The sequence below is a fragment of the Lepisosteus platostomus genome, unplaced genomic scaffold (genome assembly GCF_059453375.1).
Source record: "Lepisosteus platostomus isolate fLepPlt1 unplaced genomic scaffold, fLepPlt1.hap1 Scaffold_66_H1, whole genome shotgun sequence".
Classification (NCBI taxonomy): domain Eukaryota; kingdom Metazoa; phylum Chordata; class Actinopteri; order Semionotiformes; family Lepisosteidae; genus Lepisosteus; species Lepisosteus platostomus.
The window spans coordinates 330,504-402,592 of NW_028291680.1; the positions used below are offsets into that span (position 1 = coordinate 330,504).

The 72,089-nt window shown below is 41.6% G+C and overlaps 8 non-coding genes across 8 annotated transcripts; 5 read left to right on the forward strand and 3 right to left on the reverse strand.

Moving 5' to 3' along the window:
* Positions 1–10,792: 10,792 nt before the first annotated feature.
* trnat-ugu (transfer RNA threonine (anticodon UGU)) lies at positions 10,793–10,864 on the reverse strand. Its single transcript has one exon. It is a non-coding gene; the product is annotated as a tRNA-Thr (tRNA).
* A 2,471-nt stretch (positions 10,865–13,335) lies between these two features.
* On the reverse strand, positions 13,336–13,408 carry trnak-uuu (transfer RNA lysine (anticodon UUU)). Its single transcript has one exon. It is a non-coding gene; the product is annotated as a tRNA-Lys (tRNA).
* A 1,553-nt stretch (positions 13,409–14,961) lies between these two features.
* Positions 14,962–15,033, forward strand: trnaa-cgc (transfer RNA alanine (anticodon CGC)). Its single transcript has one exon. It is a non-coding gene; the product is annotated as a tRNA-Ala (tRNA).
* A 4,204-nt stretch (positions 15,034–19,237) lies between these two features.
* Positions 19,238–19,310, forward strand: trnak-uuu (transfer RNA lysine (anticodon UUU)). The gene has a single exon. It is a non-coding gene; the product is annotated as a tRNA-Lys (tRNA).
* A 2,395-nt stretch (positions 19,311–21,705) lies between these two features.
* On the forward strand, positions 21,706–21,777 carry trnat-cgu (transfer RNA threonine (anticodon CGU)). Its single transcript has one exon. It is a non-coding gene; the product is annotated as a tRNA-Thr (tRNA).
* Positions 21,778–25,984: 4,207 nt separating this feature from the next.
* On the forward strand, positions 25,985–26,078 carry trnai-uau (transfer RNA isoleucine (anticodon UAU)). Its single transcript has 2 exons — positions 25,985–26,022; positions 26,043–26,078. It is a non-coding gene; the product is annotated as a tRNA-Ile (tRNA).
* A 15,880-nt stretch (positions 26,079–41,958) lies between these two features.
* On the forward strand, positions 41,959–42,051 carry trnar-ucu (transfer RNA arginine (anticodon UCU)). Its single transcript has 2 exons — positions 41,959–41,995; positions 42,016–42,051. It is a non-coding gene; the product is annotated as a tRNA-Arg (tRNA).
* Positions 42,052–53,661: 11,610 nt separating this feature from the next.
* Positions 53,662–53,733, reverse strand: trnat-cgu (transfer RNA threonine (anticodon CGU)). The gene has a single exon. It is a non-coding gene; the product is annotated as a tRNA-Thr (tRNA).
* Between the last annotated feature and the right edge of the window lie 18,356 nt (positions 53,734–72,089).

Here is a 72,089-nt window from a genome sequence, read left to right on the forward strand (position 1 = left end):
CAGTACATCACTTATTTCTACTCCATCAATAGCAGCAGTGTTATCAGTACTGAGCCCTAAATGTAGGTCCTATCATCATATAAAAAGTCGAAAGTATCGACTGCATTCAACTGATAAAATGTATCTTCTATGAGAGTTATATCTTTATCCAAAATACATCGGAAACAAATTTGCACGTTTTTTGGGGGGGATCCTGAAGACTGAGACTCAAAACTTTTTTTTCCTTCTTTCCAGGAGGAAGGATTATTCAGATGCAAACGTTGTCCCAAAATCGATGTACTCTTCAATGATATTCAAATCCTCAAATTCTTCATCTGAATGTCGATATTGAAATATGATATCGTACAAATTGTGGTTTTCTTTTTAAAGCAAATTTTATGCTTTAAATTAAATAAATTGTATTTATTATGAATGTGCCGGAATTTTTTCAATACTTTAGAGGGTTCTGCCATTTTAGATGTTATGCTGTTCCTGTCTGATTTATCAAATGTGTCATTTAAATCTCCCGTCATTTCTATATCAGCCTGAAGGCCTTGAAGTAAAGATTGCAATTCATCCAAAAATGCAATTCATCCAAAAAAAGTTTCCCACTGGTGATACATACAAGGAAATGAATGTACATTTTCCCCCCAAATCAACAAATTTAAAATCAAATACCTCCCTCATCTGCAGGTGGAGAGAATAATGTCAGAATAAGTACAGGTTTAAAAGTCAGGAGCATTGATAGTCCTATTTTAAAATGACACTAAAATGCTCACAATATATTAAAAAGCTCTGTAAAATAATAAAAAAATTAAAACAAGGTAAAAAGAAATAATACACAGTTATAAAGCTCAGGAATTATCAATGGGAAGTTACAATGGGTTGATATGATTTAAAAAATAAAATGTTTGAAAAAATCCACTTACAATATGCTAAAAATGGCAAGAATACTTAAAACAGGTGTGTAAAATTTAAAAAAATAAATAAAACAAGTTAAAAATAAATACTAAATGGGTTTAAAATTCAGGAATGTGATTGGTCAGATGCTTACAATGAGTGTTGCTGGTGTTTCGTGTGATTTACCGAAATGAAATAAATATTCAATTTAAAAACGGCAAGAGCTCGTATGAAAAAAAAGTTCTTAAGTATCTTTGTTGTAACAGCTGCGCCAGAACTAGTGTATTCATATACATCAGAAAAGTAGCTGAACTTGACTGGTTTATATTCAGTTATATGCATTGGGGACGAAAAGGAGACTTACATGGATTTTATTAGGTTTGAGGAATCAGAAAATTAATTTTTACATGTTTATGCCTAGGAGCAGAAATAACTTCCTGCTTTCAGCACTTTTATTGTTTTTGGTTGTAACCTCGAACAGAGAAACCCAGTACTGACTCATAGAAACGCCCCGGAGTTTCTGTGTTTCTGGGATTTAAGAGGGATGTACTGTATGAAGACAGTAAAGGGAGTTTTTTTTTCCCACTGTAGAGTATGAAGGCGGTTTGATGAGTCTGGAGGGAGGAGGCACGCATTCCGCACGGGGAGCGCAGAACAACGAGTTTCACCTGCAGCTCGCCGAGTCCTGTCCTATATAACCGCTGAGCCTGGGACACACTGAGTCTCTAACCAGTGTTCGAGATGTAAAGGGTTGAACCCAGAAGTCGAGAGTGGAGTTTTTGTATAAGTGTAAGATTAAGGGAATAGGGTTTTGGTGGGTTTGGTGCACAGATGAGGTTTCGGTTTAGGTTTAGTTTGCTTTTGACACATTTGTAACGGCCATGGCGGCCTGTAGAGTCGGCATGTGCTGTTACTTTTGCGCACGTTTGGTGTATAAGGGTGGTGAGGTTTCGGCTCACTCGGGTGATATTTCATGGTTGGCCTTTTCAAGGAAGGTGTTACAGAAAGTCAAATGATGTCAAATGCTTAATCACTTTGCTGAAGGGAATTGGTTTTGACATTAGTTTCAATCGGTGAAGTTACTGGAAGAATTTTGGATGAAAATAGAGGAGGAAAAAAAGATGTGGGCCTGATTAGAATGTTTGAATGGCAAAAGCTGATGGATCTTTCTAATGTGGTGTGAGCCTGGTCAGTACCTGGATGGGAGACCTCCTGGGAAAAACCAAGGTTGCTGCTGGAAGAGGTGTTAGTGGTGCCAGCAGGGGGTGCTCACCCTGTGGTCTGTGTGGGTCCTAATGCCCCAGTATAGTGACGGGGAAACTATACTGTAAACAGGCGCCGTCCTTCGGATGAGACTTAAAACCGAGGTCCTGACTCGCTGTGGTCATTAAAAATCCCAGGGCGTTTCTCGAAAAGAGTAGGGGTGTAACCCCGGCGTCCTGGCCAAATTTCCCATTAGCCTTTACCAATCACGGCCTCCTAATAATCCCCCTCTATGAATTGGCTACATTACTCTGCTCTCCTCCCCACTGAAAGCTGATGTGTGGTGAGCGTTCTGGTGCAGTATGGCTGCCATCACATCATCCAGGTGGATGCTGCACACTGGTGGTGGTGGAGGGGAGTCCCCATTACCTGTAAAGCGCTTTGAGTGGAGTGTCCAGAAAAGCGCTATATAAGTGTAAGCAATTATTATTAACTAATAGGACTGTGATTGTTCGCATGTTTAATGAGATGGTGATGAAGGAAGATGTTGTGACATGGTTGTCTAAGTATTGTTTAGTGAAAGGTGAGCTTCAGAAAGTCTTGGATGATAATGGCATCTGGAACTGTGCATGGAGAGTACCTGTTTCATTGCATGAAGACAAAAAATGGTTATGGTGGATTTAAACACATTCCTTCTTTGATTGGATTAGGTGAAAATAGAGGCCTTGTGTTCTACCAAGGGCAGCCAAAACCGTGCAGGAGATGTGGGGAGCTGGGTTACTTTGTGGATGCCTGTACAAAGGTGGTGTGTGGTATCTGCAAGGAAATTGGACATGCATATACTGAATGTACAAGCGTGAGGAAATGTAATCTCTGTGAGTGTGAAGGTCATGTGTTTAAAGACTGTCCAAATTCCTTTGCAAATAAAACAAAACTGGGAAGACCAATGCAAAAACGGGAAGAGTTTGAAGAGGCATTTAGGGCTGGAGCAGTGGTTATGGATCAGGAACTGGATGTGGTTGATGTTGAAGAAAGTGGTGAAAAAGAGAGTGAGGGTTCAGAATGGAGTGAAGGGGATGAGGGGGAGGTAAAAGAGAATGATGATGTTGCAAAAAGTGAGGTGGAATCTGAATTGATTGGTAGCATCTCTTCCAATAGCCTGCCACCTGTGGAGACTGAAAGTGCTCAAATGAAATGTACAGAACAGAGGGTGCAGTCTAAAAGAGACATTGGATTTAGAAAATGATTTAACTCCAAGCAGTAGAGTGAGGGAAGATCATTTTCCGAGTCCTCAGGTAGGTTCTCCCATGGGTTTAGATGTCTCCAATATATGTGATCTTACTGACCAAGCTTTAGAACCAGAGACTCAAGGAGGGCAGGTGGAGAAATATCCTATGGAGACAATTAAAGCAAAAGGGGGGGGCTGTATAGTAGGTGTCACCTACTGAATGATTGTAGCCAGAGCTTTTAGTCTCCCCTGGTCCTACTTTAAGTATGGCTCTTAATATTGTGTCCATAATGTGAGGAGCATTCGCTCCAAGTTCAGGGCAAGGAATATACTATCATTTGTGAGGAAGGTAAATGCTGATATTGTGTTGTTACAGGAGTGTGGGTTACCCTTTAAAAACTGCTATAAGGATATGGAAGAACTGTGGACATTGGGCCCATCAATCTGGAGTGGGTCCAAAGAAAATAAATCTGATGGTATAGCTGTTCTAATTAAAAATAAGATAGAGGTACGTCAGCACCTTGTAATGAAACCAGGGAGAGCACTGGTGGTGTATCTGGGTTTCATGAATGTCTAATTTAAACTCTTAAATATATATTGTCTGAGTTGCTCACATGACAGATATGTCCTAATTCAGGAACTGAGTATATTTATTGGGATGGGAACCAGTGGTTTTAGCTGGGGATTTTAGTTCTCTTTTAGAAAGAGAAGGCAGAATGAGGGGCGAGAGGCGGGTCCAATTTGATAAATCATCAATATTATTGCAAACATTATGTAAAGATTTTAAACTGAAAGATGGCTTCAAACTTCATAGTCAGGGGAGGGCAGGTTTCACATGGGACTAGTCTAATGGGACCCAAGCCTCACGCATTTTGTTTGATATGTGATTTTACTTGCACGACCGCAGGCCTAACCCCTGTTTTTTTTTCTCTGACCATTGTCTGCTGTCATGTACAATTTTTATTCCAACAGCTGTTACTGTGGGGAAGGGTGTGTGGAAGCTCGATATTTTGCTTCTGGAAGGTGAGGAAGTGACACACAGGTTCAGGGAAAGATATAAGGAATGGCGGACTTTGTATGACCTGTTTGGCACAAGAGCACAGCGGCCAACCCTGCGCTCTGACCCCCAGCTTCTCTCCCTGTCTGTGTGTCTCATGGAGTTAGAAAGACTACAAGCTGTGCAAACTTCCAAATCTTTAACATCATTTCAAGGGTGTATGATAGATCATTCACAAGATCAAATGGCTGTTTATTATTGTAAGAAATGTAGTTCACTACTGTTCTTTTTACTCTTTTGCTTGCATTATACAGCCGTTAAGTGCATTTAGAACCTAAGAGATATCCAACTGATTAACCTGTCTGATGAATGTTAAATGGGTTGTGACTTTTGGCAAAGTTTTTTGCAACATTATTTGTTTCATGAATACCATTCATCTCTATAACAACTTTCCTGTACCCTGAACATATGTTTTAAATTGCTTGATCCCATTTGGTGCAACCTTTCCGTTGTACTCGTAATGTGTTGTTTGCATTATGAGTGTGTTAAATAAGCAGAAAAGAAGCCCGTTTCTTCTACTGCTTCTGATCTTATACAGTGGTCAGAATCTCTCATCCAAAAGCTGATGAGTGGGAGGGGGGGAAATTAGTGCGTAAAAAAACATTAAAGAGCATAAGGGTTTTCATCACATGGACTTGTTTGACTGTTTAGGATTAATGTTTTGGTGCCAGATCAATTAAAGGACAACAACCAGAAACACTGGTTCTCACACTGAACGCATTCTCCTTCAATAATCTTTTTTACCAACAGGTGAGTGGAGTTCCCATGGGCACCAGAATGGGACCCAGCTATGCCAATATCTTTGTTGGCTGGGTAGAAGAACGCTTCTTCGCTTTCTACACTGGCTATGTCCCTGACCTCTACAAGCGATATATTGATGACTGCGTCAGTGCCGCCACATGCTCCAACGATCAGCTTAAGTGCTTCCTGCATCATTTCACCAACTTCCACCTGTCCCTCAAATATATGGTTAACATATCTTCCACTACTCTTCCGTTTCTGGACATCAACTTCTCCATCAACTACCCCAGACTCTCCACTTCTGTTTATTACAAACCCACGGATTCACACAGCTATCTCTTGTTTTCACCCCAAACATACTAAAAATTATCTCCCTTTTTCACAGTTCCTTCGGCTACAACAAATATGCAGCAACGACATCGACTTCCAGAATCAAACCCTCAAAATCTACTCCTTTTCATCAACAGAGGATACCCCAGCCGTGTTATTGACAGGGCCCTTGCCCGAGCCAAAAACACCCCTCGGACCATCAACCCAATCAGGAACTCCCACCATAACAACCGCATTCCTTTGGTGCTTCCCTAACACACTTCCTATCCCCAGGACTGTTAATGACAACTTTTCCATCCTACAGGATGATCCCTCCATTGGGGCCCTCTTTTCTGACCGCCCCATCATCTCATATCGCCAATCACCTAATCTGCGCAACCTTCGTGTTCACAGCTCCCTTGACCGCTCTCAGCAACCATCCACACCAGGTACTTTCCCCTGCAACAGAGCTCGCTGTATCGCCTGCAAGTACACATCCAACACCACACTCATTCTAGGCCCCTCAGGACAATTCTGGATCACCCAGATGGCATCTTGTACCTCCAGCAACCTTATTTACTGTATCTCTTGCAGTAAATGCCCAGTTTCTCTCCATATTGGAGAAACAGGAAGGAGACTTGGAGACCGCTTCAGAGAACATGTCAGGGCTGTGAAGATTGAAGATCTCTCCAAAAACCACTGTTTCTCATTTCACCTCTGATGGCCATGACCACTCTAATCTCTCCATCTGTGTTCTCAAAGATGGTTTTCTGAACTCATACATTAGAAAGACTACCGAAACCAAACTTATCCTGCAGCTAGGATCACACCTTCCCCCTTCTCTAAACAACAGACTACTATTCTACTAAATTTTCTCCATTCATTGGAAGTTGTATTTCACACATCTCAACACCTATTCTGACTTCACACCTCTTGATTGCCCTCTCTTTCTGTCCCCTGCTCCCATCTCTCACTCCTCCTCCCTCCCAGCCTTTGTTCTCCCACTACATTACCTTTGCCTACTGCCTTCTCTCTCTCACACCTGAAGAAGGCTCCACAGCCGAAACATTGTTTTCTCTCTTCTTTTTTTTTCAGCCTGGAATAAACCTATTACTTGTTCCTTAACAACCGGAAACAATATCTTCGGTCTTTCCAGAGCTGTAAGTAGTCATTCCAAGTTTATTAACTTGTCTCTGTGCTTGTATGTACTCTTCAATAGCCACTGATGTTATTTACAGCAACTATTTTTAAAAATAAATTAGCATTTTTTTGGACTTCCTTTAAAGAATTGGCACATTTGGCAGAGCGGTGGCTCTGTGGCTAAGGATCTGCACCTGTGGCTGGAAGGTTGCTGGTTTACATCCCACGGTCAGCAGAGGAATCCTACTGTCACGGATGTCCAAAGGGACTCACCGTGGGGAGCAGGAGAGCGGAAAAAGACCCATATGCGTAGCGGCAAGACGGGAAAAAGGCCCGGGCTCATTAGTGCAAAGAGTTCAGGAATGCCGTATAGAAACCTATGCCCTTAGGGAGCGGACGTGGGGCGCCCTGGTGCTAGGCGGGTCTCAGGACATCCGAACGTCAATGCTGAGTGAGGACAGAGTGCAAGACCCGGAAATATATAGCCCAAGGGAAAGAGAAAGACCGGAAGGACGGCAGACCGGAAACTAGGGACGGGACAGAGAAGGAGCGCCCTCTGGCTGCAGAGGGCGTGACACCTACTCCATTGGGCTCCTGAACAAGGCCCTTAACCCCAACTGCTCCAGGGGTGCCATATAAATGGCTGACCCTGTGCTCTGACCCCCAGCTTCTCTCCCTGTATGTGTGTCTCAAGGAGAGCAAGCTGTGGTATGCAAAATAGGAATTCCTAATGCAAGAAATTGTATATGGTCAATACAGTGATCATATCTTATTGGCACATGGTAATCTCCAAGGAACAAGTAATAGGTTTATTCCATGCTGAAAAGAGAAGAAGAAAACACAATGTTTTGACCATGGAGCCTTCTTCAGTTATGATTTGATTTTTTACAATCATACCCACACAAACTTTGCAATTTTTAAAAATCTTGCAAACACAACCCAGATATGTTGACTTTAAAAAAAACAAAAACAATTTGGGGGGTATTTTTTTTAAGAAACACATACTTCTTTTCTAGTTTTTTATGTGGCTGTGACTGTCAGAAATCCTCAGTGAAAAGGTATGCAGATCCTGTGCAGATGTAAGTAGTTATTGAGACAGGCGAACAATCCAGAACGTCAGGCGAGGTCCAAGGTCGAGAGGCAAAAGAGAGTCCATAACCAGTAAGCGAGATTCAGAGTAAACGCGAGGTAGAGCTCTCAAAGAGAAGACTCAATACCGAGTAGCGGGAAGCGGGTTTGAATGGTTAAAACAGTGCTGCTTGCCGCACAGTAGAGCATGTGCTGGTGGATTAACACATGTTGATCTCCACCAGTTGGCTGGTGGTCTTGACATTGACAGAATGCTGTTTTGTGATTGATGCTATATCAAAATATAGGGTCCCTCAAAAATTTAACACAGAAATAAAAACATTGAATGGATTTGTACATCTGTTGCACTCCTACACTATTAACATCCATTGGGAGTTGAATTTCAATTATGTTTCCACTTCATTCAGATGTGTTCCCTATTTTTCAGATTGTTGGCAATGCCACATGTTAAAGGAGGACAGAGAAGTAGGAGGACAGACCTGTGGCTGGTGGAGTAGGGAATGAGATCAAAGAATTTCTGAAGTTTTTTAAGCTAGAAAAAAAAATTAGGTGGCATGACAATATGTGGTCAACACTGTCAAACAGAGTCCTTGGAGAGGATTGCTCCAGCAACAAGAAATGGTTATCAGTGATTTGGCATGAAGATAGAAAAAAAGTAAGAATCCAAGTGCTTAGGGCGCAGAAGGGGGTGAGTATTGGTAAGGATTCCAAACCAGATGACAGTACACAATCTATAGTCAATATTTCAAGTCAAAGTGAGAGACATAGTTTGGAAGGCAACACAGAGCTCAGGAGTTCATCAGGAGATACAGAAGATGCATGGGCTGCACACGGCAGCACAGACAGTGGTGACATGTTTGAAGGAGAAAAAATCTGTGTAGAATCAGAAAAAAAGCCTGAAGAGCACAGTGAATATTCCCAGGGGGCAAGCGTGCCTGGGACGTCACCTCAGGATAAAAGGGGATTAAGAAAGATTGTCTGTGCCTAAAACTTTCCAAGTATGTCTGAAGGCTGAACAATGGAGAATAATACCACCTTTAAAAGGTACATCTAAACTAAGATGATCATGGACCCATATCTTATATAGAGAGTTCAGGAAGATAAATCCTTGCTGCCCAATAGCCTTCAAATACCAATACATCAGGAAAGAGAACAGCAGAAAAAAAACTCTTATAATTAAAGCAGTCTGTACTTTCAGTTCCTACCTTCAGTACCTTCAGTTCAGTACTTTCAATTCCTGTAATCTAAAATACACAATGACAACAAGACACAAACCAATGGGCAATGATGACATCACAATTGATGTTGTACGAGTAGGGCAAATACAACACAGTGAAAGGGAAACACAATTTCGACTGGCACGTCAGCCTTATCATTGAAAGATTGCCCGTGCCCTCACAAAAGGAATCAGCAATGTGTACTACAGGCAGCTGAACAGAACTCCGCTTGCTGAAATTGCAGCAGCCAATTTATCTAGGGCTCACAAGCAAGTATTAAACTTGCTCGGCAAGTTCGGCATTTCATTTATTCTGCGGAAACATCGTATCGGAATGAACTGCCCGAGATAAAAGAGTAATTGCGGCTTCAGGTTGTTTTTACAGAGCATTGCGTTGTTCTGTTCATGCTGACTACACGCTTAAAAGTAGTCATTTACTGCAAGCGTTGCTTTTCCAGGTTTTTCTGAAATTCCTCGCATTTGAGCCAGCACTAAAATATTTCATTCCCGTCGCTGAATACATCGTGGAAACGGTATTTGCAACGGAATGCTGTCACATACAGTATGAAACCTTTTTGTTATTCGGTTCTGAAGTTTGAAAATGAAAATAAAACGGGGGTCACTTCATAGGCTTGTAAGAAGTCCAAGCAGCATAAAAAATCGCGAATTCTCACAAATTGCATTGTGCTGCACCTTTCTTTTTCTGCTTTTATAAATCAGCCTTAAACATTTGAATGCATACCTTACTGCTGCTAATCACATTCACGTGTTTACGAAGCTTTTTTCTGTCCGTTATGTTTTTGCTAAGCAGTTTCTCCGTTTTCCTCGTACTGTGATTGTCAGCGAGCACAACAAGACTGAAACAGTGTAAAGGCAGGTAAAAAAGACAGGGTAAAACACCTGATGGTCAGGAGTGGGATTTGAACCCGTGCCTCTATTTGGAGAGTGAAACACAAAGCTTATAAAAAGCTGTGAATTTGCTGTTTTAAACTGCTCGACTATCCTGAAAAAATGTGTTCTGATTGCACCAGTCGCATGCGATTTTCCGTAACTTTAGGACGATAGATACGACTGGACGAACACAATTTGTGGCGTTTAGCATGACATGGAAAACGGTACCGGAGCATTCGGGTGCGGACTACCAGACTCAGAAACAGTTTTTACCCCCGCACTATCAAACTATTAAACTCCCAGCCTCTCTCACTCTCTCCTCACCTCTCACCTGTGATCTGAACCTCACAGTGCCTTCTTTCTTACCAAAAACCCAAACACACATTGAAAATCTACCTCTACCATACATGTCAAAAGCTCACTCCCCATCATTTCTATCCCTTTATTTCATTCTTTTGATGCGTGTTTTTGCACATAACCTGTTACCTTTTTGTTGTTTTGCACACTGCCTGTTGTTTTTTGCACATCGGCTGTTCTTTCTTTTGTTATACAATTGTATTGTTGTTGTGTTTTTTTCTTTGTACTACTTATGTCCGAGAGCTAGCTAAATAGAATTTCGTTATACCATATACCTGTGTATGAGTATAATGACAATAAACTTGGACTTGAACTTGAGTCTTGCAGGCAGTATATTATTTTATCGTTTACTCGTATAAAAAAAGCATGGTGTTCTCGTTCCTAAGTCAGATTTTTAGTGCTTTCGAACGTTACTTCCAACCTGGACTGACAGCTCACCCGATCTGTTTGTGATCAGACCATGGAGTCGGGGGCTGTACCAAGCGCACGTTCCTTCCCAGTGCTGAGACGATCATTCGGAAGATGGGTGTGAAGAGAGATAAGCTTTGTCGACTAAAAAACAAGGCAGGATATCCAAGAATACTAATCACTGGCGACAGTTATGCTCTCTTACTATTGAGATCCCTACATTGCGAGTTTTCTTAAGACTTTGAAACTAAAGGAAAGCGGTGACAAATGAAACAGGCACAGGTGGGGTATGAACCCACGCTCTATGGTTTACAAGACCGACGCCTTACCACTTGGCCACCGCGCCTTCGCCTAAGCATGGGAATAAGGTTGTTCAAATTATTTTTTTCTGAATCCGGTTTACATCGCCAGATGTAAACCGGAGGCAGCAACAACAATAAAAAGGATACTTGTCCTTTAACTCGGACGTGATGTTCTGCAGACATGTGCACAATGTCCTGTTTTCTTGCAGTGTAGACATTTTGCTGTTCACGCTCCGCATTCATCTGCTTTGTGCGTTATAAGTCCGCACCTGTAACATGTAATGTCAGCCGTCCCCTGTTCTTCTATATCTCTAGCATGACTGCGTCCTGCTGCTCGGCTTTTGCTTGTAAAGTTTGAGCGAGCGCCCCGTTCAGTGTCACTTTGTCACTGTGGTCAGAAAGCATTCTTGATTCTGCTTGAGCTGCTTCATGAATTCTAGCGACTGTAAGAGCTCTTTTTAAAGTCAGCCCTTCCTCCTGCAGCAATTTATAGTCTCTTATGTGCACATTTTTCCACAAGTTGATCTCTTAACATGTCAGTTTCCAATACTCCAAAGTCACAAGATTTAGCCAGTTCTCTTAGTGCAGTCACAAAAGCATCAACAGATTCGTCCTGAGACTAAGTTCTCTGCCTAAATTTTATGCCACGGTGTAAAGGAAGCGTCTAAGGCAGCTACAGTCTTTTTCTCCAGGGCAAAAATCCGCTGCACGGAAGCCCCGATACAGTGCAGTAATGTAGCACGTCTCACGGCATCCTGAGCTTCTGTAGATCCACCGGCTATTTAAAAAACATCTGTACGACTCCATCCATATCTTGTATTCCGTATACAAATCCGGAGCTCCGAGGTTCAGTAGAAGCGGTGGAAAAAGACGGGCATAAGCAAAGCTTCTCGGCGCGGCTGCCATATCTTCCAATGGGCAAGCTAAACGAAAAGTCCGAAAATTCAGAAGTTCGTTTCTACCAGCAAGAGAACTAAAATCTGCAGTGTTCTGCTCGCTTTGAGTCCGTTAACCACTCATCTCTCGTCGCCATAAATGTTGTGTATCTAAATGTAGAGACGTTTTTATATTATTTTAACTATTTTATTAACTACACAGATCACGCCCTTACACCATATATACCTGCCTTCTACTCTCTCGATCTGTTGTCTCGCGATGTCTACTCACTATACTACATTTAGCATGACTTCTTGTTGCAGTTGAGCTCAAAGCTGGAGATGATCTCCATATTCTACCGCACTAACTAGTCCGAAACGTAGTACACAGTACACACTTTTTAAGTGAAGTCAGGTTGTTAAAAAATTTAAACCAGCGCCTTGTCACAGAAACGTACCCCAGTCTCCCGCGCAACAAGCGGGGGTACTCAGCACTATACTAACGAGGAGCGCTTGTCTGCAGCTGAGCGTCAGCTCTGTTTACTGTCAGCAGTCATTTCCTCATTTCAAAAGACTTTTTCACCTGCTCTCAGCTTTTAAAGACAGTCTCAGCTCTTGATAAAGAAAAGCCATGCGTGGGAGACTCCCTCTCTGAAGAAGTTTGCCGTCACCCTGCGAGGGAGAAGAGCCATCAATCACCGAGGCAACCACTGAGACAGTTAACATTAAACACGTGAAATGCGAGATGTTGTGATTTTTTTTCCCGCTTAAGGCTTCTATCGTTTCTACTCTAACGAGAAAGACCTCTTTATTAGAAGTGAGATTTTAACAAACGTCTCCAGGGTTAACTGCGACCTGAACGCAACACCTAAGACCACCAGCCATCTTGCCTGTGGTACTTACAATGAAGTATATATTTTATTTCTTTCTACTCGTTGATAAGAAAAAAAAGTGAAATCATGTAATTAGGGATACGCTTTTTTTTTTCATGGGGAAAACTAGCCCGAGCAAATGTAAAGTTTAGAGCAGCGCTCAATAAAAATGATCAGAACCCGAAAGCGCTTCTTATGCGGATCAGTATATTCCGATACCCCTGGTTCTGCAGAAGAAATAAGAAAGGCCAAACTCAAAGCACTGTGTTGCCATTACGGGTACTCTGTCTGCTGCTGCTTTAAGATCTACTCACACCGTGTTGCCATTAAGGCTACCTAGTTAAAAAAACGTATCGTCACCTTTTTGAACGTGATTATTAGACACCCATTAAATCTCAACCGAGGTTTCTTGAGAGATCGTTCAGCGAGCGAGTAATAAAAAAACTACTTCGCTTCCATCCTCTGCTGTCACTGTAAACTCGGACGTGATGATGTGCAGTGTGCCTTTCCTCTTGTCGTATTCAAGAGGTCTCACTGTGTGAGCTCCTCACTGCGTGTTCTGTACTCTACTGTGATTTAATTTAGATGATTACGTGGAGTAGAGTGACAAGATCTACTTGAACATTTTCGGTTTGTGAAATGAAACACTAAATACACTACTGTAAATACAAGTAATGGACATTTAAAATAACCACAGTAAAGCTAGAAGAGTGAAAGATAAAAGACTATTTAGAATGACATTCACAATAGAATTAAAAACGGCACAGCCGCCCGAACAGGGACTTGAACCCTGGGCCCTCAGATTAAAAGTCTGATGCTCTACCGACTGAGCTATCCGGGCTCTGAAAGAAAGCCAACACTGGCGGGATCCTCGCAAGTCACGTGTCTCTTGTTCCGAAGAGCAGTCATACCTGACCCGTCTGGAATGACCACTGACAGACTTTATCCAGAAGCGACGGCACCACTCCCAGTAGAATGAGTGAGAAATACAGCATGACATGGGTAGTTAAGGGGCTCCCACAATCCATCTTTCCTCACATTACTGATTTTTTTCAATAGCATTTTGACCTTTTTTCACATTCAGATTTTTTTCACATTTAATAAAATCTTTTAATCAACAACATTAAAAAGAAAACAAGTGGAACATTTTTTGGAACAATAATTAAAAAAAAATATTTCAATGCCTTGGTTGTATACGTGTGCACACCCTTTATAAAGGGAGTTGCAACAGTGCTGAAATGTAAAGAGCATTTCTGTAGAGAAAACAGCATTTTTTCTGCCTCGATGTTAAGCTTAGGGAGCCTGTCTTTTAGAAATTCTATTTCTTAACACCTTGCACAGCCTCCCGGCAGACTAACGAATATTTTTTTGGAGAAATTGGCTCACACACCGGAAGACACTAACGTTTATTTACGTTAGAGTATGTAAAACTCAGGCTTTAACAGATGTTCATGATGTTTCACACGGGGTGTTACCTGTTGTAGTGTTTCAAAAGATGTGTTAGCGGACCACAAATTATCTTGAAAAGATTTGGGTTTGTACTGGCTGGGATTCAAACCCGACTCAATTATTTGGAAGGCGCCTGTACCACCAACGCACTTCGGAGAAGCACCTGCAAATTATCACAATCCTCTCTCTCACCTACAAAGTTATGGAGACACAGACGTCCAATGAAAACTAATTTTATTCACTCAAGGCTCCACTCTTTTGTTGTGATGTCATTTTAATTAATATTAGCTTTGATAAGGTGTCGTTTTTGCCTCTTAAAGTTAAAGTCTGCTCCTTTCTTCCTGGTATAGAAATAACATGTTCCATCTTTGTTTAAAAACACCACTAAAAGTAAATTATTCAGCTCTAACGCCTGTGTGCATTGACAAGACATCTCAAAAGGACTTATCAAATAAGAACACGATCCTTCCTGTTACCATTCCTGTGGTTGGGGCGTTGTTTCACCCTTTTATTTTCTTCTACAATATTTGCAGACAGGGCTTTATCACTCGAGTTGTACAGAACAAGTGTGCATCGGTCCATGAAAATAATCAGTAGTGCTGTTTTTCTATGCATAGTTTAATCAAGAGCACTTAAAAGATGCAAAAAGCTTTCAAATAAAACAGAATTGAAAGACAGTCGAGTAATGAGGTAGAAAAAAAGCACTCCCCCGTCTGGGAATTAACCACCGTCGCACGTGTGACTGGATACAAAAATCATGGATTAATTTGTGCCCAGTCTCTTGAAGCTTCAATGCGATTATTTTTCCTTCCTTATTTCTTCATTCCAATGCATTTACTCTGTAGTAGAGGAAACGCGAAAGTGGGAAACTGCAGGCATTCTTCGTGAGTGGTGGATTGTGATCAGTGAGCATCTGGACAAGTCTGTTCCATTACCTTTTCCATCGGGGATGTAGCTCAGTGGTAGAGCGCATGCTTCGCATGTATGAGGTCCCTGGTTCAATCCCTGGCATCTCCAGGTGCTTTATATTACAGTACTCGCATCGCAATCTTCTGTTGAGTGAGAACTCTTTGCTTGTGTTCAGAGAGAGCCAGGTTTACACAACTAAATGCAGGCACGCTCGACGTGCTGCAGAGTTGCGCTGCTGTTTTAAATGTACCTCATTTAGTTCTGTTAAATCCTAAATTATTTGAACTAATCATTTAGTTCAAATTCAGGAAATCCAGAGATTACTTCACACTTGCCGTGGCTGTTGCAGAAAACACCTCTAGGATTCAGCGAGCGAATCCTCCCAGTGGGCAAAAGACGTATAATATACGTCTATTAAACGTATAACTTAGACGTCTAAATGTGGTCTACAATTCGTCTAGAATGAAATTCTAATATACGTCTAAAGTTATACGTCGATTAAACGTCTATGTTTAGACGTTCATTATACATAAATGGTTGGAGTTCTATTATACGGATAAATTTAGAGGACTATTATACATATATGGTTGGAGTTCCGGATAACTTTAGAGGTCTATTATACGGATAACTTTAGAGGTCTATTATACGGATAACTTTAGAGGACTATTATACGTATATGGTTAGAGGTCTATTATACGTATAACTTTAGACGTCTATTATACGTATATGGTTAGAGGTCTATTATACGTATAACTTTAGACGTCTATTATACGTATATGGTTAGAGGTCTATTATACGGATAACTTTAGACGTCTATTATACGTATATGGTTAGAGGTCTATTATACGGATAACATTAGAGGTCTATTATACATCAAAGATAGATTTTATAGGTGTAGAAACAAGTAAACCAAGCCAATGATTAGGTTTAGAAATTTATTCTGAAAATACACATTCACACCTGAAACATACGTATTTCAAATTATACATTGTATACAATCAATCAACAATCAACATATGGGCAATAATCATAAAAAACACAACTAGTCTTAAACTTCAGCTACAAATTCTGGTAACATGGCAATATACAGTATAGTAATGACAAACACAAAACTAATTACATTAACACACTAACTCAAAACCACATTTTGATTCAAATATACATTTTAAAATGTACAACTTCTATATTTCCAAGAAAAAAAATATTACAATGGAAGTTAAGACGATTTTTGTCCACTATTTGCAAACCCTGTCTAATTGTCCTAACAGTTAGAACCAAAAACCTATTATTTTCAGAGTCCAGATCTCCTGGCCCCCTGCCTTGCATATGCATTCTTCAAGTAACACATTGCGTGCTCCTTTATTTCTTTTTCTGTTGATGTAGGGTGGGACTTCAGCACCGCAGCTAGGAGAAAATTATATAATATTACTTCCCAAATAAATGATGATTAATATCTTCTTTAGTATAATCTAAAAAATGAACGGTTTACTAAGCTCAAAGCTGAAATAAATGTATAAAATTTGGCTTGCATCATAGCAGTTGAGCAATAAAGTCTGTCCTAATTACCCAAAGTTTGAAAGTACAACATAGAATAAGAATAAGAGAAACGGCAAAACGATTTTGTGTCATCTTCCCCATTCACACTATTTTATGTGCCATTTTTTTTGCTTATTCACGTACTATTTTAATCAAAATAATATTAAGAAAGATCTGTATGTATTCAGATAGTATTATTATTGTTCATACTTACTCGTCAAAAGAGGATTGCTGAGATATTTGCAGATATAATTCTACATTTGAAAAACGTGTCCAAAATGGTGACCAACGAATACTAGCAATGCATTGTGGTATATAACCGGAAAATATGCTGGGTTCGATATTTTCGTATGCGTTTATCAATGTTGTCGATATTATGGTTGAAATTTAACATTGATAATACATCGCGGCTATGTGCCCCCTGCTATGAGCTGATGTGCAATTTTAACGCATGCAGTTAGTAAGGATCGGTCACTGTTGTATGGTATTATATATAATGACATTATGGAATAGGATGGGGACAGGCCTGGCATCACGGGGGGAGGGGGGGATGTCGCCCCTTCAGTTTTGGGCAAAAAGATTTACCTAACTTAATTTGTGCCCTAAAAATAGTTGTACTTTGTCAACGGTCAGACAACACTAAATGACACGAACAGTCATTCAGTCTGTTTGATGGGCAGGAGGGCTATCCGTCCAGGAACTGCACATATCAGTGTCGTTATTGAGTGTCAACATTACGATCCTGTTTGCTCAGGTAGACCGATTCCTTGCAGTAGTTTATCATTATACTTAAAATCGTTATATAACTAGGACTAGTTATAGCAGTCTGTGCTTTCTGTTGGTTTTACAACATTTTTTTATTAACGATTCAGAACGTCCATGTAGCTGCAAAAATGAACGCTTATGGTACTTTTCGCTCCAGGCAATACAAACCGTGAGAGTGACGAAAAATGTGAAACTGAACTTCATCGCAAATACCAGATTGCTAGTCGTTATCTTCTATCATGAAGCACTAATCAATGGCATAGCTGCGAGATTTCATTTGGGTAGCTGCACCGTACAGCTCCGTTTCAACCGAAATATCACTCCCCCCTCAGAATTTCAGACGCCCCCCTACAGATTTTTCCCCGGGCACCGCGCACTGATGGGGGACGGGGTGTCCAGGAAATGGTATCAACTTTTGTCAAGAAAATAAAAATAGAAACTCTATAGGCACTCAAACATTTTACTGTTTTTTTTTCAGGCAGGTGGCAAGACCCCCTCAGCAAAACCCTTGTATGCCAAGCTGTGGGCATTGATTCGTCGAATATACGTATATTTACGGCGAAATTACGTCTATACGTATATATACATCGCCTCGACGTATAATCAACGTCGAATTGCAACCGTAAAATCGACGACATGAATAAACGCATATATAACGTCGAAAACACATCTAACACAGTGCCTGAGGCTTTTTACTGTATGTATCGTGTGTGCCGCAACTAGGAGTATACGGCACTCTGCACAGTGCATGAAGTAAATTATTTTGGCAGTAATTAATTTATTATATTTACTATATGTATTATACACGTGTAAATTAATTACTGCCAAAATAATTTACTTCGTAATTTACAATAAAAAGCCTCAGGCACTGTGTTAGATGTGTTTTCGACGTTATATATGCGTTTATTCATGTCGTCGATTTTACGGTTGCAATTCGACGTTGATTATACGTCTAGGCAACGTATATATACGTATAGACGTAATTTCGCCGTAAATATACGTATATTCGACGAATCAATGCCCACTGGGCTCCTTCTGAACTCCGCACTAAACTGAAAGCTTCACGAACTCCTCACTGCGTGTCCTGTACTGTTACAAGTGCTGTCGTGTAGATGTGAAGCACAGCCATAAACACACTTTGAACTTTTGCCGTTTGTTAATGAAAATGCAAAAGAGCATGACAAGTATTGATCGTATAAAATATCCATGGCACAACTCGAGAAAGTACACAACCGTCCGCACCTGGGTTTGGATCCTGAATGCTAGAGTTAAAAGAACATAAGCGACGTTTATGACCTATAAACTCTCTAAATTGTCTTATAGTTTATGAAATAAAACACTTTCTTAATAATTACTTACTGATAATAGACGATTTATTGAATTTTAACAAAATCACAATTACAAACTTTTTCGGTTAAACTGTTATTCACATACTCTAACGTAAATAAACGTTAGTGTGTTTTGGTGTGTGAGCCAATTTCTCCCAAAAATATTCGTTAGTCTGTCGGGAGGCTGTGCAGGGTGTTAAGAAATAGAATTTCTAAAAGACAGGCTCCCTAAGCTTAACATCAAGGCAGAAAAAATGCTGTTTTCTCCACAGAAATGCTCTTTACATTTCAGCACTGTTGCAACTCCCTTTATAAAGGGTGTGCACACGTATACAACCACGGCATTGAAAGTTTTTTTTTAATTATTGTTCCAAAAAATGTTCCATTTGTTTTCTTTTTAATGTTGTTGATTAAAAGATTTTATTAAATGTGAAAAAAATCTGAATGTGAAAAAAGGTCAAAATGCTATTGAAAAAAATCAGTAATGTGAGGAAAGATGGATTGTGGGAGCCCCTTAACTACCCATGTCATGCTGTATTTCTCACTCATTCTACTGGGAGTGGTGCCGTCGCTTCTGGATAAAGTCTGTCAGTGGTCATTCCAGACGGATCCGGTATGACTGCTCTTCGGAACAAGAGACACGTGACTTTCGAGGATCCCGACAGTGTCGACTTTCTTTCAGAGCCCGGATAGCTCAGTCGGTAGAGCATCAGACTTTTAATCTGAGGGTCCAGGGTTCAAGTCCCTGTTCGGGCGGTTGTGCAGTTCTTAAGTCTATTGGGAATGTCATTCTAAATAGTATTTTATCTTTCACTCTTCTAGCTGTACTGTGGTTATTTTAAATGTCCATTACTTGTATTTACAGTAGTGTATTTAGTGTTTCATTTCACAAACCGAAAATGTTCAAGTAGATCTTGTCACTCTACTCCACGTAATCATCTAAATTAAATCACAGTAGAGTACAGAACACGCAGTGAGGAGCTCACACAGTGAGTACTCTTGAATACGACAAGAAGAAAGGCACACTGCACATCTGCAGAACATCACGTCCGAGTTTACAGTGACAGCAGAGGTTGGAAGCGACGTAGTTTTTTATTACTCGCTCGCTGAACGATCTCTCAAGAAACCTCGGTGGAGATTTAACGGGTGTCTAATAATCACGTTCAAAAAGGTGACGATAAGTTTTTTTTTAACTAGGTAGCCTTAATGGCAACACGGTGTGAGTAGATCTTAAAGCAGCTGCAGACAGAGTACCCGTAATGGCAACACAGTGCTTTGAGTTCGGCTTTTCTTATTTCTTCGGTAGAACCAGTGGTATCGGAATATACTGATCCGGATAAGAAGCGCTTTCGGTTTCTGATCATTTTTATTGAGCGCTGCTATGGTCTTAGGCGTTGCGTTCAGGTCGCAGTTAACCCTGGAGACGTTTGTTAAAATCTCACTTCTAATAAAGAGGTCTTTCTCGTTAGAGTAGAAACGATAGAAGCCTTAAGCGGGAAAAAAATCACAACATCTCGCATTTCACGTGTTTAATGTTAACTGTCTCAGTGGTTGCCTCGGTGATTGATGGCTCTTCTCCCTCGCAGGGTGACGGCAAACTTCTTCAGAGAGGGAGTCTCCCACGCACGGCTTTTCTTTATCAAGAGCTGAGACAACAGAAACAGACTTCTAACTGACATTAATTACTTCTTGAGCGTTTATGACCGTCTTTAAAAGCTGAGAGCAGGTGAAAAAGTCTTTGGAAATGAGGCAATGACTGCTGACAGTAAACAGAGCTGACGCTCAGCTGCAGACAAGCGCTCCTCTTTAGTATAGTGCTGAGTACCCCCGCTTGTTGCGCGGGAGACTGGGGGTACGTTTCTGTGACAGGGCGCTGGTTTAATTTTTTAACAACCTGACTTCACTTAAAAAAGTATGTACTGTGTACTACGTCTCGGACTAGATAGTGCGGTAGAATATGGAGATCATCTCCAGCTTTGAGCTCAACTGCAACAAGAAGTCATGCTAAATGTAGTATAGTGAGTAGACATCGCCAGACAACAGAACGCGAGAGTAGAAGGCAGGAATATATGGTGTAAGGGCGTGATCTGTGTAGTTAATAAAATAGTTAAAATAATATAAAAACGTCTCTTTATTAAGATACACAACATTGAAGGCGACGAGAGATGAGTGCTTGACGGACTCAAAGCGAGTGCAGTGCAGATTTTAGTTCTCTTGCTGGTAGAAACGAACTTCTGAATTTTCGGACTTTTCGTGTAGCTTGCGCCATGGAAAATATGGTAGCCGCGCCGAGAAGCTTTGCTTATGCCCAGCTTTTTCCACCGCTTCTACTGAACCTCGGAGCCCCGGATTTGTATACGGAATACAAGATATGGATGGAGTCGTACATATTTTTTTAAATATCCGGTGGATCTACAGAAGCTCAGGATGCCGGGAGACGTGCTACATTACTGCACTGTATCGGGGCTCCCATGCAGCGGATTTTCGCCAACCTCCCTGGAGAAAAAGACTGTAGCTGCTTTAGACGCTTCCTTTACACCGCGGAGAAACGGCATAAATTTAGGCAGAGAACTTAGTCTCAGGACGAATCTGTTGATGCTTTTGTGACTGCACTAAGAGAACTGGCTAAATCTTGTGACTTTGGAGTATTGGAAACTGACATGTTAAGAGATCAACTTGTGGAAAAATGTGCACATAAGAGACTATAAATTGCTGCAGGAGGAAGGGCTGACTTTAGAAAGAGCTCTTACAGTCGCTAGAATTCATGAAGCAGCTCAAGCAGAATCAAGAATGCTTTCTGACCACAGTGACAAAGTGACACTGAACGGGGCGCTCGCTCAAACTTTACAAGCAAAAGCCGAGAAGCAGGACGCAGTCATGCTAGAGAAATAGAAGAACAGGGGACGGCTGACATTACATGTTACAGGTGCGGACTAACAATGCACAAAGCAGATGAATGCGGAGCGTGAACAGCAAAATGTCTACACTGCAAGAAAACAGGACATTGTGCACATGTCTGCAGAACATCACGTCTGAGTTTAAGGACAAGTATCCCTTTTATTGTTGTTGCTGCCTCCGGTTTACATTTGGCGATGTAAACCAGATTCAGAAAAAAATAATTTGGACAACCTTATTCCCATGCTTGCTCGAAGGCGCGGTGGCCAAGTGGTAAGGCGTCGGTCTCGTAAACCGAAGAGCGTGGGTTCAAGCCCCACCCGTGCCAGTTTCACTTGTCATCGCTTTCCTTTAGTTTCAAAGTCTTAAAAAAACTCGCAATGTAGGGATCTCAATAGTAAGAGAACATCACTGTCGCCAGCGATTAGTATTCTTCCATATCCTGCATTGTTTTTTAGTCGACAAAGCTTGTTTCACACCCATCTTCCGAATGATCGCCTCAGCATTGGGAAGGAACGTGCGCTTGGTACAGCCCCCGACTCCATGGTCTGATCACAAACAGATCGGGTGAGCTGTCAGTCCAGGTTGGAAGTAACGTTCGAAAGCACTAAAAATCTGACTTAGAAACGAGAAGACCGTGTTTTTTTAAACGAGTAAACGATGAAATAATATACTGCCTGCAAGACTATGTCAAGTTCAAGTTTAAAGTTCAAGTTTATTGTCATTATACTCATACACAGGTATATGGTATAACGAAATGCTATTTAGCTAGCTCTCGGACATAAGTAGTACAAAGAAAAAAACACAACAACAATACAATTGTATAACAAAAGAAAGACAGAGACAACAGCCGATGTCCAAAAAACAACAGGCAGCGTGCAAAACAACAAAAAGGTAACAGGTTATGTGCAAAAACACGCATCAAAAGAATGAAATAAAGGGATAGAAATGATGGGGAGTGAGCTTTTGACATGTATGGTAGAGGTAGATTTTCAATGTGTGTTTGGGTTTTTGGTAAGAAAGAAGGCACTGTGAGGTTCAGATCATAGGTGAGAGGTGAGGAGTGAGCGAGAGAGGCTGGGAGTTTGATAGTTTGATATTGCGGGGGTAAAAACTGTTTCTGAGTCTAGTAGTCCGGACCCGAATGCTCCGGTACCGTTTTCCATGTCATAATAAACGCCACAAATTGTGTTAGTCCAGTCATATCAATCGTCCTAAAATTACGGAAAATCGGATGGGACTGGTGCAGTCAGCACCTATTTCTTCAGGATAGTCGAGCGGTTTAAAACAGCAAATTCACAGATTCGTGTTTCACTCTCCAAATAGAGGCACGGGTTCAAATCCCACTCCCGAGAATCAGGCGTTTTACCCTGTCTTTTTTACCTGCCTTTACACTGTTTCAGTCTTGTTGTGCTCGCTGACAATCACAGTACGAGGAAAACGGAGAAACTGCTTAGCAAAAACATAACGGACAGAAAAGAGCTTCGTAAACACGTGAATGTGATTAGCAGCAGTAAGGAATGTATTCAAATGTTTAAGGCTGATTTATAACAGCAGCAGAAGAAAGGTGCAGCCTTTGTGAGAATTTTATGCTGCTTGGACTTCTTTCAAGCCTATGAAGTGACCCCCGTTTTATTTTCATTTTCAAACTTCAGAACCGAATAACAAAGAGGTTTCATGAGTGACAGCATTCCGTTCCAAATACCGTTTCCACGATGTATTCAGCGACGGGAATGAAATATTTTAGTGCTGGCTCAAATGCGAGGAATTTCAGAAAAACCTGGAAAAGCAACGCTTGCAGTAAATGACAAATGTAATGCGTGTAGTCAGCATGAACAGAACAACGCAATGCTCTGTAAAAAACGATCTGAAGCCGCAATTACTCTTTTATCTCGGGCAGTTCATTCCGATACGTTTCCGCAGAATAAATAAAATGCCGAGCTCCAAACATGTTGTTGCCATTATTGTTACTCCTGCTACTGTAGTTTAAAGCTTTAATCAGTGGGTATGTAATGTTGTAAAAGGGCTGGACTACTTTGTTCAGTCCAAATTTCACTATGTGAATTTATGCTTTTTTAATATAAGCATTAACAATACAATGCGCGCTCAAAAACCCTTACTTATTAGCTTAAGAAACGGCAGTGTTTTGACAAAGTGTGGTATTCGAACAGAAAATGCTGAAGTGTTTAATACTTGCTTGTGAGCAGATCTCCCTCGATTTAGACAAACTCTTGTTCGGCTGATGATTTCAGATCAAAATCTGAATCAAGTGGAAAGAAAGCTGAATTACGCTGGGTACTGGGTATCACTGTTACGCCATCAGGTCATGCTAGGAGGATTGGGGGGATCAAATTGACACAGAGGGACCCAATGTGGGGGCTGAACCCACAGTTCTGAGATTAAGAGATTCTTGCTCTATGGACTGCGCCTATATAACTCTTGTGCTACAGCGGTAATGTTTCTGGGTGTGGATGAACATGACATTATAGACTGACAGCAGGAACACGTGGCCCACAGGCAGTGACAGTTTCGCTATATTTGGCTGCAGTATATTGTGTTGAGAGCAGCATTAACTTTCCTGCAGAGATGGGAGTGCCTTTAATACAGCTCTTTCAATCGGACAGAGTAACAGGAACTGACCTAAAGTTTCGGCTGTGGATCCATCTCCACATGGGGGACAGTAAAATAGCGATGAAGTAATGTTTCTGGGTGTGGATGAACATGACATAATAGACTGCCAGCAGGAACACGTGGCCCACAGGCAGTGACAGTATCGCTATATTTGGCTGCAGTATATTGTGTTGAGAGCAGCAATAACTTTCCTGCAGAGATGGGAGTGCCTTTAATACAGCTCTTTCAATCGGACAGAGTAACAGGAACTGACCTAAAGTTTCAGCTGTGGATCTATCTCCACATGGGGGAAAGAGACAGTAAAATTGCGATGAAGAAACAAAAAGATTTGTGCTCGCTGCAAAGTAGGAAAGAGGTGGTCAGACACATGAAACAGCTTGGTGATAATTTGCAGTGACAATTTTATGTTATTTAGTACACGGATTTCTCTTCATGTTCCTTAAGATGTGTAATTTGTATGTTGGTTGTATGAGAACAGTTTCTCCTAAAGTCCTGTCAATTGACAGTGGAGAGCTAGCTGGTGCACATCTTCAAGAAGACTCTCTTTAAGGCGGTTACAAGTTTCTCGAACAAATCTGTGTCATATTTTTAAAATAGTTTAGCTAATGAGCAACGAGAGTACAAATAAATTCTCCCACCCTCCATTTGAAGATAAAACTCCATGTGCGAGTCAAAGTTTCCTTGAAGCTACTGATGTTCGTCATTATTGGACATTCCCGATGATATTGACTAAGAAGCTCAATTTTTACGTGTTGTAGTTCAACATGTGCAAAACATTCGTATCCCCTGCAAATATCGGCAAGGTCAGTGATATTCTCAACAATTTGTGCCATTGCAATTCGTGCGATTGGTGCCATACTTTTTCGAAATGTATACTGACATGCCAGGATCAGAGGGTCATATTTAAAAAACTGGTGCATTAAAATTTCTTGTACTTCAGGATTTTGATAGTCTGTTACATTGTCTTTCACACGGCGGTGTCAGAACTGTGAGACATTTTCATAATCGGGGGGAAGGCCGTAGCAATAAGCAGAAAGTGCAGTTACCTTTTCCCAGTGTAAGTCTGTGTTGTGGTGAGTTTTTAAAATTGGTTTGCGATTTTCTGAAATATATTCCATACAAAAATATAATTTGGACAGTCGCTATTTATTTGGATATTCCTTTTCAGTGAAGATGTCTACAGTATTCCAGCCGGATTAGTACTGATCGAAGAGAGCCATCTACAGGCGAAAGGCGACATAACATCACAGCAGCACCATTTAAGGTGGAACGAAAAACACGCATAAGAAGCTGGTGAATAAGAAGCTACTGTAACTTCAGCCTCGTAGCAGACCCTTGGAGGCACGCTCAAAATAATCATCTTTCCAAGTACTTAAGAGTCATATTTAGATCGCTTTACTGCAATTTTATGTGATTGATGGGAGATGTGAAGCCATCGAGCCTGTACTGCACTTTCACATTGAAACTGAAGCCATTTCTCATGCTTTCTCTCAGTTTCGGGGCTGCAATTGAGTGTAAAGGAGGCGACTTGAAATTGAAATCACCTTACAGAGGGTCTTCACGACGGGGTGCGTCAGCTAGTTCTCCATTATTGTCAGTTTACTGGACTTCTGAAGAAACCTATCTACAGCGAAGATACAAACTGCACAGTTTAAGGCACATGAAGAGAAATCTGTTTGCTGATTGACTCAAAAAATGTCGATACAAATAATCTGCCAGGCTGATTTACTTGTCTGACCACCTCCCTCAGTTCCCCTTTGCTGTTAGCACAATTCTTTCAGTTTCTTTTCTTGTATTTTCCTTGCTATTTTAGTGTTCCCCATGTATAGATGGATCCACAACCGAAACCGTTTTCACCCTGTGTTTCTGCAGCGTCAGTCTGTATGAGGAGCACGACTTGCACAGCTCCAGTGGCGCAATCGGTCAGCGCGCGGTACTTATACAGCAGTGCACAGCGGAGTCATGCCGAGGTTGTGAGTTCAAGCCTCACCTGGAGCAGTGTCTTTAGCTACTGAGAGCAACTTTCGAGTTTAGATACTGTTAGGTATTTGATGGAGATAAATTAACATCAAACGAACAAGTAAAGATTTATTTCGAGTCACAATCAAAGAAGGCTCCACAGCTGAAACGTTGTGTTTACTTCTAGTTTCAGCATGGAATAAACCTATACTTTTCCATTTGCAGCCCACGCATGCTGTGATGCAGCTCCCTACTTAAATTTCTATCAGCTGTGTACCTCCAGTTGACCTGTACATAAATATATGAGAGAGGTCTACTGAGACAAGAGGAGCACTGAAGACTTGATAAAGCTCTCGCATTAGATTCTGTGTTTATGTTGTTCCCCAGATTTGTTTTTAATGTTCTTTTTCTTTTGAAGTTGTTGCGTTTGGTTTTTTTTCTGATTGGTAGCTACAACGGGTCAGTTGCAACAAACTGGCTGCTGAAATTTGTCAGCAGCTCTGTAGCAAACCTGTTCTCAATTGCAACAAACCTAAAATAACAGCTGCTCCCCATTAGATGTTACTAAAGTAGGAGACTAAGCAGACGAAGTGGAACAATAGATTACATTGGAACTGTCCTGAATGTAGTGGAAATAATATCGTCATTAAGTAATGAACAATTGCTTTCCAGACACTACAATTATTCACAAGGAATTTTATCAATACTTATTTTATTAATAAAAGTGTAATATCTTAATAATCAACTTTAATGTTATCTTTATTAGTAGCTGTATTACAGGTAATGCATGCACAGACTTTATTATACTATAATGAATTTTCAGATATCCCGGGGAGAGAACTGAAATGAAGGAAATACATATTTAAAAGGGGTGTAAGTCAATCTCAGCATGAGTTCGATCGCACCACTGGAGCTGCAGAAGTCTTTTTTTACACAGACTAATGCAATTGCAATCAGTCACGAAACAAACGAGAACTGCAGCTGTACACTTGAGACAGGACGCTACTGTATTAATTTTGTTTAACACTCCAGTCGAACAAGCCGACATGTCACTATTGCTAAATCGTTACAAAAGACGTCAACTAATGACCAGTTTTATTTTTAACAGAACTTTACTGAAAGTTAAACTTATAAAACTACCTGAGCAAATAATTATTGTTCCTCTGACCTTCTCAGTATTTCTTTTTTTAAATTAATACATTTATTTATCCACAGTGTGCCTTGTGCTTACTTTTCAGAACTCTCTCTCCTGTGTCAGTAGGAGCTTACATTTCAAGTTAAGTTCTTTAATCAGTTCCAATATCTTCCTTTCAAAGTAGGGAAGAGCAAGCTGGCATGTTGTTTTGCCTGTGGTTATTCTTTATGACTATATCTTCTGACACCTGTGCACAATCCTACAACATTACAAGAGAAGCACTATAACAGGAGTCATAAAAATGCAAGAAGCCACTTTGAACAATCTTTCAGAATTGTAAAACAACTAACCCTTTGCTTGGCTGTCATTTGGTTTGTATACCAGTCCATCAAGAGCCAGCACCATCATCATCAGGTCATGTGCAGTCCTACACAACCTTGCGATTGACTGGGATGAGCTACCTTTTCCATCTCCATGGCATGCAGCACACTCTGGCTGTTTCAACACAGTCATTATTGGACCACAGTGTACTGTCTCTTCTGTCCTGTGGCTATCATAATCACTTTTAAGAAGCCAAGTTTGTTTCTTTAACATGTGCTTGGGTGCCACCCATTTCCTTATTATCCCTGCTTTCCACTGAAAACCACAAATACAGAGACCCATCACAATAAAATACTTAGCAAATCTATGCAGTTGACTCCCAAATTTTATAGAACATATTAAAAGCTCCCACTCTATTTATATAACCATTTGCTCTGTTCTGTTCTCTTCACTTCCTAGCATATCTTAAAGCTCACAGCTACTAGTAATGATTGACATTAAACATAAATAGTAAATGACACTTCTGTAAATACACACATTAATAAACTTCATTATTAATAAATATGGTATGAATGTAAAGCAATTTTAATTAATATTCCAATACATTTCCAAGCAACGGATTATTTCCACTATATTTGGGAGCCTTCTAATGCAATCCTGCGTTACACCGAGTACGGTGCTAAGCCATATGAAGACAGTTTAAATTAGTCCGCTACTTTAGTTACTCTGGAGTGCTGCAGTTGTTACTTTGTGTTCATTGCAATTGAGAACAGGTTAAGTTCGGCACTGCGGACTAAGCACAGCAGCAAAGTTTGTTGCAATTGGACTTAAGGTGGAGCACAAGTTTAGACGGCATCTGCGTTCTAAGCATGGGTTGAACTCCTGTTAGTATGCTACTTTCAGTTCGATGCAATTGACCCATAGAGTTTGCCCTAATAAGATCTGAATAAAGCTTAAGCAGAGCCAACCCATTGCCTTTATAACTTCCATTAATCTCCACCCATCTTCCCTCGCTCACTTTTGATCTTTCTAAGACAAGCATTTAACTGGAGTTCAGCCCAATGATACTGCTGAGAACCAGAGAAAAAATATATATATATTGTAACGCCCTCGCCTGGTGGTGAGGAGGAAGCGCCCCTAGGCGTGCATAGTACCGCTGGGCATGCTGGGAGTTGTAGCCGGGGAGAGTCTGAGGGTCAGCACGGTGACCAGCGGCTGACCCTACCTGTGTAAATAATGTCCTAGTAGTTCTAGTGCTCTGTGTAGTCTTATAAGTGTATAGCGTGTTGTTAAGTAATTACCACCCTAAAGATGTGTACGTGTTCTGTCAGTCTCCTCATGTGCATGTATATGCTGTGTTTGGTTTTGTGGTTGTTAAAGAATAAAGCTGTTGCTTGGTTTGTTAAATGCGTCTCCACTGGTCCTTTGTTCTGAGAAAAACCTGTAAATGCTACATTGGTGTCAGAAGCGGGCAGGATGGACAAATCTTGGCAGACATTAGCCGATTCTGTCAAGTGCTGTCTGACTCTAAAAGAGACAGAACCCATCGGCAGCGCACATAGGGAGCCTGAGCAACTCCTGGGTGCGACAGGTGGCCACAGCCCTTACCAGGGCTATCCAGTAGTGGTCCTGCCGGTAGAATTGGGGCGACTGCCTGCTACTCCCGCCCAGTGGATGCCCCAAAGAGAAGATACCCTCCCTGCCGGAGCTGACCAGCGATTCCCACACCGACGGAGGAGTCCAGCAAGGGGGAAGAGAAGCCAGCCCGTGCAGCAACCCCCGAGGAACAGCCCCGCACGCTGTTTTGCGACCGCAGCGGGAAGAGGCGACACTGAGCCTGGTTCTGCTGGGCACCAAAACCTCTCACTCCGCGATCAGTGTCGGGAAACGGGAACGGGTCGGCTCAGCGCGGGGACGGCCGCCCTTGAACACCTCAACCCCCTCTCCGGAGAGCGCTGTGAAGACCGGCACCCCTCACACCACTGTGGGGCGAGTCGGCTATAGCCTGTACCTCCAGTGCCGAATCGAATCGAGGAACAACCGTGCCTGGCCCTACTGCGGCTAAGGACTGTGATGGGACAGCTCGCCGCAATGCGGGGGAAACAGGAGCTTGCCTTTCGTCTAGGTGCAGCGATGGTGCGCCACCCCTGCTACCTCGCACCCATCCAGGAGGACTGCATTCTGGGGCTGGACCTTCTGCAGCGAGTGGGGGCCAGTTTGGACTTGGGCCGGCAGGAGTTGGTGTGGCAGGGGGAGCAACTTCACCTGGTGGAGGGCAGGCCCGGCGAAGGCCGAGGGACGCGGGCTTGCTGGAGCCGGGGGAAAAAGAGTCAGTGGCGGCGGCGGCAGACCGGGCCTGTGAGCCGGGGAGCGAGCGTGCCGGATCCTGCCCCCGAGTCGGCCGGGGGGCCAGACAAGGCGGCAGCGGTTGCGTGGAAGCGAGGCGCGGCGTTGAGGACCTCTACCAACACGACATCGAGACTGGTGACCCTCTGCCATCCGCATCCCACCTGGACGCATGGCTCACGCCAAGCGGACCGCCTCCGAGGAAAAGATCCGGGAGATGGCCGCAGCAGGAGTGATTAAGCCCTCCGCGAGCCCTCGGCGCCAGCTGTACTGGTCCAAAAAAAAGAAGGCTCGTGGAGGTTCTGCGTAAACTACCGCAAGCTGAACGAGGTCACCTGGAAGGATTCCTACCCCCTGACGAGGATAGACGATGCCAAGGACTACATCACCTGGTCGACCTGGTTCAGCTCCCTTGACCTCCGCTGTGGCTACTGGCAGGTACCACTCGCTCGAAGCCTCTGGCAGTTTACTGCCTTTGGCCTGTGCAATGCCCCGGCGATTTTCAAGAGGCTGATGGAGAGGGTGCTGGCATCGGTCCCGTGGAACCAGTGTGTGCTGTATCTGGACGATCTGCTGGTTCATGCCCAGGGTTTTGACCAGGCCTTGACGAACCTCCAGGCGGTGCTGGCCTGCATCCGCCGTGCTGGCCTGAGGCTCAATCCCCGCGAGTGTGAGCTCCTGAGGCAGGAGGTGACCTTCCTGGGACATGTTGTTGGACTGTGAGGGATGGCTACAGACCCAGGTAAGGTCGCCTAAATGAGGGGTTGGCCGATCCCCCGCACTGTCGCGGAGCTGCGCAGCTTTCTGGGGTTGGCTTCGTATTACCGGAGGTTTGTCCGGGACTTTGCCAGCATCGCTCCCCCGCTGCACCGCCTCACCGATAAGGGCCGCCGTTTCGACTTGAACTCGGGCTGCGAGATGGCTTCCGGTTGAGGACCAACCATGTGTCCCTCACCTGGCTGCTCCACTTTAAGGAGCCAGAGGGGCAGATGGTGTGATAGATGGAGGTCCTGCACGAGTGGTGCATGGCCAGCCGGGCGTGGGGCATTTCGGCTGTAAAAAAAACTTCTTATTGGGGTCTTTGCCACCGGGACATGGAGCGGTATTGCCGAACATGTGCGGTGCGCGTGGCCCAGAAGGAGCCCCCCTCCAACAACACCAGGTGGGGACTCCTATGGAGCTGGTGGGGGTTGATGTTTTGGGCCAGTTTCCGCGCACTGAGGCTGGAAACTGCTATGTCCTGGTGGTGGACTATTTTACAAAGTGGTCGGGGGCCTATGCCCTCCCGGACCATAGTGCCCCCACCGTGGCCGATGCACTACTGGAGGGGATGTTTGCCAGGCTAGGGGTGCCGGAGGAATTACACAGTGACCAGGGGCGTAACTTCGAATCCCAGGTCTTCGCCAGAGTGTGCCAGCGCCTGGGGATCTCTAAGATGCGGACCACCCCTCTGGATCCCCAGAACGACAGGTTGGTGGACCGGTTCAATCGGACTTCAATTGGTTTGAAGAGTTCTGCTGTGTTTTTGTGGTTAAGGCGATGGACTTGAAGTCCATCAGGGTCTCCCCGCGCAGGTTCAAGTCCTGCCGACTACGACAATCTCCTTATGTCATCGTGTGCCTGCATAAAAATGGAAATGCACTGCTCTACTTTTAAAGCGCAAAAATTGCTTGAAACCGCTGCCTTGGAAACAAATTCTTCAGCGTCCACGAATGACATTTCGCAGCTGAAAGCAGATAAGGATGCTTTTAGTGTTCGTGTGTCTTGTGCCCTACTTCCAGCCTTTGAAAACCTAATTAGTAAAGCTGAAAGAACCGACTCCATGGGTGTTGGTCGTGCACAAGGAGGAGCTGTGACAATAGCAGAGCAGGAGTGAGGATGGCGCAGATGGAAACTCGTTTTCATGCGCTCCTCTGGAAGGAATGAAAATAAAAGTCGAAACCCAAAACAGTAGTAGCCATAAGAGTAAATGCCTCCTAACAGCTAGCAAGCTCTCCTAGTTAGTGTCATGGTGTGTATCCCTGCCTGTCATTCTGGAAACTGGGGTTTGATTACCGACGGGGAGACAGGTAGCTTTTTTACAATCAGATTCCAATCTCTAATGCTGTGTGTGAGAGTTTACGTAACTTTCCTTTTCTCACATTTTCTGACGACTATTCCAAATGGGCGCCCTGTCAACTCCTAATACTTTTCAAAAACATGCCTGCATGTTTGATTATTTTTATTTTTAAAAAGTTCAATATTGATCATAACTAAAGAAATTAATGATCACGAACCAAAAAAAGGGCTGAAGATGCGAGTCACTCTTGAATTAGAGCTGGGTGACACGGGCTTCTGTTCTGATATGGTTGTACGAGAAGCAAGAGGAATCTCTTCTCTCCTATGGAGCATGAGCTGAATCAGGAGTGAGACATTTCACGTGTTCGTGCATATGTCAACGCATTAACCTACATCGTAAAACTAAAACTAAATTAAAAACTAACATTAAGTTATCAGAGACATTAAATTATATACAAACAAGAGACAGGCAAAGTAATAATTCTACATTAAGTGTCCTAACTAATTGAAATGACCAAACTAATTGAAATGGTCTGATTCAGAGCCTGTGCAGTTTGTGTAGAACGACACCAGTACTGAACCCTCAGCACCGTACTGAGCACAAGTTGAGCTGCCCTCCATCTTTGCTACCCACGGGATTTCATTCCAATGGAGCTCAGAGAAGGAGCTGATCTCCAGACAGTAGTGTTAAGTTGTCTGCAGCCTCATGCGAATTTCGACAATTTACCCAAAGTGTTTTCTATAGCTTTAAGGTGCAGTTAATTTATATAAAGGAAGGTAAATCGTTTTAACGCAACAAAAGCCAGGCAGGAATCAAACATACATTTTCCTGATCTGAAGTCAGATGCGTTATCCATTATGCCATTGGTCTTACATCGCTCAATTGCACCATAGTGACCTCAGTGCCACTAATAGTAATACATACTGTATTTCTGATTGAGCGCTGAGTGCAAAGGTTGAATAAGCTTTGCACCTGCCATCGATTCGGCGTGAAAAAACACAGCATTAAAGTTTCACAGACAAATGCAGCATGCCGACAAAACCAATTTTAAAAACAACTACGGCACACTACGATTCGCACTGACTCTGAAAAGTGATCACGGCAGATGTTGTTCCCTGCATAACGCTGAAGGGACCAAAGAGCATTGCTGTTGGGAAGACAAAATGAGGCTTTTTTCTGCCTTGATGTTAAGCTAACAAAGACTATCTTGAAACACCTAATTCAGTCTCTCAACAGACTGTCAAGCAAAGTTTTTACCCATTGAACTCGCAATAGAAGGATGGTCTTAACCCACAAACACTTAGCAGCAGCGAAATTCAAACCTACCCCTGCGAAGAAATTGGAGCACAAACCCAGCACCTTAGACCACCCAGCCACACTCCCAACACCTTACTTTTTTCAGAGGACGCCGGGTTCAGCTCTTGGTGTCCAACGCTTGAAAACGACAGCACCTTCATTATCCGAGATGTTTCCTATCACTTCTTCTGTCAGCTCTGAATATAGTTCTTCTTTGGAGCAGGCTTCAGACCTTTTATTTAATGTATAAAGGAGGGCGCATTCCTAAACGTGTAATTCCTGTTTTAGAAATGTTTTGGGCGGTGTGTTTTATATAGTATTCTGATTGTATTCAAAATAACAGTATTCTGATGGTATTCTGTAGACCTGTGTAGCAATCGTACTGGATGTGACATGGATTCTGAAATGTTTCTTGAAAAGGTATTTAGGGTTGCTTGAATCTATAACAAAAAAAGTGACCCGAAACTTCCTACAGATGCAGCCATTCAAAATAGGTTGGGTATTTCGCGGTATAAATTTTGAGCTTTTAAATTTAAACTGTGTATTACAGCATGTTAATCATCAGTCATTAAAAATTTGGTATATTTTATGAAAGCAAGATTGCTCAGTTGGACAAAAGTACACAACCTACCTTTATCAGAAATATTTATGCATCAAAGCCTTTACCGAAGATATTACTAATAGTATTAATAATGAATGACTTTGGACAGCTGTAAACTCAAAGTATAATTTCTTTACCACATTTGTACAAGCACTTGGAATCTGTCCAAGCCCTACTTTGTCAGGCATTCTCTTTTACTGCAACGGACATAAAAACTCCCTTGCTTTTAACAGGGCGTTTCATAATTTCTAACTACGAAAATTATTTAAACTGCGACACTTATCATTCAACCAGAGCTCAAAATATCACAAGGATCCTCAAGAGCACAGCAAAGACTGTATTAAAAGATACTTGTATCAGATACATGATAATCCAGGCTTTTTTATCAATGCTTTCTTTTCCGTATACCAGATATTATGGAACCACTTCAGAAGGATGTCAGCCAGCCAGATTCCAGGAATCGGTACTTTAAAGAAAAAATACACACCGGTATTCCATTTCTCCCTTAACATTTTAAGCATCGAAGTCTTTAACTAACATGTGAAATAGCATGTTAAAAAGTGGTAGTTTTAAGCTTTTCTGCTAATATAATATGGAATCGCGTATCTAAAGAAATTAATAACGATATGATTATATTCGTGTACTGCGACATTTCTTTGAAAAAATAGAATAGCAATATTATGGACAATTAATTGACTTTTATATTTCTAAATATCACAACATGATCGAATTTAAGTCATTTTAATAACAATGAACAGTCACCTATGCGTTACAATATAAACATTTATATTGATTTAAATCGCGTTTTGATTTAAATCGCAAACGCGGGTTTAAATATATGTGTTTTTTGATTCACAATCAGACAAATGCAACATAAATTGATATATTTATCTTCTAAGTATCTTAATAAACTTTCAGCATAGCTTTCTCCCCGTTTAGATTTATTTTTCTTGGGATCTTGGGATCAAACGTGGAAAGATTAGATTGTAATCGTTTTTATTTTTTAAATACATTTTAGAAAAGTGTAATCTATACTAAAAAGCTGTACACCACCTGCTATAAAGATATATATTGTAATACTTTCGGGCTCAGATAGGACGGACACAAGAACTCAGACTTGCGGAGTTAAATCTCAACAAAACCACAACAAATCTCAATATCTAGGATGAATTATTTGTAATACAAACCAAAAAAAGCCCGCAAACTCACTCAAATTCCTCCAATTATCATAATCCTTATGCAAAACCAAACCCTCCTCCCATCCCAGTTTATCCTCTTTATCATAAACTAAATCCAGCTCAATTTTCAACATAAAGCATGACACAAAATCAATACCTCAACACTCTATACTCAACAACGATAATTCACAAACAACCAGAACATGTAACTCCACATTCCCAAATAGACCTAATTTCCATAGCCCCATCCCCTAATGCAAAACCAACATCCTTCCCCTGTTCTCTCTCTCCGCTGGCGTTTGTAATCGTTTTTATTTTTAAATAAATTTTAGCAAAGTCATGTATTTTTAAAATCTTAAGATTTCTATATTTATGTCTTTATTTAGTGGTTTCATTAGTGACAAAGGCTAAACTTTCTTGGAAAAATGTCTTTTATGTAAACCATGTTTGCTATTAATTCATTTAGGGCTAGAATATGTTCATTGTCTTCCAATGAAAGAAGGGTTCCTTTTGCCGTAGTCAGGTTGACATTAGAAGCTTGCCACGCCCGGACTGTTACACCAACGCATTAGCATGTTAAAGCGATTTCATTGAGGAGCCTAGCTTTCTTAACTAGTAAGTAATGTACTTTTGGAGGGGGAGGTGTCTTTCGCTGGAAATCTTGCCCCCTTCTACTTTGAAAATACCTGTGAAACCGGTTTCATTCGTCACAGCCAGCACTCCCGCAGAAAGGGGGGTTGTACTTGTTAATGTCTTAGCCGGAACACATCATTATATCTCATTTTGTATTTCTATAAAAAAATCGTTTGCCCAGCCTAACAGTATTGTTGTTATTGTTTTTATCCTGTAAAGCGCTTTGAGCAGCACAGCTTTCTCACCAGTTAGATTACTTTTTGATACCATCCTTACACAAAGTAGAAACTTCTTGTATTTTCCGATGACATACAAGTGGAAAGATTACAGATTTTAATCGTCTTTTTTCTGAACCAGGGAAAATCTGATCATGTTTCTCTATAACAATAATAAAAAACTTTATTTTACGTATCACCTTTAAAAGTGGCATCTCAAAGCAATACAGTAGATGTAAACCACAGATTACAAAGTAAATACCCAGACAAGCGCAAACGCGTTTTTAATAAAATGCTTTTAGAGAGCGTAAAACCTGGGCATAACAGTTGTTCCTTTTTCTGATCACCCGCTCTCTGGATACACGTCTCACCTGTTCTGTTCCTTGTTTTCCTAATTTGCTGATTATGCCTTCTGCGATCCACTCCTGCCCTCACACCTAAAGAAGACTATTTTAAATTTATTTGCGCGGTCCATTGTGCAATTAACACTTGTATGTGCTGTCCTTAAGGTGATATCACATAAAGGTGATATGTAAAATAATGTTTTTTTTATTGTTATAGAGAAACATGATCAGATTTTCCCCGTATCAGAAAAAAAAGATCTAAAGTATACTAGTTTGTCACTAGTATACTTTTAATACAGTCTTTGCTGTGCTCTTGAGGATCCTTGTGATATTTCGAGCTCTGGTTGAATGATAAGTGTAGCAGTTTAAATAATTTTCTTAGTTAGAAATTATGAAACGCTCTGTTAAAAGCAAGGGAGTTTTTATGTCCGTTACAGTAAAAGAAAATGCCTGACAAAGCAGGGCTTGGACAGATTCCAAGTGCATTTTTGCAATTTACGTTGCATTGTGCTGCTGTAATACAGTTTAAAATAATTAAAAGTCTAAACAGTATCAGCTTTATTTATGGGTTGCAATTAAAAAAAAGTCAAAAACCGCACTCAAAATGCAATTTACAGCTTTCTGGCAAGAGGAGACACCCAAATTAATAATGTAACATGCCACTGCATGAACAAGGTTATACTGCTATTTCCTTAGATACGCGATTAAAAAATAATTCTTATTACATTTTTAATAAAATGCTTTTGTTCACTCAATCTGACAATTTCAGGAAGACTCAGGAAGGACTAAGGGAATTGTCATCTGTTGTGAAAGCTCTGTGAGCTCTGTGACTTTGAGACCACTTGTTATCCCAGGTTGTTTGAATTGCCACAATTCAAATAGAGAAAAAAGAGCTGACTGACAAGATTTAAGATGTGGCTGTCAATGTTGGATTAAAAAAAAACACATTGCCCGACGTTAGTTGCATTGCTTGAAAAATAATTTTATTTCGAGAGACTGTAATTCAAGTGTTTTTTTTTAACTTCCTGAAAAACAAATAATAATTTAACTATATGTGCAAATGTTTTATGATATGTCGCTGTTGTGAATGTCTGTGGAGTGTATCTTATTTGCCTGTCTGTCCTGGCTGTGCTCTCTCGCTTGCTCGCCCTCCCCTTCTCTCTCTCTCTCAATTCAATTCAAGGTGCTTTATTAGCATGACAGATCGGTACAATCAGTGTGGGGTATTTACTTTGCTTTGAGATGCCACTTTTAAAGGTGATATATAAAATCAAGGCTTTAACTTGCTTTAACTCCGCAAGTCTGAGTTCTTGTGTCTGTCCTATCCGAACCCAAAAGTATTACAATATATATCTTTATAGCAGGTGTTGTACAACTTTTTAGTATAGATTACACTTTTCTAAAATGTATTTAAAAAATAAAAACGATTACAATCTAATCTTTCCATGTTTGATCCCAAGATCCCAAGAAAAATACATCTAAACGGGGAGAAAGCTATGCTGAAAGTTTATTAAGATACTTAGAAGACAAAGATATCAATTTATGTTGCATTTGTCTGATTGTGAATCAAAAAACACATATATTTAAACCCGCGTTTGCGATTTAAATCAAAACGCGATTTAAATCAATATAAATGCTTATATTGTAATGCATAGGTGACTATTCATTGTTATTAAAATGACTTAAATTCGATCATGTTGTGATATTTAGAAATATAAATTTGTTTGGTGCGAGTGAGGTTTTATTTAATCTCTGACCCAGGGAAATGTTTTATTTTTTCAAAGAAATGTTTGTTGAACAAAAAGTCATGACTCCAGCAGGATTCAAACACACAGCATGTGAGGAAGGAGTCAGGAGCCTAACCCACAGTGCCACCAGCAAGGTCGCATGCAGAGTGCTGAAAAAGCACTACTGAAACATTATCAATAGACAATGTACAGCGTGTACTATTCTTGTGTTGCGGTACATGAATATAATTATATTGTTATTAATTTTTTTAGATACGCGATTCCATATTATATTCCCTTTTAATCAAATTCTAAAAGTATGCTTGTTGACTCCAGTATCACATTAGTTAAAGACTTCGAAGCTTAAAATGTTTAGGGAGAAATGGAATACTGGTGTGTATTTTTTATTTAAAGTACAGAGACCAGCCATATACTGTATGCTCCTATTCTTTTTATGCTCAGGTACTAAGATTTCCCTTCAGTGGTAAAATTCCATATGAATATTCAATGCTAAAACGGGCACAGTAAAGACATTTACTGTAAATCTTTCTACGACCGACCAACGGACTACAAGTGCCCCTGTCGGTCAACCAATCACGTACCGCGGTATTTTGCGTCATCGCGCGTCACAATGCGCGACGCCGTAGCCAATTACCTCCAGTATGTGTCTGTACTGCGCACTTTGAATGGCTGCATCTGTACCTTCCAATCACTGATGTCGCTCTCCCTAAACCTTAACGTGATGTTTTGCAGATGTGCAGTGTGCCTTTACTCCTGTATTAAAAACGACCTCTGTTGTCGGGCGGAGTTGAAGGAGAACTAACTGCACAGAAAAAGTATGTAACGATAAAATGTTTCTACACTTCAGAATGTCCCTTTAAATCCCTGCTCACACACGTCGGTGTGGGGAGCGGGCAGGTAGAGAGCTTTTCCAGAAACTCATGATGTTTCTCATGGGGTGTTACCTGCAGTAGTATCTCTCTCCACGCCTTTGGAAAGAAAAGAGTGGCTCCAGTGCAGGGTAAGGTCAGAACAGCTGGTCTGATTGTCTTAGAAAACAAGAAATTAAAATCAACAGGGAAATTGAACAATACAGAAATCAGCGCAGTATACAATAGGAAGCAAGCAAACAAAATGCTCAGCAAAATCGTAGTTGAGTAAATTGGTGTAAAAAAAATATTTGTAAGCAAAGGAGAGCCCGTGCTGCGTGTGAAACACATCAATAGTTCAGCATTTCTGAAACGTTTAATTGAATTGACAAAGAAATCCTCTCCTTAAACTTCAAAAAAGGATTATCTGTGGAGCCAGCAGGCGAAACACTGCAGTTGCCCGTTTCTCACAGGTGTTTGAAGTTGTGGATAACATTTAGTTAAACCTAATAACTGGTTGGGCCACCCTTAGAAGCAAAAACTGCAATCAAGCGTTTGCGATAACTGGCAATGAGTCTTTTACAATGCTGTGGAGGAATTTTGGCCCACTCATCTTTGCAGAATTGTTGTAATTCAGCCACATTGGAGGGTTTTCGAGCCTTAACCGCTTTTTTAAGGTCATGCCACAACATCTCAATCGGATTCAGGTCAGGACTTTGACTAGGCCACTCCAAAGTCTTCATTTTGTTTTTCTTAAGCCATTCAGAGGTGGACTTGCTGGTGTGTTTTGAACTTGAACTTGAACTTTATTGCCATATATAACCGGTACTGGTACAATGGAATTCTTACTTACAGAAAGTCTCTTGATTGTAAAACAAGTGTAAAAAACAAGACAAAGTGCAAACAGTGCATCAAGACAATGTACAAACAAACAATAGACAATGTGCAAGTAAACATGTAGACAGTTTGAATGTAAACAATACAGACGTGTAAACAATGACTGGAGATGTGCAATAGATAAGAAATCATAAAGAGGTAGATGGTGATGGTGTAGGTGTGGTCCAAGGGGGATGGCTAAATGTGTTCGCCAGTCTCACTGCTTGTGGATAGAAGGTATTGAAGAATCTAGTGGTAAGTGTCCGTATGCTCTTATATCTCTTGCATGAGGGCAGTGGGGTGAAGAGCTCATGGCCGGGGTAGTGACTGTCCTCTGTGACGGCCAGAATTCTACCACGGCAGCGGTCCTCATAGAGCTGTTTAATCTCGGTGAGCCCGCAGCTGATGATCTTCTGGGCCATATTGACCATTCTCTGTAGTGCCTTTCTTTCTCGCGAAGAGGTGTTACCATACCACACAGTGATCCTGTTGGTGAGGACGCTCTCGATGGTGCAGCGGTAGAAGTTCACCAACACATGTATTGGCATCCCGCATCGCTTGAGGCACCTCAAGAAATAAAGGTGCTGCTGAGCCTTCTTCATGATAGAGTCAGTGTTCACAGTCCAGGTTAGATCTTTAATGTGAATTCCCAAAAACCTAAAGCTGGTGACTGTTTCCACTTCCGTTCCATCAATACTGAGTGGGCTGTGAGTGTGTGGCCTGTGTCTCAGAAAATCCACTATTAGCTCTTTCGTTTTCTTTATGTTCAAGTCCAGGTTATTGCTATGACACCACCTAAGCAGCTGTACAACTTCATCCCTGTAAGTGGACTTGTCATCATCACTGATCAGTCCTATTATAGTGGTGTCATCGGCAAACTTAATGATGCGGTTGTTGCTGTGTCTTGCTGTGCAGTCGTGAGTAAATAGGGAGTACAACCTTGGACTCAGACAGCAGCCTTTTGGGGTTCCAGTGCTCAGGGTGAGTGGTGTTGATGTTTTATTGCCTATCCGCACCACCTGTGGTCTCTCGATAAGAAAGTCCAGCAGCCAGTTGCAGACAGAGTTGCACAGACCTAATCCCCTGAGCTTTGTCACCAGTTGACTGGGTATGATGGAATTGAATGCTAAACTGTAGTCCACAAACAGCATTCTCACATACGAGTTCTTAGTGTCCAGTTGTTCCAAGGTTGTATGCAGAGCCAGGGAGACAGCATCATCCACTGATCTGTTGTTCTGGTAGGCGAACTGCAAGGGGTCCAGGGACTCTGTGATGGAGGAGTTGATGTGTGACAACACCAGCTTCTCCAGGCATTTCATCACCACAGATGTTAATGCTACTGGGCAGTAATCATTCAGGCATGTCACTTTTGTCTTTTTGGGGGTTGGAACAATAGTGTTTTTTTTAAAGCAGATGGGGACCATGGACTGTGACAGGGAGGAGTTAAAGATGTCCGTAAACACTGTGGTCAGCTGGGCTGCACATGTCCTCAGGACGTGAGGTGGTATCCCATCAGGCCCTGCAGCCTTACGGATTTTCACCCTGCTCAGAGTCTTCTGCACGTCCTGCTCTGAGAGTTTCAGAACAAACTCGCCCTGCACACTTGGGGTCTTCTCAGCATTGCCCGTGTTCAGAGCATCAAAGCGGGCATAGAATTTGCCCACTTTGGATCATTGTCCTGCTGCAGAACCCAAGTGCACTTCAGCTTGAGGTCACGAACAGATGGCTGGACATTCTCCTTCAGGATTTTTTGGTAGACAGCAGAATTCATGGTTCCATTTACCACAGCAAGTCTTCCAGGTCCTGAAGCAGCAAAACAGCCCCAGACCATCACACTACCACCACCATATTTTACTGTTGGTATGATGTTCCTTTTCTGAAATACTGTGTTACTTTTACGCCAGATGTAATGGGACACACCTTCCAAAAAGTTCAACTTTTGTCTCGTCAGTCCACAGAGTATTTTCCCAAAAGTCTTGGGGGTCATGAAGCCTGCAGTTCTTTGGATGTTGTTGTGGGGTTTTTTGTGACCTCTTGGATGAGTCGTCGCTGTGCTCTTGGGGTAATTTTGGTCTTTAGAAATGGCTTTATAAACTTTACCAGACTGATAAATCTCAATCACTTTTTCACACAGGGCCATGTAGGTTTGGATTTTTTTCCCTTAATAATAAAAACCTTCATTTAAAAACTGCATTTTGTGTTTACTTGTGTTATCTTTGTCTAATATTTCAATTTGTTTGATGATCTGAAACTTTCAGTGTGACAAACATGCAAAACAATAAGAAATCAGGAAGGGGGCAAACACTTTTTCACACAGCTGGCTCTGTGGCGCAATGGAGAGCGTGTTGGACTTCTAGGCCTTGATAGAATGAAGTCATTCAAAGGTTGTGGGTTCGAGTCCCACCAGAGTTATGTGTCATTTTTATTGAACCTTTCGAAATCCTCTAGGGATTGGTGTTGATCAAGTCAAATACAGGACTTCTTAAGAGTCCACAGTTGAAAATGAACCAGCAGCCACAAGAAAGAAATTAGCACTGGACTGTGATCACATCACTCCTGTCCTGGAGTCCTTGCACTGGCTTCCTGTCAACTTCAAAATCCTCAAGCTCACCTATAAGGCTCTCCATGGCTTAGCACCTCAGTACCTGTCTGGGTTATCGCCCTACTCCCCACCTCACAACCTCCGCTCTTCTAATTGTGTTTTCCTATCTGTCCCCCAGTCCATCTACACTCTATGGGTGACAGGGCCTTCTCCTGTTTTACCCCAAAGCTCTGGATCTTTATCCCCAAGGATATCAGAGAGTCACCTTCTCTAAACTCCTTCAAATCCAGACTCAAAACCCTCTTCTTTAGAAGAGCCTTTAATGAACTATTCTTTACCCATCTGTTCCTACTGTATTTAATACCACCATCTATTGTCTCCTCTAACTGTGTATTCTCATCCTGCTTATCTTGTGTATTTTTTTAACTTTATTGTTGTCATTCTGTAAAGTGCTTTGAAAAGCCATCTTTAAAGGCACTATATAATGTAAAGATTATTATTATTATTAATAATGAACAGTGCATTTAACACTGAGCACATGCGGTCCTTCTTTGCAAAGGATTGCAAAGGTTGGGAATTAGCTTTTCACTCGTGTTGTTGAAGACCGTATCCTGGCTGTGTTGCAGGAAATGTCTGGATGCCATCACCGGATCAAGGAGAGGATCAGGGTTTTGGGAAGTCTTTTTGATGCCTGACACTGTGTGTTTCCTGGTTGTAACGGGTGTCATTCTGGACCTAAACAACAGAGAACACCATTGAAATCGCTGAACTGCCTAGCGGACACTTTGTCGCCTTCTTCTGACCTGTAATTAATGCGATTCTCCGAAAACGTGGCACGTTGTATCTGTGCTACCTTTATGGAGGGTGACCACACTCATAAGGATCATAGATTCGATCACACGCATCTAAAAACGAGAATGAGAAAATGACATCACGCTATAAGGCTGAATGGCACAAATTCTCCTGTTCCTTCTGCAGCAAATGTGAATTTTTTTGCTTCTTAACACTGAGATAGTTGGAGATATTTGGCAGCTGTGGGATTCCAACTCAACCCTCAAAGAGACTGGAGCTTTAATCCAGCTCTAAACTAAAAACTGGGTGACTTGTAAGGGCTGGTAGGAGAGGAAAAGAATAAATGCTTCTTTTTTGGTCTTTAGCTACTAAAAGAAAAAAAAAATATTTGATTATTGTTTATTCACCAGTTGTTTTGATCAAATCATTGTAACGCAGTGCCATATTAAGGTATAATATGTACATGAACGTCATGTCTGAGTCGATGATGGCAGCTGAGTATCCTTGGAGGACAGTTCATCATGAGTGGGTAAGCCTGCATAATGAGGGAGAAGAGATCAGCCTCTCTGACTCAGTGTCCAGTGACACTAACCTTCTGTCCTACTGTTCTCTGCTGTAGAGGGTGAATGTTTATTGAGGTGAATGTAAGGTTTCATTCTTGTAAAATATATCCGAGCACTTTTTTTGTTGCTGAAAATTAATCTTGTGCATTTGAATGAATTCCGATATTGTCACCTAATTCTATACATTGTTTCATCAGACTAGAACATTTAGAGGAGCTCAATTGCATTTATGAATTGCATAGTGATAGTATTTCTTTCCGTTTAAATACTTCAGTCAAAAATGTAGAGAAGGTGCTCCTGTTTTCACCATTATAAGAACTGTGATGCACCAGTAATATTTACTCTCACAAAAGTATTGTAATTGTATTGTTCTGTTCTGTAACAATCTTGAGTGACACAAACCTTCTGTTTTACTGCACTACACTTCTCCAGAGGCCAGTTCAGCACACAAGGATCCTCAGTCAAACAAACACTGCAATCGCTTGATAAAAGCCATTCCCCATCCTTTCTCTTAGTATTGGTGCAACTTTTGTATCCAAAGAAGGCGATTTGACAATGAAAGGTGCAATCATCTTAAAGAGAGTCTTCATGAAGGCATGCACAGCTTAAGGCACATGAAGCTGAATCCGTGAGCTGATTGACACAAAACAATGTCGCATCGCATTATCCGCAAAGCTGTTTTGCTTGTCTGACCACCTCTTCGTACTTTACAGTGAGCGCATATATTTCAGTTTCTTCTTTTGTATTTTCCTTACTATTTTACTGTCCCTTTCCCCCATGTGGAGATGTATCCACTGCCAAAACTGCTGTCTGATTATTTAAATTATCTGTAAAACTGTTACATGACTTCATCTAATTGTAAATTTATAAGACAGTCTGTGAGACATTTGTGAGAGTAGCTGAATCCCAGGGCTGGTGTGGAATCACACACAGACAGGTCTTCTGTGTGATCTGAGTCCCACTGCTCAGAGCTACAGACTGGTCAAATGGTCACTATTGTAGACACGACCATCGGACCATGGGCTACAAATAATCAATATACTGATCATAGTGTCACTACTGGTGTTTATTACACAAATACTATATATAAATAATAAGATAATTCCACACTCAATTGTGTTATAAAACATTTATAAATTTTGGGAGGCTTACATACAGTAAAGAAAGTAATACCGAAGGGCTGGAAGTCCTGGAAAGGGTTCATAGAAACGTCTTGCTTCTGACCTGGAACAGAGCCCACAGCTGCCAGATCAGTGACCCCTGAGCCCAGTTCACAGAGAGGAGAACCAGGAGCTCTTCTCTGTCTCTAAGAGGCTGTGAGGAAGGAGAAAAGGGGGAGATGTGACTTGAGTCCAGGCTGTTCTGATATTATTCATGAAGCAGCACTGATTGTCTGAATATTTTCTGGTCCTGGATTGTGAGGATAGCGAGCAGTAAGGAGTTGAGCTTCAGTCTGAGTGTTAGTCTACACTGTGAATCTGAATGAGAAGAGAATATTGATTTTTTATTCTGCCTCTGAGAATTTTTCTTCTTTGCCAGGTGGTGTTACATCCCCTTTAGATACTCTACACAGACTGCCAGAGAGAAGAGGAGAGAGAGAGATGGACAGATAAGAGCACACGCAGTGAGAGAGACATACATCTTGATTTACTTTGAAGCAAGTGTTCATTTCCTTTCTGGAACAAGTTGTTTCTGAACTTCAAGACATTCATACAACCTCTGAAAGATAAAATACAAATCTTGCTTATCAGGACAGAAGAAATACTGCAAAAAAATGCCAGTGATTTTTTCTCATTTTAACGAAATGTGCAGAAAAACAACGGCAGTGCATCTCCATCGTCTTGATTTAGCTTAATACAAGTATTCACTTCCTTTTATGAAAATAAAAACCTGTGAAAGATGAAATAAAGTTCTTGATTATTCTCCATCAGTGCAGAAGAAGTACTGCCAGCTGGCAGGAAAATGCCAGTATTTTATTTTCTTAAACTGCAAACATATGAATGGTGAAAATGTGTCTCTGTGCAGCTATTAAACAAAGAGCTGGTGGTTCAAGCACACTCAGGGACACGCTTCAGATTGTTATGATGTAACATAACCTTCGCTAAAAATTGATGGGATTTCTTCGCAAACCCTCTTGAACTTCGCAGGAAATGTGCGTTTTACTTGTGTGGAACTACAAGTAAAGAATTAAGTACCTAAGTCAATGTCCAAGAAAACCATCTTCACATGGGGAATTTTTCTTCAAACTGGCTGTTGGGAGAATTCATTTATACACCCGTTGTATCCTTAGCAAATATATTTTAAAATTAGAACACAGATTTGTTGGAGAACTTGACAGTCCTTGACAATTATTATTAAATAAGTATTATACAAATGTGCGTTGCTATTTTAAATATGTACCTTAATTGTAATATATATAAACGTAATTGCTTTGATATGGATGTTCATTTGAAGAATTTGAGGAAACTATCAAGGATCGCAGAACAACCAAAGATACATTTGGGCATCTACTTTTGGTAAAGATTAAAGAGTACCATAAGTGTGAAGCTTGCATACACACGAGAGAAAAAATTAGTTTTAATGCACTTCATTAAACGGATGGTGTGCTTATCAATCGTGCATAAAATGTACATAGCAGAGGATGGTTTCGATCCATTGACCTCTGGGTTATGGGCCCAGCACACTTCCACCACTCTGCTGACAGTTATCTTAGTGTGATGTAACACAACTTTTCTATCTTTGCTTTCGAAAAGTGCGCCCAAGATGAAAAGTCTAAACGGTTAACGCAGACGTCACTTTGAGCACTTGGTCTTTTATAGTACGAATCATCACAAGCTGCTCTACATGGGCGTGTCTTCAAGATCGTTGTGAACCAAAGCTTCTACTTTCCTAGGCAACTGATTCTTTCGTCGTTAATTCCCAAATCTTCACTGAGAATCAGTGAAACGAAAACCAAACACACTCGCTTCCTAGCGCGAAAGAAAAATGATTGAAGCATTTGAGAAATAGCAAGAGTAGTCTGAACAGCTCCAGCCTATCAACTGCTCTACAAAGAGATCGCTCCCTTTATACCCAGTTTATAACACTGAAAATGATTCAGGAAGCACAGCAAAGTTCTAAAAGCAGAGGTTGAAAAGCATCTGAAAAAAAATAAAATAAAAAAGAAATAAATAAAAATAATAATAAAAAAAGCGTCTGGATACGTAAAATGTCAATTTATCTAAGTAACATCTTCAGCTTTGAAAGATTGTAATCCATATATTTTTGTTTCACTCTTTTTTACATAACAGGCTTTCAATAAATAAACTGTATTGTAATGAAGGCTGCATTAGAAAATGTGTATCTACTGTAGCATTGTTAAATAAAATCGGGACATGTGCAGTCTCGAATTAATCACTCTTTGCAGGCACACTACGGAAACCTGCAGATGTTCGTTGGGAGAAGTGACTCCTGCAAAGAGTGTTAATCGTCGAAAAGCACTCTTCTCGGGAATATATTTCCAATTTCTGAAGAGCTGATTTTCACGATTTTTTCCCTGATATTTTTTTTCCGGTGCGGTTATTGATCGCGTTCGAAAGATGATTTTCATAATGGACGTGTTACCTGCAAAGTCACAGTGAAACTGTTAATGGCGAAAAGATTCAGAATATTTTTTTTTAGAATACCCATTTAATTTTTTAGCATTCTTACAAGCAAATTGTTTATGGAAACGCTAGTGTAAATTACAGTGTAAATAGACAGGAGCTATTACTATTTTAAACACTAGTTGTGATAGCTGTAGCTCTTATCTGCATCTGAGTTCCAGGTATGAATACTATAGGTTATAATTTATCTGCTCGGGCTAGGATACGTTCCTGTTTCTAAGTTTGATCAAATATGTATATTGTTAAACCCTGCGAATTGAAAAAAACGGTGTCGGTGGCTCTGCACTTTAATCATTTAGCGCTATCTATACAGCTTGCTAAAGATGAAACACAAATCTTGCTTATCAGTGAAGAAGAGGTACTCCCAGCAGGCCAGCTAATACCAGCAAAGTTTTTTTTTCACCCTGACCCAGAGAATGGAGAAAAGAGAGGCGCCTGTGGCTCTGCAGTTTAATCAGTTCGTGAGTTCGGTGGTTAACTGAAAGAATGGTAAACGGAGCTCGCCCCAGCCAATCCTTATTCTTTTAAAGAGGAGAAAAATTAACTTTGCCGGCATTTTTACAAGCTATAAAAGATGGCCAAGTGCACAGAAAAAAAACACACTACAGATTATTTTTTGTAGCCGAAGCAGCGATGTCCTTTCCGATTCAATTGATAAAGCTCACCCAATGAATACTGTTAACAGAATGTGAAAGCATGGTCAACTTTGTAACTGCAACCACAGGAAAAACAGCAAGAAGCAGACTCCATTCTCCCTTTAAATCTGTCGTGAGAGGTATGTTTTTTGAATGCATGAAGTCAATCCCACGATCGCTTTTGAACTTGGACAAAGTACTTCCAAAGGAGCGCTGTGTGCAAAGATTTAACAAGCTCAACCCCCGCCAACAATTCGGTGTGAAGAAGCAGAACATTCAAGTTTCACAGACAGAAGCAGCACGCCAGCACAGCCAACATTAAAACGAAGGGCACACTACGATTTGCATTGACACAAAAGTGATCTCAACAGATGTCGTTCCCTGCATAATGCAAAAAGTGGCAAAGCGCATTTGGGTTGAGAGAACGCAAGAAGGTTTTTGTTTTCTGCCTTGATGTCAAGCTGACAAAGTATCTTTAAACACTTTGCTTAGTTTCTCGAGAGACTGCTGAACAGCATAGGATCTACACACACATGAGGAGACTGACGGAACATGTACACATCTTTAGGGTGGTAATTACTTAACAACAGGCTATACACTTATAAGGCTACACAGGACACTAAAACTACTACAACACTATTTATATATGGAGGGTCAGCTGCTGGTCATCGAGCTGACCCTCAGACTCTCCCCAGCTACAACTCCCAGCCTGCTCCGTGGTGCTATGAGTGCCTAGGTGCTCTTCCTCCTCACCACCGGGCGAGGGTGTTACAATACTTACGAGGAAGACATCGCTCTCTCCAACCCCCAACATCGTGTCCCGACCCACCGTGCTGGAAGCCGACGCGTGCTGTTATTCCTTTACAGAGCAGAAATGACAACCTAGGAGCCGAGAGATCATTTCAGCATTTGGCAGCAATACAGCATTTCCAAAACACAAACAACCAACTCGGAATGACTTGCTTTTGACGCTTTTCAAAGCGTTCTTTGTGCACGACGACTGTGCCGCCTAGCAGATACAAATGGGTTGTGGCTTGAAAACGCAAGCGATGTTTATTTTTTGACCGGAAAGGTGCAAATGGAGAACAACTTTTCCTCATCACTCTCTGTGGCGCAATCGGTGAGCATGTTCTGCTATTAACTGAAAGGTTGGTGGTTCAAGCCCACCCAGGGATGACCTTCTTAGTATTGTCAATGTAAACACTGTCTCCACTAAAGCCGAAACTGTAACCCTCTTTATATTTGCAGAAAATGCAAGCCTTTTGCTTGTGTCTAACAACAACACTAGAGACCGGGGAAGTCCAATAGTGATCAAAACCGCAACTCCCCAGAAAACCATTTTCACCCGTGGAAAAGTATATTTGAATGGCTGGCGGGAGATATCAGTTATACTCCTGTTGCGTCCTCTGCTAAAATCGTTTAGAAATACAACGAGGAATTGTTTGAGAACTTGACAAGCATTGTTACGTTAGCACTGTGAAGGTGGATGTTGATATTTTAATATATTTACCTTAATTTTAACATAAATATAAAGATAAATGCTGGACAATCTATGCTGTACAATCAAACACAGTTATATTTTGAGTCTCATGCTGATCGTTGTATGGATCCAAAAGAAAATTTTAAAGCTGATACATTTTCGATTGGAATTTGCTTCTAGCTGCAATCGGTATCTTTTACTTTATGTATGGTAGTGGAAATATATTTTTTAAATGTTTTCTAAAAAAGATCTCATAAAGTATTGCCAGGACCTGCCTTTAGCACTCAGTAGTGATAACACTGTTGATATAGACAGAGAAGAACTGATGATCTAAGCTAAAATAGCTCTAACACCCCTCCTGTAACAGTGTTTGTATTCATAGCAAGTAATATTCTTTTTCAACCCCGAACGTAGCTTTTGCATTAAGTGTTATGTAACCATTAGCGATTTTGGTAGCTTCTGGAGAGTGCACTTTTTCAAACTGAAGCTTATAAGAACATTATTCAAGACTCACCATGGCCCAGAGTCGTTCATCGGGACAAGGATTAACATCAATTGAAAGTACTCCAAAATAAAAGATTTGACCGAAAAATTACAAGAATAGGCAAGTATTAAAACAGCACCATAACTTCTTGAGTTCCAATCTCTTTCCTGGTTCAGGCCATGTAAAATGACATAATCAGTGAAGTCATGCCGAGGTTGTGAGTTTAAGCCTCACCTGGAGCAGCCAGGTTTTCTGTCTTGACAGGTAAACAGTGTTTTGTGTTATTTGCTAAATGGAGAGAGGATTCTGTGTTAATAGGCTCCTCCTGGGAGAGGTCAAGATGAGAAGTTCACGAGGCTGGTGGTAAATATCCTGTTCAGGAATATCGTGGCTGTAGGGGGTCAGATCTATAAATATAGTAAACACATTAGTGGAGATGGTGTGCCTGCTCTCTGTGTGAGAGCCGGGCAGGAAGAAGAATCTGTGGTCTGGGAAGAAAAGACCCTTTTCAGAAGAGCGGCGCTTCTCACAGGAGAGAATGAAAACAAAATCTTTTTCAGGGACGCTGATTTTTCTCTTTGGGGGAATTAAAAGCACTTGTAGCAAGTGACCTTGTGGAGCAACAGTAGCGCGTCTGACTCCAGCTCAGAAGATTGCGTGTTCAAATCATGTCGAGGTCAGCTGATGTGTCTGCAGGTTCTGCTGGTGCTGAACCTTGTGATCACACCACATAGGTCATCTGAATGAAATAACAGAGGAATATAGAACATGCAGTCAGGAGCGTATGCAACGAATCACTTTGAACACGACAAGAGAAAAGGCACACTGCACATCCGCAGAACATGACGTCCGACTTTAGAGACAGTAACATCAGAGATTGGAAGTTCTTGGTCCAGGTTGGAGGGTTGCACCCATTCTGAGTCTTGTTAGCTGGAATGGATGGGTTTGGGGGTGTTGATACCAGAGCGGTCCAGGAGGGGGGTGCAGGTGTCTCAGGGGCATTCTTGTTTTTCTATGAGTTCAGGTTGATTCTGTTGGTTCTGTCACGAATCTCCCTCATGCAAGCAAGCGCTCCCACATTCCCTCGAGCTCTCCCCGCACCAAACGTGCAAATCAGTCCTCTACTTAAACCCTCATCTGCCCCCCAGTCATTGCTCACGATTGAGATTCTCTCCCGGAGCTTACCTACTAACTACGCCTTTGCCTTACTATGACTTCTCCCCTGGACCTCGACCCCGCTTTTCTGACTACCGCTTTAGCCACTCGATTTTGTACCTTCGTCTATTTTACGGTTTCTCGGATCCTGACCCCAGACTGTCTCTTCGTTTACGCCTCTGCCTTCTGAATCCACCCCGACGCAACTTCTTCGCCTTCCCAGACTCTGACCCCTGCCAGTCCCTCGACTACGCCTTCGCCTGTCGATTCTGTGCCTACACCTGTACTACGCCTTCCCGGACTCGGACCCCTGCTTGTTTACTCTGACTACGCCTGCGTCTCGCGCCAACCCTAACAAGGGCACCACATTGGATCCCTATCCTCAGCATTCAGCCCCTGCGTGACAGGTTCTGAGTGTCTTGGTTACATCTGTTTGTGTGTATAGATGAAAAAGCTATTGAAGAGCACCCCCACACCCCCTACACATCTCGGTGGAAGTTGCCATGTTCAAAAAATCCTAAAAAGAGAATTAAAGTTTCACACAACAAAGCATGACTGTGAAAGGTCAGGAGGCCTGCCTAGTGAGCACAACACTTGATCACAGTAAAAAAATAATTAAAAAATAAAGAAATGGTCCACAACTCAAAGCAAGGTTGTATAAGTTTAGGGAAGCTGTCTGGTGTGTAAAACACCTGGTTGCAGCACTGTGGCTGTTGTGCTTGAAGAGCTATTGACTCATGAATAGCACCCCCCAATCCCCATGTACCGCCTGTCTAATGGTGCCATATTGAAAAAATCATAAAAAATAAAGAAAGGGGCCACATCCACAGCAAGGTTGTACAAGGTTAGGGGGGCTATCTGGTGTGTAAAACACTTGGTTTCAACAGTGTGGCTGTTGTACTTGAAATGCTATTGAGCCACGAAGAAGACCCACCTATCCCAGTGTATCACCTGTAGTGTTATCTTCAAAAAATCATAAAAAAATAAAGAAAGGGGCACAGCCACAGCAAGGTTGTATAAGGTTAGGGGGCCTGTTTGGTGTGTAAAACACTTGGTTTCAGCAGTGTGGCTGTTGTATTTGAAATGCTATTGAGCCGTGAAGACGACCTGTCCCAGTGTATTACCTGTAGTGTTATCTTCAAAAAAGCATACAAAAATAAAGGTTCCACAACCCAAAACAAAGCTGGGAAAAGTCAGAGGACCTGCTTAGTGTGCAATACTCTTTCAGCATTGTGGGTGCTGTGGTTTAAATGCTATTGGTTTGTGAACAGAATACCTCTATCCCAGTGCATTGTGCCACATTAAATAAAAGCACGAGAAAAAGAGATTCAGAACACAAAGCTGTGTCAGTGTTCTGTGTAAAAAGTCGGTCTGAACATCATGGGAGCTGTTTTTAATAAGCTGCTGAGAAAATAATATTTTAATCTTCCTGTTGTCAGTAGTATTGTCAATATAGTTGACCCTTACCTGAATGAAAATAGGATGTAAAGGACGGGTTTCAGAAATCAAACAAAGCTTTATTCCCGTGCTTACAGTCTGGGTAATTGGAGACTGCGCTGTTCTGCTTCCTATGGTCATATACGGGTTTTTCTCACGAAGCCATATTGAACAGTATTTCTCGTGTTGTGAACGTGTGCACACAGTAGTCCCCCGGGTTCCAGTTCGTGCGTAATTACGCATCGATGAAAAACCAGAGGTTTAAAAAAAGATAATTAGCTCACTGATACTTTGATGTAGAGGCTCTGGAAATATCCACAAGTTGTGGTCTTTAAAATGCATTTGGTTTGAAGGCGTTCTGTGCTTCCATTGCGAAGATATGGACAAAAGAATATTCGAGTGTGGTTAAAAAAACGTCATAAAAACGACAAAGTGAAGGCTGAGAAAGCATTAACAATGTATTTTATACACAAAGCATGTGTTTTTGTAACTCTAAGAGATTTCGCGAAAGCGCTACAGGCGTGCCAAAATCGTTTTCGAACTTCAAGCTAACTTTACCCCGGTAGCATTGGTCAGTGCGGTCAGGTCGGGACTAAAACGATAGTAAGGTGCTGGTTCAAGCATATCTAGGCACGCCTTTCTCACTGTTCCATCGTGAACATCATCTAGAGAAAAAGTGTCATGTACTGTTTAATACATTATTGACCTTATTGATATTTTGTGGGAATAAAAATGCTTTGCATGTATCGAATTACAGCACGTAACAACTGACTACCTGAGTCGATATAATTGGCAATTTTCAATATCAACATCAGGAACTTCAAGAAAAATAAGATTCCATATCTTGGAATGTAGGGCGGGAGAATTCATTTATACTCCTGTTGCATCTTGAGCTAAACTTTTTTTTTAAAATATGACGCAGATTTGCTCAAGATACTTGTAATCGCCTTAAAGAGAGTTTTCATGAAGACATACATCGGCTAGCTCTCCACTGTTAATTGACAGAACTTTTGAAGAAACTGTTCTCATATAAGCAACATACAAATTACACATCTTAATGAACATGAAGGGAAATCCGGGTTGTGAATAACATAAAACTGTCACTTCACATAATTGAGTTCTTGAGGCTGGCACCTAAGACCACTCAGCCATCCTGACAAGCAGTGGAGGATGCCTGTTGCTTTGTCAAAGGATTATTAACTACTACTGACAGTTCTTTTCTTATTATTACAGAGATTTCTACATTGCAAGACAATTGACGATTTAGATAAATGTCGCAGTAAGCAAACAAGGCACGGACGGGATTTGAACCCGCACTCTTCGGTTTACGAAACCAACGCCTTACCACTTAGCCACCGTCCCCCTGTTTTTTTTTTCCCATCAAGGCTAATACATTTTGAAAATAAAAAAATCTTTGTGCACAAATTGCAATGGCAGGAGGAGTAAAACAAATATGATTATGATGTACAGTAATTTCCACTTGGTGAAATATTCACTTTTTTGGCCCTCTGAATATAGCTCTTCTGTGGAGCTGGCTTCAGACTCTGCTTAGATAATAAAATAGATATTTTATTTTTACAGGAAGACGCATTCTGAAATGAATCTCTGCAGTTTTAGAAAAGTTTTGAATGGCGTATTTTATACAACGCACAAACAGTATTCTAATTGCAGACTGCAGATCTGTGCAGCAATCGTACTACATTTCACTGTGATTCTGAAATACTTCTAGCAAACATATTCAGGTTTCCTTGAACTTTTAATAAAAAACGACTTTGCTTTCAATCTCTGATCTCACTGTAAACTCGGACATGATGTTCCGCAGATGTGCAGTGTGCCTTCTTTCTTATTCAAGTTTACTGGATTTTTTAAATGAAAATACAAACTGGACAGTTTCAGACACATGAAGACTCATAAATGTCACTACAAATGACAAATTTGTAGTGTAAATCCGCCAGGCTGATTTACGTGTCTGACAATCTCTCTCCTCCCTCTTCTGCAGTGAGCACTATTTTTTCATTTTCTTCCCTTGTAGTTTCCTTGCTCTTTTACTGTCCCTTTCCCCCACGGAGAGACGGTAAACATGCCGAAATCCTGTTTTCCTGCAACGTCAGTCTGTGAAGGGAAAGGATTTTATGCAGCTTCAGTGGCACAATTTGTCAGCGCGTGGTACTTATACAGCAATGCACAGCGGAGTCATGCCGAGGTTATGAGTTCGAGCCTCACCTGGAGCAGCGTGGCCTGTCTTTAGCTACTGAAAGCAACTGTCCACTTTAGATACTGCTACTTATAGGTTATCTAACAGGATTGTAGCCTGTTAGGTATTTGCTGGAGATCCGGTCTAAATTAACATCAAAGGAACAGGTAAAGGTTTATTCCACGTCACACCTGAAGAAGGTTCCACGTTGTGTTTCCTTCTCCTTTCAGCATGGAATAAACCTATACTTTTTCCTTTGCAGCTGACGCAGGTCACTACTTAAATTCCCATCAGCTGTGGACCCCCAGCTGATCTCTACACAGATAGATGAGAGATATCTTCTTAGACGAGAGGTCTGCTGGGACTAAGGGAGCACGATGGGGTACCCAAGACTTGAAAAAGCTCTCGCATTAGATTCTGTGTTTATGTTGTTTCCCAGATTTGTTTTTAATGTTCTTTTTGTTTTGAAGTTGTTCCTTTAAGTATTTTTTTATTTTATTTTCTGTAGTCGTTAGACTACTACAGTGATTTACCTAGGTTCCCGGAAGGCTTCTCGCATCGTGGTTGTTGTGTTTTTGGGTTACAAGTATTTTTTTTCTATTGATAGGACCCCACGCATTACTGTGGGACTAGTTAACTTAAGTTCTTACATTGTACCTGAAATTACCACATAAACTACTACTCTGTTTTTCTTTTTTTTTTTAATAAAGGCACAAATGATGTTTTTTTTTCTTGCTGCTAATTGGCAATGACCCTACAACGGGTCATTGCAACGAATGTCGCTGCTGAAATTTGTCAGCAGCTCCATACTAAACCTGTTCTCAAATAATAAAATAACATATGCTGCCCATTAGATGTTACCGATGTAGGAGACTGAATTAAACCACCTCTTCACAGGGTTTATGTAGCTCAGTAGAGGAACAGTCAATCGCATTTGAACTGTTCTGAATGTAGTGGAAATAATATGGTCACAAAGTAACGAACAAACGCACCACTCGCTTGAAATATTTACTGTAGCTAAAATTGTTTTCTAGACACCGCAACTATTCACAATGAATTTGATCAATACATGTCTTTATTAATAAAAGTGTAATTTATTAATAATTAAGATTAATGTATATCTTTATTAGTAGCTGTATTACCGGTAATGCATGTACAGTCCTTAATATGGGATAGTGAACTTTCAGGTATTCTGGGGAGGTAAGAAAACTGAAATGAAGGAAATACATATTTAAAGGGGGTGTAAGTCTTAAATGTGTTCTGTTACATCTGGGTGTTAACTGAATAGATTGTGATTTGACACATGTCTTTGGGGAATTTGCAGGTACAGAAAATAACTTGAACTGAACAGGCAAATGTAAGGTTATGTTAAAGAAAAAAAAAACGTTGTCACCTTTTTCAACATGATTATTTAAGACAGTTTATCGGAACCGTATCTCTCCTCCATTCTGTGGCTGTGGTCCAACAGTAACGGTGGTGAAACAAGCAGAATGTGTGGAAAGAATTGGAGATGTAACGGGAGACTCATCCAGTCGATAGAAGGGTTGTGTACGCTGAGAAGTGTAGTTTAAAAGCTTAACGAGCCAGAGAGGAGTCAAACCTACAATCTTCTGATCCGAAGTCAAACACATTATCCATTGCGCTACTGGCTCTGATACCCTAAAGCCACCACTGTGAGCTTTGCGCTGCTATTAGTAATACTGTAGTACTCCAGTGTTCACAACAGCCCCCCACCACCAGAGACTCAAACCCAGGCCTCCTGTATCACTCAACAGGGACCTAGCCTGTTGAGCTAAAGAGCAATCTCCCTTCAGTCCTGCGGCTGTGGCCCTGCTATTACAGGGAAGGGCAGTGACATCGCCGCTCTGGTAAGCTGGCCGTATGCGTTACACTCCCCCGCTTAACTCACCAACCTTAGCAAAGGCCTATCCCATCCCACTGCTGACACCAATGTAACGCTCCAGGGTTCACATGGGCATCCTCACCACTGCCACATCAGGTCAGTCCCCCAATGTCAAGGACTCAAACCCAGGCCTCTGGCATCACTCAACAGGGACCCAGCTATGGTGGCGGTTGAGCTATGGTGGCGGTCGCAGGTTTGAGTCCCCGACGGTGGGGGGCTGACTTAAGTGGCAATGGCAAGGGTGCCCGCCTGAACCCCCAACCATTACAATACTATACATCACTCCGGTCCAAATTTTCTCAATTAGATTCCCGTGTTTTCTAATTCTATTTAGCTACTAGGTCTTTCATTTGGTCTGTTTTAAAAATAGCATCTCAAACGATGTTATGTGTCATGCTGAAATTCACACACGGGGGATGTCACATGAAAGACAATCACAGATAAGATGTTGCGTTTAAAAAGAAATCCAGAGTGGCAGTAGAAAACAAAGCCTTATACACGAGATGCAAGTGCTCTACCACTGAACTAAACTGACAGGCACTTTTGCCTGTGGCTCTTTAATTGAGTTAGGGAGAGTGAAGGGTCTACACAGTGTACAATTTAAAGGTCGAAGCAAGACAATCTGATGCGAGGAGAATTCACAAAACGAGCCACTGCTTTATCGTTTACTGAGCTTTCAATGAACATCTAAGTGAAAGACAAATTCACTTTTTGTTTAAAGAACACTTTTATCACGTTCTGCACTCCCGATGGTGTTTAACGGTGCTCTTTTCTACACTCCTGATTTGAGGATCCCGAGCTAAAATATTTTTTAAATACAACAAAATTCCGATATATTGAATAGTATTTATGTTTACATTTATATTCACTCGTGCCAAAAGCTTGTGTTCTCTGCATATATCAGGATGTGGAAAGAGGCCCAATCACATCTGGAGTAGATAGTATTTAGGTCAAAGCTAATTCAAAGTGCATCTCTGGGTGTGTTTGAATTACCTACGTGTTTGACTGAAGGACAAGCTCACAGTGCCATAAAAAATGACACTCGTCATCTTTTCTTCTACATTCACAGGTTTTACGCTAAAGACAAAAAAAAAATTGTTGTCGTTTTCATGCCAGCTGGCACTAATTATTCTGCACCAACAGGGAAGATTAGTATTTTATCTATCGCAATATGTGTGGAATTTGTTTTTTAAAAAGTTGTTCCAGAAATGAACACTTCCATTAAAGTTAAGGCAGACACCTGTTGCTGTCCACAATGACCAACTCTGCATGGCAAGAGAGGAAGAAAAGCACTGTGGTGATTTGAACCCAGAAGCTTATTTACTAGATAAGGTTCCATGACACCTAGCTCAGCACTCCCACACCCCTCAAACAACACAAGCTTCCTCCTGGACCCGTTTCTGACAGGGACAGTGGAAACCCCCCTGAAAGGGATTGGCTAAGGAGAGGGATAAAAAGACCTGAGACAGAACAGAGGGGGCTCCCGATTCCCACTGGAACCTGGAGACGACACAGGCAGCACAAGGGAAGCTGCAGAGTGCAAGACCCCGGAGGTACTCTGCAGAGACTTCTAATACCTGGAGGCAAGGATCTACTGGTTCAGTAACTGACGACAACGAGAGACATTGGCATTGAAACAGAGGTACTGTACAGAGACTTTTAACACCTGAAGGTGAGGAACAAGGAAACTGGCACAGTTAGCCGATTCAAAGTGAAAGGAATGTAATACAGTCGCAGAGGATTTCTATTGTTACCTGAACAGAGAATGGGGAAATAGGACTGGGCGATACCCCTCTCCTCAAAGTGGGCCATCAGAGACTACAGGTACTAAGTAGAGACGTTCGAGTGACCTCTCTTTAGTATTTTACAGGAAAGACTGCTGCCCCTCTCTATTCATTTTGACCCTGGGAAGGACCTCTTGCTGCTGTGAATTCTGTTTTCGTTGTGTTTTTGGGTGATAGTGAATGTGAATGTAGTTGGAAAATAAAAAGGGCACTTATACAATACAAATGCTTGTCGCTGGTCTGTGTGTGCATTGGTAATTCTAGGAGATAACAGAACCTGTGGTAATGTAGAGGGGCCCTAGCACCCCGTTTGTATTGCTAGGTGGTGTAGTCGTACACGAGGCAGGAACATCCCTCGCCCATAGGGTTCACCTTACTCTGACACCTTCTTCGTCTATGTTTTTTGAGTGTACTGCAAATGATCTTAGTATCGAAGTGCCGCCCCACATAACCGATCCGAACAATCTGCTTTACAGAGGAGCACTGCCGGAGCTTATCGTTGGCAAACTGAAGACCAGGCTGACCTCTTCTGTGACTCTTGAACACTGAGTCTCAAGGTTGTGAATTCAAACTCCACGCTGGCGGGAAATTCCATAGGTAATGATCACATTTTCTTGCATGCTAATCAAAAGAAATATTAAGAAACTTTTCCCGATACCAGTTTTTTACAAAAGTAAACGCACGTGGCACATGTGTGCCACATCACGTCCGAGTTTAGTGACAACTACCTCAGAGATTGTAAGCTGGGTAGTTTCAGATCAGATCACTTTTTTTATCAAAGGTTCAAGCAAACCCGAATACTTTTGCAAGAGACATTTCAGAATCCCAGTCAAATCCAGTACGATTGCTGGATCCTTCGAATTCGACTGAACTATAGCACAGATCTGCAGTTCACCATTAGAATACTGTGGGTGTGTTGTATAAGTGTAATTGTATTATAGCATGTGCCCCTGACGATTTTCTTGATACGTAATATGTGCTCTTGTTTGTATTGTATGTAGTTTTGTTGTTCAAATAAAACGTAAAAGACACAACTTTCCGGATGCGGCTGCTGTAAAAATAAAATGACATCAAGGGTGCTGTACGCAGAGGTCTGAAACCTGCTCCACAGAAGATCTTTATCCAGAGGTGCTAAAGAAGTCGAGATCTCGCCATGAGAGGGGAAGCATCTCAGAAAAAGCAGGTACAGTCGGTTCCACGGTCATAACGCCACTAAGTCGAGCGACAAGAGCAAAACCCACCCAGTTTCCTCCGGGCAAGTAATGAGACAAAGAAACAGCATGCAGCAGGTAGTGTGGCTGAGCGTTTTAAGGCGCTGGATTAAGGCTCCAGTCTCTTCAGGGGTGTGGGTTCGATCCCACCACTGCCAGGTGCTTCTGTCAAGACCCCCTTTCAGCTGGCTTCAGACAAAAGGGAGGGAGTTGCTTTTTGGCAGTCTCTCGAGAAACTAAGCAGAGTGTTTAAAGATACTTTCTCAGCTTGACATCAAGGCACAAAACAAAAACCTTCTTGCGTCCTCTCAACCCAAAAGCGCTTTGCCACTTTTTGCTTTATGCAGGGAACGACGTCTGCCCAGATCACTTTTGTGTCAATGCAAATCGTAGTGTGCCCTCCGTTTTAATGTTGGCTGTGCTGGCGTGCTGCTTCTGTCTGTGAAACTCGAATGTTCTGCTTCTTCACACCGAATCGTCGGCGGGGGTTGAGCTTGTTAAATCTTTGCGCATAGTGCTCCTTTGGAAGTACTTTGTCCAAGTTCAAAAGCGATCGTGGGATTTACTTCATGCGTTCAAAAAGCATGCCTCGCACGACAGATTTAAATGGGGAATGGAGCCTGCTTCTTGCTGTTTTTCCTGTGGTTACAGTTACAAAGTTGATCGTGCTTTCACATTCTGTTAACAGTATTCACTGGCTGAGCTTTATCAGTTGGTTCGTAAAGGAATCTCTGCTTCGGTTCCAGAAAAGTCATCTGTAGCGTGTTTTTTTCCCTGCCCATGGCAGTCTTTTAAAGCTGGTAGTAATGGTGGCGAAGTTAATTTTTTATCCTCTTTAAAAGAATAAGGACGGGCTGGGGCAAGCTCCATTTACCACTCTTTCAGCTAACCGCCGAACTCGCGAACTGATTACAGTGCAGAGCCACAGGCGCCTCGCTTTTCTCCATTCTCTGGGTTAGGGTGAAAAAAAAACTTTGCTGGTATTAGCTGGCCTGCTAGGAGTACCTCTTCTTCACTGATAAGCAAGATTTGTGTTTCATCTTTCGCAAGCTGTATAGATTTCTTTCAAAACAAGTTGTTCAAGAAAGGAAACGAACACTTGCATTCACCTGAATTAAAAGGCATGGGATTTGCCCGTAAGGATAAATTCTGTACAGTAAGACAGGAAGAAAGTCACCGCTGGGAATCGGACCCAGGAACTCCTGTTTACTAGACAGGCGCTTTAGCCAACTAAGCCAATGCACCGGCAAAGTGCTGTCCTTTGACAGCCACTTGGACACGTCACAACTGCTCTGAGACATCTGTGTTCGGTGTGCACCGAGCCTGCTTGCCTTGCAAGTTGCCTCATTTACATGCCATAGCTCCACCACTAAGAGAAAGGATGAGAAATGGCTTTTATCTGGCACTTTTCATGTCAGAGGATCTCAATCTGCTTTCCGTGTACAAGAGGATGTCCAACTCATGTAGCTAAAGACGTAGACGACAGTGCTCCACTGAAATTTTGATCTCACAACCCTCGGCATGACTCCACTGTGTTCTGCTTTAGACAAAGGGGGGAAAAGACTTCTTTCATCACACGTTTTACACTGTTTACGGTGTTTGCAGTGCTCTTTCTTAAATGAAAACCAGGAATCGGCACCATATGAGGTGAGACTAGATAATATTGGATCAAGTAGCCTCGCCATTCCATGCGTGACGTGAGCAAAGTGTAATTCCTGTCTTTATAGTGTGCTTGTTAGAGACTAAGCTGGCACCCAGAGCGCTTTAAATCCGGGAGTCAGCAGCCCAAGACAAGAGAGCTTCCTTCGTCTATGTTTTTTGCGTGAAGGGGGAAACCATGCGTGTGCTGCAAACGATCTTAGTATCGAAGTGCCGTCCCACATAACCGATCCGAACAATCTGCTTTACAGAGGAGCACTGCCGGAGCTTATCGTTGGCAAACTGAAGACCAGGCTGACCTCTTCTGTGACTCTTGAACACTGAGTCTCAAGGTTGTGAATTCAAACTCCACACTGGTGGGAAATTCCATAGGTAATGATCACATTTTCTTGCATGCTTCTGTAGGGTTTGGGCATTTACTTGGACAATTATTAATTGTAGCAGTAAATCACAAAAATTGATTCTTTTGATGGCTTTAGAATCCAACCATGCAATATAACTCAAACAACGCGCACACACAGGTACTAATACACAAGGAAACATTTATTAATACATAGAATATGCATATAAACAGATCTTATCGAGAGGGTTATCAGAATACAGAAGGTATATATTCAGTCAGTTACAAAGAGTTACATATATCAAGAGGACATTCAGTTTATCATTCATTTAGACCGTTTCGTAATTGAACTTGGTTATAACTTCTACATTAGATACTCAAAACAAGTACATAACTCTTGTTGGGATAACAATTGAATTCTCGAGCAGTAATGCAGTGAAGTTGAATACTCATCCAATCTCTGGGGATTCAGATCTCCTGCGGGCACAAAGAAAGAGTTTCAGGCTGTTGCTGTCCAATCCGTGCTCTCTGGCTCGGTGCCAAGCTGTGCTGTGCGGCTTGCGATGGTGCACTGCTGATGCTCACTGAACGGCTAGTTAGTGTTGGCTTTAACTAGCAAAGTTTGTGCACAGGAGAAAAGATGACTGTGGGTCCCAGCAAGTCAGGAATAGGACCGGTTCGTTCCTGATGAAGAGCTAGTTCTGAATAATGATTCAGCTGTCCACAGTTCTGATCTGTTCACGAGGCCTGCTGCTGGTGCTAACCTCGGGTGGATCCTCTGGTTACTCTCTGGCAACCTCAGCTCTCGACTCTTAGAACAAAGGAAAGTTCTGGCACTCGGACACACTGGCCGTTCCGTGGTTGTCCGGGTTGAGTCTCAGGATGGTCAGGAGGCACGCTGCGAGAATGTCCTGCCCTTGGGAGCCTTCTGCTCCTGGGCCGTCCTGCCTGGAATTCTCCTTTGAATTCCCTTTAGAAAAGTCCACAGAATTCCACCAGGCCCTCTGTGTTGCCTTTTTTTACCTGGAGGAACTTCAGCTCATTGATTGGCTGAAAGTTCCATGGGCATCAGAGTCCCACGTGGGTTACTCGGCCCTACCAGTCCCTGATTGGTTGATCAAGGTGAGATATGAGTCACTTACAGATGCAGCCATTCAAAATGAGCGGTAAAAACCCGCGGTACAGTAACCAACCCGCGGGGCACCGTAGGGCACCGCAGGGCAAGTGATTGGCTGGCCAAAATGACCGACAGGGGCACTCGTGGTGCATTGGTTGGTAGTGCAAAGATTTAATCATTTAATGTCTTTACTGTGCACATTTTAATCCTCTTAGTTTTGAATATTTATATGGATTTTACCACTAAAGGGAAATTTTAGTATCTGAGCCTAAAAAGAAGAGGAGCATAACGCATCTGAAGGTCATAAACGATATTAATTTAGGAACATAAACATTACTGTATGTATGTAAACTGTACTGTATATGGCTGGTCTTGGTAGTTTAAAGAAAAAATACACACCAGTCTTCCAATTCTCCCTAAACATTTTAAGCATGAAAGTTTTATGAAACGGTACCCAAATATGCGATTGCTGTATAGAATGAATTTTAATTTAAAAAAATTATTTAACACGAACATTAAGCTGTTTACATCTTCCGCCTGAGAACAGTCACCCATTGCTACCCAAAGCAGAAACACAGCCACTAACTAGCAAAGAGAGGACATTAGCTACCCAATATGATAAAGAAATAAATGATTATTTTGTTTATTTCTTTTGCACATTTATTTGAACATTTCCATCGATTGTACAAGCACTTGGAAACTGTCCAATCCCTAGTTCATCAGGCATTTTACCGGTCTGGCGCCGGTCTGTGTCTTCTTGTTTTTATGTCCACTATAACAGACAATCTCCTTTGCTTTTAACCGAGCGTTTAATAATTTCCTAAAATGAAAATGATTTACTTTATTTCCCTCACGGGATCAATAAAAGTATCTTTCATCTGTCTAAACTATGGGACAGAATTCTGGGGTCTCCCCATACCAGAGATTATGGTAGGGCTTCAGAATGGTGATTGGCTGACACCATCTGACACCCCTCTGATTGGAGAAAAAAGACGTGCTGGTTTGCTATATATACTGTACCAGGAAGAGGATTTCTTTCTATTCAAAATGTGTATTTTAAAAGTTTAAGAAGTAAAAACCTTACAGCGTACACAGATTTCTAAACTGATCAGGATCGTTATCTTTGTCTTATGCATAATAATGTTCACCGCTCTGTCCAGCAAATTAATAATAAACTTTATTTTATATAGCTTTTTAAACGAATAAGTAATTAGATTGCTCATAAACCTAATCACTTGCTTTTTCTTTTTATTTAGGCTCAGATTTCAACTATAGATCGTATTATTAATAACCATAATAACAACCAACCAACAAAAACAACCATATAAACATAATACCAACCAAAAACATAGATAACAACCACAATACAAAATCAAATAATCAAACCATTTTACTCTCGCAAAGTCCTCCAATTATCATAATCCCGCCCCTTATGCAAAACCAAACCTTCCTCCCATCCCAGTTTATCCTGTTTATCATAAACAAAATCCACCTCAATTTTCAACATAAAGCATTACACAAAATCAATACCTCAACACTCCATACTCAACAACGATAATTCACAAACAGCCAGAACATGTAACTACACATTCCCAAACAGACCTAAGTTCCATAGCCCCGCTGCTTATGCAAAACCAACATCCCTCCCCTGTTCTCTCTCTCCCCTGGCGGTTGTAATTGTTTTTATTTTCAAATAAATTTTAGCAAAGTCATGTATTTTAAAAATCTTAATATTTTTATATATATGTCTTTATTTAGTGGTTTCATTAGTGACAAAGGCTAAACTTTCTTGGAAAAATGTCTTTTATGTAAACCATGTTTGCTATTAATTCATTCAGGGCTAAAATATGCTCATTGTCTTCTAATGAAAGAAGGGTTCCTTTCGCCGTAGTCGGGAGCCTAGCCTTTAACTAGTAAGTACTGTACTTACTGGGTTTTTGAGGGGGGGGAGGTGTCTTTCGCTGGAAATCTCGCCTCCTACTTTGAAAATACCCGTGAAACCGGTTCAATTCGTCACAGCCAGCACTCCTGCAGAGAGGGGGGTTGTACTTGCAGTGTATACAGTACACGCGTTATGCTCTTCATTAATGTCTGTGAAGTTTTATTTAATCTCTGAGCCATACTGATTCTTCTGGAAGCCAGTTTCCACCAGGGAGTAAAAAAAAAAACACACTATGGTATTCTCTCCAATGCAGTGCAGTTAAAAACATACCTCTGATGCTGCTCCTAAATGAATATCGTTTATGACCATCAGAAGCTTTATGCTCCTTTTCTTTTTTCCAGTGGATTGAACAGGGAGAGGCATTTCATGATGTACTTTTCATTGATGAAACAACAGTGGCTCTGGAGCAGTTTTCAACCAAGTCGTTTTATAAAAAGGGGAGATATGTACACGTTACTGAAGCTAAAAGTTTAGCCTTTGTCACTAATGTAACCACTAAATAAAGACGTATAGAAATCCCTACGTTACAGACTGTATATGGCTGGTATTGGTGGTTTAAAGAAAAAATACACACCAGTATTCCACTTTCTCCCTAAACATTTTTAGGATCAGAGTCTTACATGTGGTTATTTCGGAAACGTTTGTACGTGCTCCTTCTGACCATGTTACTGTTTACTGTTACTGACCATATTAAGTTTAAGTGCCTGTGGGCACTTTTCCTTTCCGTGGGGGGTGGACCGTCTTTCATTAGAAGGTTAGTCTGTTCTACTCTGAGAATGTAGAGGGGGTGGAAAGTGCCCGCGGTCATTTAATTAGTATTAAAATTCATACTGATTCCCAACATAGGAATATTCGTGTGTGGTCAAAAAATGGCATAAAAACGACAAAGTGAAGGCTGTGAAAACATTCACAATGTACTTTATACACAAAGCAAATATACCCCCCCCACCCCCCTCTCAATTCAATTCAAGCTGCTTTATTAGCATGACAGATGGGTACAATCAGTGTTGGGTATTTACTTTGCTTTGAGATGCCACTTTTAGGTGATATATAAAATCAAGGCTTTAACTTGCTTTAACTCCGCAAGTCTGAGTTCTTGTGTCTGTCCTATCCGAACCCGAAAGTATTACAATATGTATCTTTATAGCAGGTGGTGTACAGCTTTTTAGTATAGATTACACCTTTCTAAAATGTATTTAAAAAATAAAAACGATTACAATCTAATCTTTCCACGTTTGATCCCAAAATAAATCTAAACGGGGAGAAAGCTATGCTGAAAGTTTATTAAGATACTTAGAAGACAACGATATCAATTTATGTTGCATTTGTCTGATTGTGAATCAAAAAACACATATATTTAAACCCGCATTTGCGATTTAAATCAAAACGTTATTTAAATCAATATAAATGTTTATATTGTAATGCCTAGGTGACTATTCATTGTTATTAAAATGACTTAAATTCGATCATGTTGTGATATTTAGAAATATAAATTTGTTTGGTGCGAGTGAGGTTTTATTTAATCTCTGACTCAGTGATGGCCTGGCATGGTGAGGTGCGCTGGCAGCTGTATGATGCAGTGGTGGCCTGGCACGGTGAGGTGCGCTTGCAGCTATGTGACGCAGTGGTGGCCTGGCACGGTGAGGTGCGCTGGCAGCTGTGTGATGCAGTGGTGGCCTGGCACGGTGAGGTGCGCTTGCAGCTATGTGACGCAGTGGTGGCCTGGCACAGTGAGGTGCGCTGGCAGCTGTGTGATGCAGTGGTGGTCGGGTATGTAGAGGTGCACTGGCAGCTGTGTGTTGTGACGCAGTGGTGGCCTGGCACGGTGAGGTGCGCTGGCAGCTGTGTGATGCAGTGGTGGCCGGGCACGGTGAGGTGCGCTGGCAGCTGTGTGATGCAGTGGTGGTCGGGTATGTAGAGGTGCACTGGCAGCTGTGTGGTGTGAAGCAGTGGTGGCCTGGCACGGTGAGGTGCGCTGGCAGCTGTGTGATGCAGTGGTGGCCTGGCACGGTGAGGTGCGCTTGCAGCTATGTGACGCAGTGGTGGCCTGGCACGGTGAGTTGCGCTGGCAGCTGTGTGGTGTGATGCAGTGGTGGCCTGGCATGGTGAGGTGTGCTGGCAGCTATGTGGTGTTACGCAGTGGTGGCCTGACACGGTGAGGTGCCCTGGCAGCTGTATGATGCAGTGGTGGCCTGGCACGGTGAGGTGCGCATGCAGCTATGTGACGCAGTGGTGGCCTGGCACAGTGAGGTGCGCTGGCAGCTGTGTGATGCAGTGGTGGCCGGGCACGGTGAGTTGCGCTGGCAGCTGTGTGGTGTGACGCAGTGGTGGCCTGGCACGGTGAGGTGCACTGGCAGCTGTGTGATGCAGTGGTGGTCGGGTATGTAGAGGTGCACTGGCAGCTGTGTGTTGTGACGCAGTGGTGGCCTGGCACGGTGAGGTGCGCTGGCAGCTGTGTGATGCAGTGGTGGCCTGGCACGGTGAGGTGCACTGGCAGCTGTGTGATGCAGTGGTGGTCAGATATGTAGAGGTGCACTGGCAGCTGTGTGTTGTGATGCAGTGGTGGCCTGGCACGGTGAGGTGCACTGGCAGCTGTGTGATGCAGTGGTGGCCTGGCACGGTGAGGTGCGCTGGCAGCTGTGTGATACAGTGGTGGTCGGGTATGTAGAGGTGCACTGGCAGCTGTGTGTTGTGACGCAGTGGTGGCCTGGCACGGTGAGGTGCGCTGGCATATAATGAATATATTCATGTGCATCCAACACACAGTTCAACGCTAGCAACTACACAAAATCTAAAATCTGAGCTCAACTTGCCACTTACAGCACCAGCTAACTTTAGTAGTGACATTTTCATGGATCTTTTTAACAATAACATTTACAACATCAGACTTCAGACACAATTAAACAGGCCTCAAAAAAGTCTGATACAAACATTTTCAGCATGGTGAAACATGGTGAACATTTCCACCAATGCGTCACACCACACAGCTGCAAGCGCACCTCACCGTGCCAGGCCACCACTGCATCACCCAGCTGCCAGCGCACCTCACCGTGCCAGGCCACCACTGCATCACACAGCTGCCAGCGCACCTCACCGTGCCAGGCCACCACTGCATCACATAGCTGCCAGCGCACCTCACCGTGCCAGGCCACCACTGCATCACCCAACTGCCAGCGCACCTCACCGTGCCAGGCCACCACTGCGTCACAACACACAGCTGCCAGTGCACCTCTACATACCCGACCACCACTGCATCACACAGCTGCCAGCGCACCTCACCGTGCCAGGCCACCACTGCATCACCCAGCTGCCAGCGCACCTCACCGTGCCAGGCCACCACTGCGTCACATAGCTGCAAGTGCACCTCACCGTGCCAGGCCACCACTGCATCATACAGCTGCCAGGGCACCTCACCGTGTCACACATATTTCAGCGCCATATATTTCATGGATATTATGGAATATAATGGATGGATATCTTAGTTATCTTTCTAGTTCACAGGTTTGCATGCATAATTTAATTTTGAAAGCCACTGAGACATCAGGTACTACTGTTGTATTTATGAAAAAGAAACAAAACAAAAAACAGGTTTCAATCATAGACCATGTGACATGGGACTCAGTAAACTACAGTAACACCGTATTTGATAACGCTATAAAAACGCTATAAAATAATGTGACTTGGCACAGAACAAGTTTACAGCACAGTACAAAAATAAATGCTGACCATGACTTTAGAAGCATAAATTGCCTTACACTCAATTTAAACACAAGCTGTCTTTAGCCCTCTAAGCTGGTTCATACAGAAATGTAGAGATCCAGGCTCAGAACACACAGCTTTATTAGCGAATACATATGCAGGACAACTAGAGAAGACGTTTTACAGAGGATGGATTTTTAGAAACATCCCATCAGACATCCCATCATATTCACAACGTGAAATCTAGAAAATAATATTACCTAACCAAAATCCGCAATATGGAAACAGAACCTGTGTAATTGTTGATAGATGATGTACTCGTAACATTTTTTCAAGACGAACTACAACATTTAAAAAATGACTTGTATGTACTTGATATCTCTAATCAATCCACGGGTCCCAGCACAAAACGAAAGTAAAACGCATACCGTTTCGCGCTTCTTATTAGTTGCTCAAAAGTAATTTGACCGTATGAAATGCATAATATAAACCTAGAAACATATACATGAGCAGTACTTAAGCACTGTAGTATCGGTGTTAAGACATACCTCTCAAATACTGTAAATCAAGTTAAAAATATCTGAAGACCGATTCTGGTCGTAATGAAACCATGCAAGGGAGTTTTTATGTCCGTTGCAGTTCTTTTGCAACATGAATATAATTATATCGTTATTAATTTCTTGAGATACGCGATTCCATATTATATTCCCTTTTAATCAAATTCTAAAAGTATGCTTGTTGACTCCGGTATCACGTTAGTTAAAGACTTCGAAGCTTAAAATGTTTAGGGAGAAATGGAATACCGGTGTGTATTTTTTTCTTTAAAGTACCGAGACCAGCCATATACTGTATGTTTATGTTAAGATTTCCCTTCAGTGGTAAAATTAGATATGAATATTCAATACTTAAACGGGCACAGTTAAGACATTAAATATACATATACATATTGTATACAGTACAGTTTGCATACGGTAATATGTTTATGTTACGCGATTAAAAAATAAATAAATAAAACTGGAAGGTCCAGCACCACCATTATGTTTATATGGTTGTTTTTGTTGGTTGGTTGTTATTATGGTTATTAATAATACGATCTATAGTTGAAATCTGAGCCTAAATAAAAAGAAAAAGCAAGTGATTAGGTTTATGAGCAATCTAATTACTTATTCGTTTAAAACGCTATATAAAATAAAGTTTATTATTAATTTGCTGGACAGGGCGGTGACCATTATTATGCATAAGACAAAGATAACGATCCTGATCAGTTTAGAAATTTGTGTACGCTGCAAGGTTTTTACTTCTTAAACTTTTAAAATACATGTTTTGAATAGAAAGAAATCCTCTTCCTGGTACAGTATGTATAGCAAACCAGCACGTCTTTTTTCTCCAATCAGAGGGGTGTCAGATGGTGTCAGCCAATCACCATTCTGCGTTGGGTAGCAACGGGTGACTGTTCTCAGGCGGAAGATGTAAACAGCTTAATGTTCGTGTTAAATAATTTTTTTTAATTCAATTAAACGGGCACAGTTAAGACATTAAATATACATATACATACTGTATACAGTACAGTTTGCATACGGTAATATGTTTATGTTACGCGATTAAAAAATAAATAAATAAAAATGAAAAGTCCAGCACCAGCTGGATTCAAACACACAACCTGCCAGCTGGTAGTCACGCACCTAGACCAGTAAGCTACAAGACAGCTCGCATGATCAGGCAGGCGAAACAGCCCTACACAGCCCTGCCGCAGTACACGGATATAATCATACCGTTATTAAATTCTTTAGATATGCGATTCCATATTATATTCCCTTTTAATCAAATTCTAAAAGTATGCTTGTTGACTCCGGTATCACGTTAGTTAAAGACTTCGAAGCTTACAATGTTTAGGGAGAAATGGAATACCGGTGTGTATTTTTCCTTGTGATATTTTAAGCTCTAGTTGAATGATAGGTGTCACATTTTAAATCATTTTCATAGCTAGAAATTATGAAACACCCTGTTAAAAGCAAGGAAGTTTTTATGCCCGTTGAAGTAAAACAAAATGCCTGACAAAGTATGGCTTGGACAGATTCCAAGTGCTTGTACAAATGTGCTAAAGAAATTATACTTTGAGTATACAGCTTGTCCAAAGTCATCCATTATTAATACTATTAGTAATATCTTCAGTAAAGGCTTTGATGCATAAATATTTCTGATAAAGGTAGGTTGTGTACTTTTGTCCAACTGAGCAATCTTGCTTTCATAAAATATACCAACATTTGAATGACTGATGATTAACATGCTGTAATACACAGTTCAAAATTAAAGGCTCGAATGCTGTACATGAGAGGTTAAGCTCCCCCTGGCGGTTTTACAAGGCGACGCTGGATAGCTAGTCACGTGACACACGTGATACCGCGTGATACCCCGGTGGGCGTGTTGCGGTATGCCGTGAAATACCTCACCCATTTTGAATGGCTGCATCTGTACAAATGTCAATTTTTTTTGTAGATTTAAAGGTGTTCTCTGTTTTCAAAGGATAGGTTCTTAATTGGCATAATGATTTGGTATTGATTTTGTATCGTTGTATTATAAAGTTTGTGCTTTCTGTGTTTTTATCGTATTGTGAACTTATTTTTTAAACAAATGCTTACAAAGGCAAACACGGCACACATCTGTTTATACCAGTGGTGAATTGTACATTTTTATTAAGTACAAGCTACTGTGCACTTCTGGGAGTATAACAGGTTCGATATAAAGTGGCAAAAATATAAAAGGGGAAAATACCCCAGACTGCGTGTAAAGCCCTCGTTGTGACTTTTTTAGATTAAAATGGTGTACTGTGCACGAAATGTTGCAGAAACACAATCTGATATTTTGATAATTATTATTTTAATAATTTGATCAAATTGAGGCCCCGGATCCAAATCTTCAGTTCTGATTTTTTTAAGTGATATCTTTCCTTCCTGTCGTGGAAGTCACACGATGTGAGCAATTGTTTTTTTTACGTTACGATCCAAAGAGCCTCAGACTCACTGTAACCAAACCAGGATGGATTCTGCTGGGAGCCGGACTGAGCTCATTCTCACTCCCTGTGCTAAAAACAGAATAAGCTCTTCCCCGAACATCGTCTACAGTTGCTGGATGGTGCTCTGCGTCTTACTGCTCCGGCAATTACTTTGACGAAAGACAGATCACTTGTGCGCTTTTAACCTTCTCGCAGCTACGGGCGAGACTGACGCTCACGAGATGAAGGCACCCGCTGGAACACATTCTCTAACTTTCACAATCGCGACAGACTTCGCTGTGTCAGTGTTCTGTGTAAAACGTCGGTTTGAACATCATGGGAGCTGTTTTTAATAAGCTGCTGAGAAAAGAATATTTTAATCTTCCTGCTGTCAGTAGTATTTTCAATATAGTTGACCCTTACCTGAATGAAAACAGGATGTAAAGAAGGGTTTCAGAAATCAAACAAAGCTTTATTCCCGTGCTTACAGTCTGGGTAATGGGAGACTGCGCTGTTCTGCTTCCTATGGTCATATACGGGTTTTTCGCATGAAGCCGTATTGAACAGTATTTCTCGCGTTGTGAACGTGTGCACACAGCGGTCCCCCGGGTTCCAGTTCGTGCGTAATTACGCATCGATGAAAAACCGGAGGTGGAAAAAGGGTGTGGAAATATCCACAAGTCGTGGTCTTTAAAATGCATTTGGTTTGACGGCGTTCTGTGCTTCCATTGCGAAGATATGGACAAAAGAATATTCGTGCTTGGTCAAAAAAATGTCATAAAACCGAAAAAGTAAAGGCTGAGAAATCATCCACAATGTATTTTATACACAAAGCAAGTGTTTTTGTAACTCTAAGAGGTTTCGTGAAAGCGCTACA